The 72,089-nt window shown below is 36.2% G+C and overlaps 5 protein-coding genes and 1 pseudogene across 9 annotated transcripts; 5 read left to right on the plus strand and 1 right to left on the minus strand.

The window, feature by feature from the left end:
• The first annotated feature begins 4,577 nt into the window (after positions 1-4,577).
• On the plus strand, positions 4,578-11,916 carry LOC107628252 (E3 ubiquitin ligase PQT3-like). 3 transcript variants are annotated; one of them, XM_088505314.1, is made up of 16 exons: positions 4,578-5,103; positions 5,324-5,509; positions 6,186-6,282; positions 6,495-6,579; positions 6,667-6,833; positions 7,160-7,236; positions 7,337-7,393; positions 7,507-7,663; positions 7,745-7,896; positions 8,091-8,255; positions 8,359-8,661; positions 8,759-8,800; positions 9,005-9,254; positions 9,335-9,457; positions 10,498-10,570; positions 11,325-11,916. In XM_088505314.1, the coding sequence occupies exons 2-16, from the start codon at positions 5,344-5,346 to the stop codon at positions 11,631-11,633; spliced, it is 2,223 nt and encodes a 740-aa protein (XP_088361440.1). In that variant the 5' UTR covers positions 4,578-5,103; positions 5,324-5,343; the 3' UTR covers positions 11,634-11,916. The 3 variants fall into 3 exon arrangements, with proteins under 3 accessions (XP_088361440.1, XP_088361441.1, XP_088361442.1); XM_088505315.1 differs by having other exon boundaries at positions 11,311-11,466; XM_088505316.1 differs by lacking the exon at positions 10,498-10,570 and having other exon boundaries at positions 11,325-11,466.
• Positions 11,917-20,265: 8,349 nt separating this feature from the next.
• On the plus strand, positions 20,266-21,557 carry LOC148573313 (uncharacterized). The gene is made up of 2 exons (XM_088505727.1): positions 20,266-20,869; positions 20,956-21,557. Exons 1-2 carry the CDS (start codon positions 20,266-20,268, stop codon positions 21,555-21,557), a joined length of 1,206 nt encoding a protein of 401 aa, XP_088361853.1.
• Positions 21,558-21,779: 222 nt separating this feature from the next.
• LOC148573314 (uncharacterized) lies at positions 21,780-22,529 on the plus strand. Its single transcript, XM_088505729.1, has one exon. The coding sequence runs from the start codon at positions 21,780-21,782 to the stop codon at positions 22,527-22,529; it is 750 nt and encodes a 249-aa protein (XP_088361855.1).
• A 3,353-nt stretch (positions 22,530-25,882) lies between these two features.
• Positions 25,883-26,447, minus strand: LOC148573315 (uncharacterized). The gene is made up of 2 exons (XM_088504454.1): positions 26,430-26,447; positions 25,883-26,344 (listed from the first exon to the last, which is right to left on the minus strand). The coding sequence occupies exons 1-2, from the start codon at positions 26,433-26,435 to the stop codon at positions 25,883-25,885; spliced, it is 468 nt and encodes a 155-aa protein (XP_088360580.1). The 5' UTR covers positions 26,436-26,447.
• An 11,222-nt stretch (positions 26,448-37,669) lies between these two features.
• On the plus strand, positions 37,670-41,941 carry LOC148573316 (uncharacterized; annotated as a pseudogene).
• Positions 41,942-56,648: 14,707 nt separating this feature from the next.
• LOC107631148 (E3 ubiquitin ligase PQT3-like) lies at positions 56,649-64,011 on the plus strand. Of its 3 annotated transcripts, none has more exons than XM_088505056.1 (15): positions 56,649-57,589; positions 58,266-58,362; positions 58,575-58,659; positions 58,747-58,913; positions 59,240-59,316; positions 59,417-59,473; positions 59,587-59,743; positions 59,825-59,976; positions 60,171-60,335; positions 60,439-60,741; positions 60,839-60,880; positions 61,085-61,334; positions 61,415-61,537; positions 62,602-62,674; positions 63,429-64,011. In XM_088505056.1, the coding sequence occupies exons 1-15, from the start codon at positions 57,424-57,426 to the stop codon at positions 63,735-63,737; spliced, it is 2,223 nt and encodes a 740-aa protein (XP_088361182.1). In that variant the 5' UTR covers positions 56,649-57,423; the 3' UTR covers positions 63,738-64,011. The 3 variants fall into 3 exon arrangements, with proteins under 3 accessions (XP_088361182.1, XP_088361183.1, XP_088361184.1); XM_088505057.1 differs by having other exon boundaries at positions 63,415-63,475; XM_088505058.1 differs by lacking the exon at positions 62,602-62,674 and having other exon boundaries at positions 63,429-63,555.
• Positions 64,012-72,089: the final 8,078 nt, after the last annotated feature.

A 72,089-nucleotide genomic window follows, 5' to 3' on the forward strand; every position in this document is an offset into this window, starting at 1 on the left:
ATCCTGTACACGACAACCAGAAACGGAAAAAGTGACTTCAAAACCCAGATCAACAAGTTGACCAACAGAAATAAGATTAAAGTTTAATTTGGGAATATAATAAGTATCAGGAAGATTAAGAGTTGACTGGGATATAGAACCCCTGTGTGTTGCGTGCAAGAGGGAGCCATGTGCAATATTGACAGAAGGTCCATTTGTAGTGGTAGACAGGGACGAGAAAATATTACGCATCGGAGACATGTGATTAAAGCAATCCGAGTCAAAGTACCATTTAAAATTACTTGGAGGGGTCAAAAAAGCAGCAGGGGTATTACCAGAAACGGAGAGAAGACGCTGAAGAAGAGATGTAATATCAGATAGAGAGACAGGAGACGGGTTGAGTGGATCAGGACGTGGTGGGCGAGTAGGGCAGGCAGTAATTAAATGTCCCAAGAACTTGCAGTAACGGTAGAACAGTTATGAACAATGGTAGCTAATATGACATTTCTAGTGGCATGTGCGACATTCAACAGAAGGACAGTCGGAGAAGAGGTGCCCAAAACGGTTACAGTTTCGACAGAATTTACCCTTTCTGTTTGTAGCAACAAAAACATCTAACTTTTCCATAATAGTAGTCACAGCGATCAAGGAGAGGAGAGAAAAATGCAATTTTGGAGCAGAAAATAAGGAAACGGATGGCAAAATCAGAAAGAGCTCACCAAAAAACCTTAGGGAGGGTCCCACTGTCGGGCACGTCAGCAGCCACGTCAGCTGCTTCGTCAGCAGAGCAAGACACGTGGCAACACGCGACAGGAGGAAGGAGACGCGTCAGCGTTGACGCAAGCACGGAGCTGGCAGCGGGTCGGAGAATGCGGGTCGGTCCGGGTCGTGTCGGGCGTGGGCAGGGCGTATCTGTGTGGGCGCTGGCGAGGACACGTGGCGCTGTTTGGGACCGTTGATCCTGGGCGTGGATCCAACGGTTCTAGATGGAGTCTGGGGAGAGAGAACCTGAAGCGGTGACCGGACTTCTGGCGGCGCGTGAGGGCGCGTCCGGGGGCGGTAGGCGGCGAGGTCAGCGGCGTTCGAAAGCTTGCAACGAGTAGAAGACGAAGGTGGCGGCGGTGACGAACCAAGGCGTCGGGAAGAAGTCGAAAACGGAGGACAAAGTACTGCAGGTGAAACAAGACAACGGAGGTAGAAATCAATTGTTTCTGAAAAAAAAATAATCTAAGCTCTTGATACCATGTTAGAAATAAGAGACCAAACTAAAGAAAGTGTTTTGCGTATGTTTAGTCTAATGAAAAGTGCAAATATACAAGGGATATTTATAGGTGCTAAATGAATCAAAGTAATAAAGGCATAGAATCCTATAATTAATATACAGATATGTTATATAAATATAAACGATACTAATTGATCTAAATTGATTCTAATGATTCTCTAACACACCAAACTATAAAACCCATTTGGGCGACCAAATTCTCCGCCATGTTTAGTTATAATAGTGACAATGTCTTTATTTATCTGTTTCTAACATGAAAAAAAAGAGAAATTAAAGTCATTTTATAAGAAATTAATGACATCTATTTTTTTTTATAAAGAGTAATTATCTAAATAAGTCCCTAAGGATTTTAAAATGGATATTTTAGTTCTCAAAAAAATTAATACATAAAAACATCCCTAAAGTTTTTCGGCAGAATCAGATCAGTCCCCAAAAATTTTAAAAGCAGACATATTAGTCCGCAAAAGAATTAATATATAGATCAATTCCCCCAAAAATTTTAAAAGCAGATATATTAGTCCACAAAAAGAATTAATATACAGATTAATTTCCAATATTTTTTATTAGATATAACCGTTCTCTGTCAAAAAAAAGTAAATAAAATTATTATTATTATTATTATTATTATTAATAATAATAATAATAATACTGTACCATAAATTTTTGTATTTTTTGGACAAAATAATGATAAATTTATTCATTAAATTTTTATGTATGTATTTATAACATAAAAAGTATATATATATATATATATATATATATATATATATATATATATATATATATATATATATATATATATATATATATAATCACTCATCAATAATAATAATAATAATAATAATAATAATAATAATAATAATAATAATAATAATAATAAATTCAATAAAATTATTAGAGATTATTCTATAAAAAATTTAAAATTGAAACTATTTGATATTTTGTATTTAATATAATCAAAAGATGTTTTATTTTTAAAAATATGTTTGTATTAAAATAAAATATTTTAATTTGAATTTCAAAGTATCATTATTCACCTTACTTGTTTCTAACGAAAAGAGTGTATTAATATTATAGTATTATTATTCACATGCACAAAATTAAGTTAATAATAATTGGTAATTGATTTGTATATTAATTTTCTTTTGGGACTAAAATATTCGCTTTTAAAATTTTGGGGGATTAATTTAGATAATTATTCTATCAAAAAATAAATTAAAAACTGATTTATCTATCAAAATAAAACTTTAAAAATTAATCTATATATTAATTTTTCTTAAAAAATAAAATGTCCACTTTTAAAATTATCCGTAACTTATTTGAATAATTACTCTTTTATAAATTAATCATGTTCAAATGGGCATAAAATGGTGCTCGAGATAAGGAAAGTCTAGATGGGCATCAACACTCTAATAAATTTTTATTTCTCTTTTTCTTCCTTTAATTCAGGGAAGAGTCTAATATGGTAAAAGTATCTAATGGTCTTTAAAATTGTGTTTGTTTTCAGAGACAGGCTTAGAATATGACACTGAGACAGAGACAATAGGACGGAGACACTAAAAATTATTATTTGTGTATTGTGTTTGGATATAATGTACAAGACACTAATGTAGTGTCCAGTATTATGTTTGGATATACATGGACAAGACTAAAATATTATATAAAATTACTAAAATAACCATATGATTCCAAATTTTCTACATCAAATACAAATTAATTTAATAGAGAATGAGAGTACGTAGAAGTACAAACGAAACTTAAAAAAATGTTTGAAGAAATAAAAAATTTTAATTAAAAAATATATAATAGTATTTATATTAAAATAAAAATTATAAATATATTTATTTTATTTTTAAATTTATTATTAATACATATGAATACATATGGTTAAGATTAATAAAAAAATAGATATGAGTTTGATTAATAAAAAATTTTGTTTAGGTTAATAAGCCAAATTAATTTTAAATAAAAATCAGTTTTTAAAAAAATCCGTTTTTACATGAAAAAAAAAAGTTTTTGCACATAAAAATATATTTTTATTTAGAAAACTAATTTTTTTTATCTAAAAAATGATTTTTCTTTAAATTATATAAAATCAGTTACAACTTATAAATTATTTTTTAGCATTTTAAAAGATCAATTTTACCTTTAATAATATTTATCTTTCAAAAGTTTCAAGACTAATTATAGGAAAAATAAGAAGGGATAATAGTGGAGTAATAAAAAATATCTATAGTTAAAAAGGAAAACAAAATTTATAAAAAGTCCGTATCCACCTTTTTAAATCCCGTGTTTATCATTGTCTTTCGTAAAAGAATGGACACAAAAATATAAAAAGCTGTCTCGAAAACAATATATTCCGTGTCCATATCTTGCTTCCAAACACATTTTAAATATGTACTGTTCATGTTTCTGTGTTCTGTCTCCGAAAACATACGATCAGGATGTTTAGAGAAATTTAAAATAAATTTATAGTAAAATTGTAAATATATTAATATAAATCTTTTTATATAAAATACTTACAAATTTATCACATGTTCTCGTCATTTTTTATTTTAGATATCTTTTAAATAAATAATTTATTTATTGATATATACTTTAAAAAATATTTATATTTTTTATTATTTATATTATTATCATTTCTAATAAAATAAATAATAAAAAATAAAAAATATTATACGATCAAATTATTTTTATAACCAAATTTAATTAAATATTTTTTTATATTTCTTTTCTTTCTTCTCTATTAGACCAATTAATTTTATTCAAAATAATAAAATTTATATTACATCAATTAAATTATTTTTCCATCCATTCTAATTTAAATTATTGTAATAAATAAATAAATACATTATTGATATATAATTCTTAAAATATTTTAAATTTTAAAAAGATATATTAATAAAAGGAAAAATATAAATATTTTAAAAAATTCTAAACAAATAATTACTTTAATTAATTTATTAAAAAAATTATTATTAACAAAAATTTGTCGACCTATATTTGTCAAATTATATTAAACAATTGCAATTTTTTTAAATAAACTCTTTCTGGAATTTTAATATTTTAAAATAAACATCAAATTTTAAATTTTAATATAATTAAATAATTTTAAAAATAAAATAGTATTTTTGTTTTTTCAATACTTATACCGAAAATATTATTGTTTTTGTAATATTAAAACAAAATCTTTAATGTTTGTAAAAAAATTAATTAAAAAGACGTTAGTCATGCTAGAGCTGAGCGTCCAAAGAACGCGTACCTGAACACTGGATAGAAGGGTCTATATATATGGCGATTTCTCGGCCTCTGTTTCAGAAATCCCCAAAATTTCCATCCCAAATTGCTTTTCTTTCATCTCCTTGCATTCTTTCTACACTTATGCTCTTCTCTTTCCACACCTCAAAGCCAAACTTTTCCGAACTCTAACCCTAACCCTAATTAATCATTCTCCCCTTCTCCTTCAACCGCACGCGGAGTTGTTCGTGATTCTCTCATTCGAGAGTTTCGATCGCAGAGGCTCGTCCAAATCCGAGTTCGCAGTTTCGCCTCCTTCACGTTCTTCCCGAGTTGGGTCGGTTGTCGAAGCGCGACCGTCGGAAATTGTTGCTGTTCTTCCTGCTATCGATTCGACGATTGCATCGCTCAGCTCCTAACTGTCGCTGTGCCGGTGCTAAGGTTGTATCTGTTTCCATAGAGGGCTTCGACGGAGATTCTTCTCTTGGATCGTATATTCTGAATGCGTAACGGAATTTTGTGAAGAAGTTCAAGATTCCGCGTTGATTTTTGCTGGCAGAAGAGAATTCTAGTAGTGTTCGTGCTCTCAGCCTCAGCCTCAGCTTGTGAGTTCGATTTGATCGATCTTAACCCTAGTAATTTGCAAGTGGAGGACAAAAACAGAGAAAAGAAGAAAAAAGAAATAGAGCTTTGGATATAGTATTGTACTGTTTGTTTTGTTTTGATTTATTTAATGTCAATGGCCATTCTATTTTTGGAATTTCATAGGCCCTTTTAATTCATCGTTTATTTTTGTTATCATTGATCTTAATTTTTTTTTTTTAGATAGAAAGAATAAATATACGATGGCGGTGTATTATAAATTTAAGAGTACAAGAGATTATGATTCAATTCCCATGCACGGTCCTTTCATCTCTGTTGGAACATTGAAAGAAAAAATATTTGAATCCAAGCATTTAGGCAGGGGTACTGATTTTGATCTCGTGGTAACCAACGCCCAGACCAATGAAGGTTGGTTCTGAGACTTTTTAATTAAAACTATTGAATTCTCATTAAGATAGCTGTTGTTTGGGTGGCGATACCCTGAGTTTGGGGGGTTAATTGTAAAATTAAAATATGGAACTATTGCTTTCGTGGTTAAACTCTCGGTGTTTATCATGTTCCTCTCAAAGTAAACATTTTTGCTAGTCTTGGCTTTCAGGAGTTCATGGTGTTGAAGTTGAGTTTGATGTTTTATTTTCATGCACTGACAGTGTTGTTTTACACTGATGTCCAATAAAAATCAGGGAATTGTTGTGTTGTGATTGACAGTTAAATAGGCAATTCTCATCAATTCTATTGGTTAATAAATATATAAGATTACACTGTCAGTACACGAGAATCACTTTACTATGAAATTCTTGGTTTTTGTAGTGTTTTTTATTTGACTAACATTGGCCTCCACCTCTTCTATTGCAAAAATCAAACGAAAAGACAACGAGAAAATAGGAAATCCTCAAAGTTAAAATGCTTAGAATGTAGGCCAGGGTGTTGAGAATTTGAGTTCCAGTGAGGTTGTAAGCTAGTTGTAGGAATTACAAGCGCCCAAACCTTGCAGGATTTGCAGCATGGTAGTTAATATATATAATTGCCTTGATGAATGGCATATTCAGTGTTTTATAGCTGCTCTGTCTCTTTGGAATTTCAGAATATCTTGATGAAGCAATGCTGATTCCTAAAAATACCTCGGTGTTAATTCGTCGGGTTCCTGGTCGGCCACGTTTACCAATTGTTATTGAACTAGAGTATTATCTCTAACCTTTAATCTTATTACTGTTGTTGGTTTTTGGACTATTGTCATGCATCATGCATGTTGGTTCTTGAAATGGGTAGTCATGGGCTTGCTATTCTCATCTTGATACTTCACGTTGTAGTCAAACAGTTTTCCCAAGAAACTACCCTTTTGATTTGTGAGAAAAATTCTGCGTTGAGTTGCTACTTTCCTTGGCTTTTGCAGGCAAAAAAAGGTGGAAAATACGGCTATGGAAGTCGAACCTGAAAACAGCAGCTTACCAGCTGAAGATGCATCTGCTGTAAAATATGTAAGTCCCTTTTTGCTTTCCATGCGTTTTATTTAATAAACAATTCCACTTCATTCCTATTTTATTTACCTTCTCATAACATGACAGCCAGAAGATTCAGATTGGGATGAATTTGGAAATGATTTGTATGCGATTCCTGATGTACCACCCATTCAATCAAGCAACTTAATTCCTGAAGCTCCTCCAACCAACAAAGCTGATGAAGAAAGTAGGATAAAGGCTTTGATTGATACTCCTGCCTTGGATTGGCAACGGTGAGTATCCACTTTCCTTCAGTTGTCTTTATTCTTGGAATCAGCATAAAAAGGGATGATGACTGTAAATATGAATATGAATTACTAATAAGTAACTTTGTATTCTTTTTCACCTGCAATAATATGGTCAATAATCTCTGGTGGAAGGGATTGCTCATTCTGGAATCAGCACCTGTACTAGAGGAGCAGTTGTTTCTTATTTACCATCATTCCTGCATAAGGATTTCTGCAGAAAATTTCATTTCACATACCAAATGTGCTTTGTTTTGGTGAAATCATTGTCACTCTAGACTTCGCCATATCTAAAGTTTCCTTTTGGCATGCAGTCAAGGATCGGACTTTGGTGCTGGTAGAGGTTTTGGAAGAGGTATGGGTGGACGGATGGGGGGTGGTCGTGGTTTTGGTGAGTCTCCTTTTCCTATTCTATACAAGTTTGAGTCACTGCCTGCTTTGAATACAGATTTTGATATTACTGTTCTAATGCTTATTCACTTACTGAGCAGGGCTGGAGCGGAAAACACCTCCTCAAGGCTATGTATGTCACAGGTGCAAGGTTCCTGGTATTTCCTAGACTCTTATTATTATCAGGGAGAAAAAGGGGCGCTAAATCTGCTTAAATTGTTGGATGGCATTGTCGGTTATGCTTAGCTTACTTATTAAACTTTTTTTGTAGGCCATTTTATTCAGCACTGCCCTACAAACGGTGATCCAAATTATGACATCAAGAGAGTTAAACAACCTACTGGTATTCCGAGATCCATGCTGATGGTGAACCCACAAGGTTCCTATGCTCTACCAAATGGTTCAGTAGCTGTATTGAAGCCAAATGAGTGAGTACATGTTGGTTCTTTGTCTCCATTCTGTCATATGTAGGACTAATATTGTATTTCTCACATAATCCTGCTAAACAGGGCTGCTTTTGAGAAAGAAATAGAAGGTTTACCTTCCGCCACACGTTCTGTTGGGGATCTACCACCTGAGCTCCACTGCCCCTTGTGCAATGATGTGATGAAAGATGCTGTGCTGACAAGCAAGTGCTGTTTTAAAAGCTTTTGTGACAAATGTATGTTTCTTTGTCTTCCTGAAGAAGTCCTGGTTCTTAGAATTTGAGTAAATACTTACGCTTTTAAGCTTATAATTCTTCATTAAGCAAGTAAAGAATGCTTTAGATGATATAATCTCTCCTCAGCATTTCTTCCCAATGTACAAACATCTCAGATGAAGTTTTGTAAATATCATTCTGAAAATTCTTTTCAGGTATTAGGGACTATGTTATCTCCAAGTCCATGTGCATATGTGGTGCAACAAATATTCTTGCAGATGATCTTTTACCAAATAAGACCCTAAGAGATACTATTAATCGTATATTGGAGTCAGGCAATAGCAGTGCTGAAAACGCTGGGAGCACCTTTCAAGTTCAAGGTTATTGAAACTATTTATCATGTGACTCTTACGTGGACTTTATTTGGTTAAAAATTTATTGAAACTAACATGCAAATTGCAATTGTTTTCTCCTCCTTTCTAGATATGGAGTCTGCTCGTTGTCCACAACTGAAGCTTCCATCTCCAACCTCATCGGCTGCATCTAAGGGAGAACCAAAGGTTTCACTTGTTCATGAAGGAATGACACATGTACCGGAAACTGTTGATGATAGAAAAACAGTTTCTGCTCCAGCTCCATTGCAAACATCAGAGCAAGTGAAGCCCAGAATGCCTGATGTAAGTGAAGCTACACATGAGTCGATGAGTGTAAAGGAACCAGCCTCACAAGGGAGTGCTCAGTTGGTTGAGGAGGAAGTCCAGCAAAAAATGGTTCCTGCTGAGGCAGGTAATGTAGATTGCTCATCTCACCCTGTGTAAGACATGTAATAATTTATTTTCTTTGATCACAATCTCATTTGTAGTTTCAACTTTAAACTTTGCAGGAAAGAAGAAAAAAAGGAAGAAAGTCCATTTGCCTGCAAATGGTAAATCTACTCTCCTGCATTCGAATCTATATATTTATGTTCAAATCTGGACATGTATCTGTAACTTTTCCTTTATATTAAACTTTGCAAACCGGATTGCTGCTTGAACATTCGGGGGAGGAGTACAATACAGAGGTCTTTTTTTTTTTTTTACCTCTATTTATGTTATTTGTAACAATGTCAAATTATTTTTATCTCTTGCAGATTTTCAGTGGAAAACCCCACACGACCTTGGGGCTGAGACCTACATGATGCCAATGGGCCCAGCACCTGGTTACAATTCATACTGGAATGGCATGCAACCTTGTATGGAAGGATTTATGGGACCATATGGTGGCCCGATGCAAATGATGGGTTATGGCCTGGGCCCCTTGGACATGCCATTTGCAGGTGGTCTGCTTCATGATCCATTTGGCATGCAGGGTTACATGATGCCTGTTGTTCCACCTCATAGGTATATACCTTTTTTTATTATCAAAATTTGTCTTGCATATTTAGATAATTACTATTTTAGAAAGCTAAATTATTGTTTAGGGATCTTGCTGCTGAGTATGGCATAGGGATGAATGTTCCACCTCCAGTTATGAGTAGAGAGGAGTTTGAAGCTCGGAAAGCTGATCGTTGGAGAAAGCGTGAAAATGAGAAACTGATTGATAGGTAAAACAGAATTACTCCTGGATGGCGATTCATTTTATTTTATATATATATATATAATCAATTGACACTAGTGTCGATCTAAGTAAATATTCATTGTTCAACTTTTTATTCGTGTAATTTTTTAAAAAATCAACGGTTGGATTAGAAACTTATATATTATAGATCATCTTAAAAATATTTTGTCAATCTAAAATCATTTGTTATATCTTTTATGCACTTGAAAATAATGTAATATGTTTGTTCAAAATATACATAGATAAAGAGGTCTTCAATTACATGTTTGTTAATGTTTGATTTTGGTAAAATGTGTTATAGATGATCTTTATTATTTGTTAGTGTGATCCAATAGTTGGATTGAAAAATATATATCCTATAAATAGTTATGAGCGCCACCCAATTTGTCGACTTCTCTAAAAATGATGGAAAAAGAATAGACTCTTTAACAAGAGAAAAAATCTTCTATGATGAATTCAATAATTGTTGGAACTCTTAAAATGAAGGGGAAAAACCGAAGCAATGAAATTCTAAATAGGGCGGAACTTCTGGATAAGGGATTTATGCCATTGGATATATTCCAAAAAATGAATTAGATTATGATCACTGTAATTTTATTTAAACTGACACCTATGTCATCCCATAAATATATATGGAATTTAAACTTAACAGTGAAATGTCTGTTACCACTGAGTTATATCTGTTTTAGACATGATTGCTCGTCTATGTGATCTTTTGCATATTTCTTCTGTATTTTGACTCTGTTTTGTTTACGATTTAACATAATTTTACTTTCTAATAGTTATGATTTGTAGCGGGTACGGCTATCCTTTTTCCGGGGTTAATAAAGGACAAGGGTCGCATGTTAATCTTAGCAAAAGCTTTGGTTTACAAGATAATCTATTCTTTATTGACGTTGTCTAATGAATTTTTTGTTGCCAAATTTTCCAATGTTATTGTGGTTCTTGTTGCTTGTAATTTTATGTGGGTTATTTTCGAGGTATTTCTGTTTTGTTTATCATTGGAGTGTTTCTTTAATGAAATAGGGATTTCTCCAAAGATCGAGATTTTGGTAGGGAAGCGAGCAGTATTGGGGATGTTCCTATGAAATCAAAAACTGTATGTGCTTTTTGTTCTCTTATTTTGCCTTTATTTATCTGTGGACTTGTATGCATCATTTACCTTTCTAGGTTTTTCCCACTAAATTTTGGTAGAAACTTGAACCTTGAGCTTGAACAGTAATTGCTTTAGATGATACCATTCACTGTTTTGGCTTCTTAAATGAGGATAGTAGTCTTAGCAGTTAGTCTTGCTTATTTTACAGAGTACTATTCTTGTTGGTCATAAATGGTTGAGGGAGCAGTGCCCACTCAGAACCATATATCTCTAATCAACAACCACCGGTTGGTTTAAAGTTGATTAAAAGGGAATTGGTATAACTAGATTAGAGTTGCATTGCTGCACTTGGATGGTAACAGTAATGTGATTAAATTTATATGCTCTCTCTGAGTTCAGAGAATCAGAGTCTCTTTAGCGATCATTTATGGACTATTGTTTTTCGATATTCTTTGACCTATGATACCTTTAGATTTATGCCTTTTATCCTGGTTGCAAGGGTTCTGTTGATAATTGTTGTCCACTAATAAGGGCAGGGTATAGTGATTAAAATTTAACATTCCTAATTTTTGTCTATATGGTTTTAATAACTAATATATGGTCTGTACTGCATTATTTATTTTTCGAACATAAAACAAACAAGCTTGGGTCAGTATATTGTTAGTCTGTTTTGTGGCAGTTAAATGTTTTATTTGTCATTCTTGTCATGTCATAGATCTGCCTTTTGAGAGGTAAACTTCTAGTCTATATTATGCAGGGTCTAGAAGTTGTAACAAGGGTAACAAGGATGAGTGTGTCACCTTGCGCGCCAAACAAAAACAAACACAAACTGCTCAAGAGAAAAGCTGACTACCATGTGGATTGGAATCGGGAATGTGAACGTGACCATGATCATGATCGTGACCAGAGGGACCACCGTGATCGAGAAAGAGGCCATCACCACCATCGCCACCACCGGTCAGGATCCTCTTCCCGGATGTCATCTGAACCACCAAAACCTCCTCAACTGCACCATCATCTGCAGCTGCAGACCGCAAACAGATGGCCAGTGTTTTCTCCCGCATAAGCTTCCCCGCTGAGGAAGAAATGACCAAGGAGGATCCGAGCTCCCAAGTTCATGACACGCTTGCAATACGAAGAGATATTACAGTTAGAACTTAGAAGCGAACCTCGCTCCCTGATGTACTCTTTTTCCCGACTTCATGGTTTTTTCCCAAAAAGGGTTTTCCTGAAGGGGGTTTTAACGAGGCATCACAGCGAGGGCTAAGGGGCAGAAATTTCAATCCCTTAGTAGCAAGAGCACCCTTGTAAAGTCACATTACATTAGTAATAATATTTCTCTTTATATCTCTTTATCTCTTTCTTTAAAATTTCTAGTTATCATTGCTACGATACGCACTGATTTAAGCTCGGAAAAGCGCAAAAATTCATTGACCAACCTACATGGTTGGCAAGATAAAATGACGAGGTACAAGTCAGTGTAAATAGGTTATAAAAGTCGATCGTAATGACTTGGAGATGTATCTAACGAGTTAAAAGTCAGTTATCCCGAGTAGTATAAAATGCATCGCAAGAATAACTTAAATTACAGTAACGAACAAAATTGAACGTAAGAAATTCAGCCGAAGAAAAACAAAGAGACGCGAAAACCCCTTAAAGGGACCAAGGGTAAGGGCTTTTCATAAAGACCTTGCCAAAACAAAAGGATTACTTAACGAAAAGTTTTTCTCTAATCACGTTAGGCAGTAGAAAAATTATCTAACTCAGATAATTTTCTTTCATTTGATGAAAAGTTTTTCTCAAAAAGCTTTATAAAGCTCGAAACAGAAAGAGTTCTTCACAAACAAACCTAGTACACTAAAAAGCCTTCAAAAAAGTTTTCATCAAAACCAAAAACATCACATGCATAATAAAACGACGACTTTGTTAAAGGTTCTATCCAAAAAGGATCAAACGAAACAAAAATTGTTGTTAAAGATCCTATAAAAAGGACCGAATGTCAAGGAACCACTAGCAAAATATATAAACAAATATAAAGAGTTCATAAAAAGGACCCACAAGTCGGGCCTTTAATAATATCATCACTTGGGACCAAGAAGGGGGTTTGAGTCATCGGCAGGGGAAGAGGTTGGCCCGGCCGCAGAAGTTGGAGGGGTCGGTGGGATCTCTTCGGCATTAGGAGCTGAAATCACCTCGGGAGCTGCGGAAGAAGTCGTCATATCTACCCCAAGGGGAGGGGATTCAATGATGCGTTGCCCCGCTGTCTTCAGTTCGGAATCAGTCTGGGGACGAGGAGGAGAAACTATCTCTCCATTAACGACAACCTTCTCAGGATGAAGAGGGGATAGGTCCAAGTCGGGAGTAATAACTCCGACTTGTTGCTTCAGCATCCTAAACACCTATTCAGTATCCTCAACAATGTAATCCTCCAAGTCCTGGTAATTCTTCCGAAACTGCTCAACCTCCTTTTTCTGGAACCATGATTGGAACCATTTGAAAAATTACAATGATATCCTCTTTCTGAACCAAATGAACCAAGAATGGGGACTTGGTGATAGGAATAAGATATGATTTCATGCTTCTTGGTAATCATAATAGGTATAGCTCTGAGGTTCAAATTTTAAAGAGAAGCTTTTAGATTGATATGGGGGTAATTTCCACTCTTGTAGAGATAATATTTTCATGATTTTATTTTTGAATAAATGGGCTGCTTGGTGTTGGGATCTCTATAATGTGTCAATTCAATAGATCCAGTGTCTACTAATATGAATTCATAGAATTTTTGAATTTTTTGAGGGGTAATAGGAATATAATGGAAAGTATTTGGGAAAATAGTCTTGTATAGAATTTTTCTATCTTTTTTGAACCACTCTTTTTCGATGGTTAATATTATGATAGGATTGGGTTTTTCATATTAAGGAAACTGTTCTTTCAATGGTTGAGTGTTATAGAGGTCTGATGGTTGCAATAATGTGAATTTATTATTAGTAGTAATTAAAGAACTCTTAGATGGTGATGATGATGATGATGCTTTTACAACCTGTGACATAGTCATAGGTTTTAATGATAATGGTTTTGCTGGTACAGGAGTAATAGGTAATTTTCTTTCTTTTATTTGGTCAAAGGATTGACCATAATCTTCACTGGAGGCTGATTTTTGATCCATTCTTTTCCTGCAAAAATTCTCTAGTAAGAAAGTCAGAGAGTGAATTTAGTTCTCCTTTTATATGTTCAATAGTACAATAAAAATATGATAAAATAGTTTGCCATCTTGTAATATTTGTTTTGAAACCAGATTTTTTACATCATTTTTCAAAACACTTAGAACTGCTTTACAATCAGATCTTATTATAAATATTTTATTAAATAAATCTTCCTGAAATTTTGAAACACATAATACTATAGCAAGTATTTTTTTCTAACTGTTGCATAATTCTTTTGAGGCTGGTTCCAAATTCCTTAATGGTATTTTACTATTTGCTCTTTTGAGCTATTAGGAGGTATTTGTTTAAGAATTCCTCCATATCCTAATTCTGATGCATCTGTTTCTACAATTAATTTAACCAATGGATCTAGTATAATTATACAGGGTATTTCTTTTATCGCATTTTTTATTTTTATTATTATAGAAGTTATTTCTTCTGTCCATGGAGGTGGATTTTTTCTTAGTCTCTTATAAAGAGGTTCGCATGTGACTCTTATTCCAAGTAGAAATTCTGCCATATAATTTAAACATCCCAAAAATCTTTGTAATTGTTTTTTGTCAGTTATTTCATTTGGGAATTTATCTGCAAATTCAATGGCTCTTTTAATAGGTACTATAATAGTCTCTTGATAGATTTCATATCCTAAAAACCTTACTTTAGTTATAAAAATTTTCATTTTCTTTTTTGATAACACTAATCCTTGTTCTTTTATAATATTCATAAATTTTTTTAGATGATATATATGCTGATTTATTCCTTTTGAGTATACTAATACGTCATCAAGATATACTATAGTAAATTCTATATGCGGGTAAAATATATTATTCATTATTTCTTGGAACTCGCTTGGAGCATTTTTTAATCCTTGGGGCATTACATTCCATTCATAATGTCCAAAGGGTACTATAAAAGCTGTTTTATATCTATCTTCCTCTTTTACCGCAATTTGATAATATCCTGATTTTAAATCAAATTTTGAAAAGATATTTGCTTTATTTAATCTTTTAATTAAATCACTTTTATTTGGTAAGGGATACCTAATCCATTTTAATACTTTCTTAAGAGGCTTATAATTGATAACTAATTTTGGAGCACCTCTTTCTATTTCAGATACTTTCATCATACAGAAGCCTGTACAGCTCCAGGGTGATTTCGAAGGCCTTATTAGTTCCTTATCTAAATATTCTTGTATTTCTTTTTTACAATATTCTAGATACTCTTTATTCATATATATTGATTTTGCCTTTGTTGGTATATCTTTTTCATTAAATCCATCTACACATGATAAAAACATCTCATGTAATTTTCTATGCTGAAAAGCTTTGGGGTTTAGGCTACATAATTCTTTCTTAATTTTTTCTTCAATTGCTTTTATTTTATTTTGTATTTCAGGAGTTTGTAATTGTTCTTCTATTCTTTTGTATATAACTTCTTGATTTAAATAGTTAATTTGTCTTGTTTTTCTTTCTATAACATTAATTTGGATTGGTAGGTGTTGTAAAATTTTCTCTTGGTTTAAATAGTTAAATTTGTTTTGTTTCTTTTTCTATAATATTAACTTGTGTAGATAGATGTTGTAACATATTGAGTTCATGTTGTTTTGATTTAGTGAGAAATTCAAAATGAACAGGATGATTCGGAATGTGTACACAAGTTATTCCGTCGATGTCGAGGTTAATGGGATATAGTAATATAGTAAAAGGATTTTCTAATATGACTTGATGAGATATATTTCTTGCCAAAAAGAATGTAGTGGCAAAACATACTCAATTTTTACAAATTTTTGCTTTAGATAATTTATAATCTATAGTCATTCTATCATTTTCTGCTTTTAGAACTTTTTTTGTAGTTTTTTCATAATATTTTGTAGGTATTAACCCTTCTTGTGTGTAATTTACATCAGCTCCTGAATCTACCATAGCTATGAAATCAAATTTTTCTTCTCCTACAATTAAGGTTATCGTAATAAACCACTTTTGGCTTACTAATAAAGTTAGTATATTTATGTAATTTTCTGGACCCATGTTAATATAATTCTCGAGAATTATTATGTTACTAGTCTCTTCTGTTTTACTAACATTATTTTGCAAAGTTTGTTTTTGGATTTTTATTATATTTTCTCCTTCTATTTTTAATAATCTATAGTCCATATTAATATTTTGTTATTTTAATTCTGAAACTTCTCTCTTTAACTTTTTTTATCTCCTCTTTAAGAGAATTAAGAGAGACTTCTTCTTATGGATTTTTAAACCGATTATAAATTTTTTTTATTTTTATTGGTCTTATTTCCTGCTTACTTCTTTTTTTTTAACAAATTCAGCTAATTGGTTTATGAATTCATCTCTTAATGGGGTATCTTTTAACCTGTCAATTATTTTTATTAGAGTAGAAGTCTGGTCTCTAGTCAAAACATTTACGGTTTTTTTACAATTTTTACAATTACATAATCCTATTCTTAAACAATTATTCTGCTCATTTTGTTCAATATTTTTTTCTGAGCTTTCTTCTTCTGACATAAGGTCTAATTGTTGTATAAAATAATCTTCAATTTCAGAAGAGTCCTCATAAATTGATTCTTCCTCTGATTCTAAATTGATTAATATAGTTGTCAAAGCATGTTTAATTTCTTTATTTTTTATTTTATTTATTTTTTGTTCTGTTGTACACTTATTAGCATACTGTCCTTATTTTTTACATTTCCAACATGTTACTTGTTTTTTCTTATTAGAAGATTTAGGTTTTCCTTTAGGGATTTTATAGAATTTTTTATAATGTTTTTGTTCATAATAAAGAGGTTTATCTATATTATATTTAGGTTTTTTATAGAATTTTTTTTTAATTTTATGTTAACCACTGGGTGCTTTTTCTGGGATTATTCCATATTGATAACAAAACGTTCTAAGTTCTCTTTTTCCATGATAGTTTCTTATTTTATTTTTTGTTGTATCTTGGTATCTGTGCATACTTCTATGCCTGTTTGTACTATTATATTATGAAATTGTCCAAAAGTTAATGAGTTATAGGGAATCTGGTCCCAAACTGTGTTTGTAATTTTTGTAATACTTTTTTAGAGAATAATTTTGGTAAAACTGCTACGAATCTTTCTTTCCAGAAAGGTGCATGTGCATAATCTCTTATCATAACTTTTGACATAAAGACATCTTTATACCATCTATAATCAGACATGGTTGGACATCTTAAATTCATTAATTGGGTTCCTATCCTATCTTTAAAAGTACTTGGATCTCCTACAAAATTTTTAATAATGGTATATATTAATATGGATGTAGCATCTGGTGACAAGTCTTCTTGATAAACTAAAAAGTTTTATAGTTAAAACTTTGAAGTAGCAGTAAAAACTGTTAATACACTGGTCAGCCCAGATCGTGGTCCGGTTGTAAGTCCTAGTGAGGCAGTGAATTCGTTGGTTAACGAGGGTGGTCCCGTAACTCACAAAGTTCTAACCATAAAATGGCTAGTTTATTGAGAACGATGAGTAGTTTAAATCTAGGAAAAAATAATTCTTTAGTAGTAAAAATAGATAATGATGAAGCATCAATCTCCGGAACTAAAAATGAATTAGAAATAGCTAAGTTAGAGGAAAGTTTTCATAATTGGAATATACCTATAATAAATAAAAATGAAGTATACAAAAAGAGAAATTTCTGGGAAGAAAGAGATTATGAAATTTATATGTTAGAATACTGTAAATCGGAAACAAGTAATAATAGGACTATTACCATCTTAGAAGAAGATAAACTAAAAGAACATAGTAACAAAGGATACAACTTCATCCATATAGCATTAATACAAGTAGCAGTAAAACCAAATTTTAGAATAGGAATAAATGTTCCTATATTATTGACATTAAGAGATACAAGATTTCAAAATTTTAGTGATTCGCTACTAGGAATATTAGAAAGTAATTGTCATGATGGACCAGTTTTCTTCAATTATTATCCGAATTATGCTATGAATCTGAAAAATGAATATACTTGGCAAGCCTTAAAATTGCATGTCCAATCTGATGAAAAAATCATAAATGAAAAATATGATCCATTTGAAATAATCTATAGAATATATTATAAAATTACTAAGGTTAATTATAACTTTAAAGCATTAAGACAATCTTTAAAAGAAGAAACAATAATTATGCATGCCAATCTAAAAAGATTTAATATACAAACACCTAGAAAGCTAAGACATGAGCAATTAATAAGCAAAATGCCTGAAGAATGGGTATTACCTGATATTATTGAAGAACCACAAATAGAAAACACTAGATTAAGAGAAATAATAAGAGAATGACCGGATATTAGAATTAGGATGAATAGATCCCAATCATTAAGAACTCCCGATAATGTTGAAACTATTAATCATAGAAATTCTATAGATTCATCAATAGGAAATATGAATAATATTATAGGAATTAATAATACAAGGCCTCATATAGCCACTCCTGTATATAAATCACCTTCGGAATTCAATCCAATAGAATCACAAGTTTATCAGTAATTATCAAGGAAGAACCATTTGAGATTGATAAGGAATGGATAAGACAAGATTTTAATGCTGATTATAATAAACCATTAAGGGATTGGTATTTTACCAATTATTCCGAAAATGGAATTATTAGATTAAGAGGACTATTCTATGATTTTATGAAAGAAAATAGAATTAATTTATACTTCTTTAGCTGGTACGCTAATTATTACTTTAAAGGCAATAAAAAATTATGTCATTTAACAAAATCGACTATTGTATGAAAAACTAGTTCAGGATCAATAATAGAATCTGAATATCCTCCTAAAGAAACTATTAAAATACCAGTTGAAAAATATTTAGAAGTAGAAGCAACACTCTATAAGAATAGCAATGCAGAAGGAAACATAAAAAAAAGAGATTAAGAAATTACATCAACAATTAAACTTTACTAATATCATGTTAGATATAATGAAAAATCAATTAGGAAGAATGGAAAATATGAAAAAAAACCATTAAAGTAGAAAAACCTATATAAAAACCTATATATAAATTACAAAGCTTAGATAACATTAATTTAAAATCTAAAGTAGAAGCAGAAGTTGAAGAATTAAAAGAAAAATTTAGAAGTATTAGTTTGGGAAAAATGACGATTAATATATTAAAAAAGGAAGAAGAATTAGAAATAAATAAAATATCTCATAAAAGAGATTATCCTAAAACAAGAAATTATTATTCTAGACCATCACCAGTATATGTAGGTTTAGAAGAAAGAACACAATTAGTACAAAACAGTTTCACAGGATCAGACTTAGTAAAATGGAATATAGATGGATTAAGTGAACAAGTCATTTTGGATCAAATGTGTAATATGACTATAGCTGCAACTGCTTATAAGATGAGCTTCTAATAAAGAAGCAGCAATTATGTTAACCCAATGATTTACAGGACAATTAAAAAGTTGGTGGGATAATTTTCTTAGCATACAAGAAAAAGAATTAATTAATAATAATAATAATAATAATAATAATAATAATAATAATAATATAACTGAAAAATAGATAAATAATAATAAGATATATCGATATAACAATAAATAAATTTGACATTAGAGCATGGATATGTGTTTTCGACCAATTTGACATTGTTAATGTTACAAAAACCTTAATAAAAGCTGCAGGTGCTAGTTCTTGTAACGAGGATGATTTAAGTTACTTCAAACTGGATTGAAGGATAAGTTAATGAGGAAGAAATTCTTAATTGTTTTGGATGATGTGTGGATTGATAATTCCAAAAGCTAGAAAAGTCTTCAAAAACCTTTTTAACGTGGGAAAAAGGGAAGCAAGGTTCTTGTAACAACTCGAAATGATAATGTTGCCGATGTAGTGAAAACTATTTCAGCATATAAGCTTGGTTTATTGTCAGATAAAGATTGTTGGTCACTTTTTGTGAAACGTGTATTTTTTTCTACTGCATCGAAGGAGTATTCAACTCTAGGATCGGTTGGTCAACAACTTGTCAAAAAGTGCAATGGGCTACTGATATGGTCGTCATAAACGAGTTATAACTCGGCACGGTCCGTTATAGCTCCTTCATTCATGAGCTATAACTCGGTCAGATAAATGCTCTGTCATAACCGACGATAAAACGGTAACATAATCAAGGGACGTTACCTATCTTTTTGTAACCGACTTTAAATACTAGAGACGTAACAGCCGAACAGTCGACCATATAAAAGCCAGGTAAAGTATTTTCTTCGGCAAGTAAGATATAACACAATATGCTGACTTAAGTTTTGGAGTGCCTTTGCAGGTACACTCCCCCCTCATTTGTTCGCGCTATTCACGTCACACCAGAAAGAAAAGCTCGGAATTCAAGGATCGGACGATCAGCCTCAAAGCGTATAAGCTCGGTTAATACCTCTATTTCGCAAGCAAGAACAATTCGCGCCCACCGTGGGGCCGAGGAAATCAAATTTTTCTTTTGGTCCCATTACCCCTGCTTACGCCCATGGCTGACGTACCACCTCCTTCGCTATCCGAACTTATGCGGATGATAGCTGAGCTACAACAAGCCAATCAACGGATGGCCGATGAAAATCAAATAATGGCTGCTCAAATCGCCGAGTTGAATCATGTTCGGATAGAACATGACGAGACTCATCATCAGCAACCAGAGGATAATGAACATCATTCTCAACCATCACACGTCTCGGAGACTATTCGAGCCAACAAAGTTCAACCCGACGATGACAAAGGAGAGTCCGACGAACTTGTGGGACCCTTCACAGAAGAAGTGATGACCTTCGAATTGCCAAAGAGATTCACCTTGCCACTAACCCTCACACCTTATGATGGGCTCGGAGACCCAAAGAAGTTTCTCAAAAAGTTCCGATCAATAATGATCGTCAACGACGCATCAGATATTGTTCTATGCCGCTGTTTTCCGAATTATTTAGATGGTCCTGCACTTGATTGGTTGTGTGCTTTGCCTGCAGGTTCTATCTCGCGATTTCAGCAACTGGCCAAGCTCTTTGAGGATCACTTCGCCGGATCAGCAAAATACCTGCATGATTCTGACTATCTGAATACAATCAAGCAAGGGCAAAATGAAAGTCTGAAGGATTACATGACCCGCTTCACAAAAGTCGCCATCAGCATACCCGACCTCTATCCCAAAGTCCATTTACATGCAATCAAGAGCGGCCTCAGACCGGGAAGTTCCAGGAAATAATTGCGGTAGCCAAGCCCAAAACCCTTGCTGAGTTCCGGGAGAAAGCCAAGGGCCAAATAGATATCGAGGAGCTCAGACAAGCTCAGAAATCCGACAAACCGAACTACAGAGACGATGACAGAACTCCGAACAGTAAGAAAGGTTTTAAACTAACACCTCGCTTTGATTCTTACACGCAGTTTAACACTAAACGAGAGGACATCATCAAAAAAATTTTAAATTCCAAACTCATCAAGCCACCAAGAAAGGCCAGCACCTACCAAGACACAAAGAACGTAGACAAATCTAAATATTGTGCCTTCCACCAGAAGCACGGCCACACCACTGATGACTGTGTGGTAGCAAAGGATCTTTTAGAACGTTTAGCTCGGCAAGGTCACATCGACAAGTACATTGGCGGCCACATTCAAAAATGTTCCACACCTTCAAGGAACGAAGATTCATCAGAACAACAACACCGAGGAAAAGAAAGGACAACACCAAATCAATATGAAAAGCCCCGAGGTATAATCAATTATATTTCAGCTGGATACGCCGGCGGAGGATCATCAAGCTTGGCAAGAAAATGATCATACCGAGCTATATGCTCGGTAGATGGGTCCCCTCCTGAAGCAACTCTCACAACACAACATCCCCAAGTGACATTCACACACGCCGACTTCAATTCAAACATAAACAACTTGGACGACCCTGTAGTCATCACCCTTCAATTAGGTGATCTATTGGTAAGGAAAGTACTTCTGGATCCAGGAAGCCGCGTCGACGTTCTATTTTACACAACATTCCAAAAAATGAAGCTCAGCGACAACGCACTCCAGCAAACAGGAGGAGACCTCGTCGGATTCTTGGGTGAGCAAGTACCAATATTGGGGTCAGTGTGGTTACAAACCACACTGGGTGAGCATCCTCTTTCCAAAACATGTGATATTCAATATTTAGTTGTTGATTGCTTTAGCCCATACAACCTCATACTAGGCCGACCTTTTTTGAATAAGTTCGGTGCCATTGTATCTACAGTTCACCTGTGTGTCAAGTTCCCTTCGCAGCATAACCAGGTTGTAACAATCCATGGAGATCATAAAGAGGCGCGCCAATGCTACAACATCAGCATGAAGCTACCAACCCGTTTCAAACAACAAGTCAACAACCTACACCACGCATCAAACAACTCGGCATTAGCCGACCTTGATCCGCGAGCCGACTTTTCGGAACGACCAACACCATCCGGAGACTTACAGAAAGTATATTTTTATAATAATCCTAACAAATTCACTTATGTAGGTACATCCCTCGACGATGGTGAACTACAAGCCATCACCACCTTTTTACAAACACAAGCCGACCTCTTCACGTGGACACCTTCTGACATGCCCGGCATCGATCCACAGATAATCAGCCACAAATTAGCAATAAACCCATCTGCACGACCGGTACAACAGAAGAAACGGAACCTCGGCGAAGAAAAGAAAAAAGCATCATTAGAAGAAACTCAAAAGCTGATCAATGCAGAGTTCATCAAGGAAATCAGATTTACTACCTAGCTAGCAAATGTGGTAATGGTAAGGAAACAAAACGGTAAGTGGCGCATGTGCGTCGACTTTACTGATTTAAACAAAGTCTGCCCGAAAGATTTTTACCCTTTACCATCCATAGATTCTTTGGTAGATAATGCTTCCGGTTATGATACCTTGAGTTTCATGGATGCTTATTCGGGTTATAATCAAATCCTCATGCATCCCTCTAATCAAAACAAAACGACATTTATCACTAAATTCGGTAACTACTGCTATAAAGTTATGCCCTTTGGACTAAAGAATGCAGGAGCAACCTACCAGCGACTTATGGACAAAGTCTTCACAAAACAAATCGGCAGAAACATCGAAGTATATGTCAACGACATGGTCGCCAAGACACAGCTCGGAAAAAACCATATCGACGACTTATCAGAGATTTTCGAGCAAATTCGCCACTACAACATGCGTCTAAACCCAGAAAAGTGCACCTTCGCAGTTCAGGGAGGTAAATTTTTAGGTTTCTTATTGACGAACAGGGGCATTGAGGCGAATCCAGACAAATGCCGAGCAGTCCTGGAAATGACAAGCCCAAAAACCGTAAAGGAAGTCCAACGCCTCACCGGCAGACTCGCTGCACTATCCAAATTTGTTCCATGCCTAGCTTCAAAATCCACTCCTTTTTTCCAAACGATAAAAAAGAAAAACAAATTTCACTGGAATGACGATTGCGAGAGAGCTTTTCAAAAACTAAAAACTAATCTCTCCCAACCGCCGATCTTACAAAAACCCCCCCATCAAGGGGAAGACTTATTCCTATATTTATCAGTGACTGATTGGGCTATAAGCTCTGCTCTTGTTACAGAAAGGAACAAAACTCAACATCTAGTATACTTTGTCAGCAAAACTCTTCAGCATGCCGAGCTCAATTACCCGAGAATTGAAAAGCTGGCTTTAGCACTAGTTTTCTCAGCAAGAAGACTCCGACCTTATTTCCAATATCATGTTGTCCATGTCAAGACCGATCACCCATTACGCCAAGTGTTACACAAACCAGAAATTGCCGGACGACTTATTAAATGGTCAATAGAATTGTCAGAATTCGACATAAGGTACCAATCAAGAGGACCAATTAAGTCCCAATTTTTAGCAGCCTTCATTGCAGAACTAACTACTCCTTCAGAAGACGATCATACAAAATAATGGAGCTTATACGTCGACGACTCATCTAACACCGAGGGCTGTGGCGCCGAAATACGTCTCCAGTCCGACGATGGCTTTACTCTAGAACATTCATTGCACCTAACATTCAAAGCTAGCAACAATCAATCTGAATATGAGGCCCTCGTTGCAGGACTCCGCCTTTGCTTGGACCTCCACATTTCAACTCTAAAGGTATACTGTGACTCCTTATTGGTCGTACAATAGGTAAACGACCACTTCCAAGTAAGGGATCCTCTCCTTTCTAAATATTTATTATTAGTTAAAGATTTGATCTCAAAGTTTTCAAATTTTGAAATTCAACACATCCCACGAGAACAAAACCAAAGAGCCGATATCTTATCTAAACTCGGAAGCACACAATCCGACTTATCCACACTGCACCAATCCACTATTACATCACCAAGTGTAAGTCTAACAGATGTACTAAGTGTCACACAGGAACATGGTTGGCAAGACGATTACATACAATCTCTAAAAACAGGTCAAATACCAAATAAGGTCGACAGCACAAAAAGATTCCGAAGACAAGCATCGTTCTTCACATTGATCAACGAAACCTTATACCGCCAAGGATATACTCGGCCGCTACTAAAATGTCTCAACAAAGAAGAAGCCGACCTAGCCCTGTCGGAAGCACATGAGGGCATTTGTGAAACACATACAGGAGCTCGGAGCCTAGCCTCAAAAATATTCCGCACAGGTTTCTTTTGGCCAACCTTACAACATGACAGCAAGACTAAAGTTCAGACTTGTGAAAACTGTCAGAAACATGCACCACTCATACATCTCCCTGCTGAACAACTACATTATTCCGACGTAAGTTGGCCTTTCTATCAATGGGAGCTAGACATCCTCAGTCCATTCCCAACGGCACCGGGGCAGGTAAAATTTTTATTGGTTGCAATTGATTACTTCTCAAAGTGGTTGGAAGCCCAACCTTTAGCCAGAATCACATCACAACAAGTAATTTCCTTTACTTGGAAGAATATTATTTGCCGTTTCGGCATTCCCCATCATATCATCACTAACAATGGTCTCCAGTTTGCTGACCATAAATTCCAATCCTTTTTGCAAAACCTTAAAGTCAAACAGCATTTCTCCTCCGTTGAACATCCTCAGACAAACGGGCTAGCAGAAGCAGCGAACAAGATCATACTACATGCTTTAAAGAAAAAGTTAGATGATGCCAAAGGACTTTGGACCGAACTAATACCAGAAATCCTTTGGGGTTACAACACAACACCTCAGTCATCAACAAAAGAGACTCCATTTCGCCTAGTATATGGCTCTGAATCTATGATACCCTTAGAAGTCTCACACAGCTCGGTCTGAACTCAACTCGGCAATCAGGATGAAGCCCGGCGAGCCGAGCTAGATCTCATCGAAGAAATAAGGGAAACATCCACACTGCGACAACGCGTGGCTCAGCAAGCAATCGCCCAACGACATAACAAATCGGTCAGAAATCGATCATTCCAAATCAGCGACTTAGTTCTTCGAAAGACGGAAACAGCGCGCCAACCTCCATCCCATGGAAAGCTCGTGGCAAACTGGGACGGCCCCTACCGAGTTATAGAAGTCCTCGGCAACGGAGCATATAGGTTAGCATCCATGAATGGTACAATACTACCTAACACCTGGAACATTTCCTCATTAAAGAAATTTTATAGTTAAACATCAGGACAGGCTTGTACTCTTTTTCCTACTACCAAGTTTTTTCCCAATGGGTTTTGCTTGGAGAGGTTTTAACGAAGCTAGCCTACCTGAGCCTTTGTAACCAAAGGACTACCAATTCTATTATATGTAATGAATCTATCTCATTTTATACAAACTGTATCACATTATCACGTTTGCTTTTACAATCAACAATGCTTGACACGATTTCATCTATGGTCAAATCTCAAAATGACATACGTCTTCGTCTAACATTCAAATCAAGCATATTCGGCAAACACTACATGGAATGCTCTTAACTGAATTCCTATCAATCGCACAAAATGCTGATCAAACCACTCAGCACAAATCAAAAACGAATATAGATAAGGTCAAACAAACTCTATTAATGACCTCCAAAACAGTTACTGTCAATAATGTATAATCAATTACATTATCCATCAAAACATAAAAACATTTCACCAAAACAAAACTCCATTAAAATACTAAATATTCTCTGCCTCATCTTCAGCAACACCATCATCCTCAACCATCTTCCCATCTCGAACGATCTTACCAGGATCAAACTCAGAAAAATCAACACCTGGAGCAATAAACTTCGCTTGTAAGGCCGCCCTTTCAAAACCCTCTACAAACGAATCCAAAATTTCATCACTTTTCTTCTTCTCCATCTCCTTCAGCCGAGCAGTAACATCAATCAGCCGAGTTTCCATACTCACCAAATCAGCTTCCTTTTTCATCAAGTCTTCAACATCCTTAGCATAACTATCCTTAGTCTCCTTTAGCGACTTTTCACTTTCAGCCAACTTACTCTGCAGCTCAGAAACAACACTCTTCCTTTTACTTAACTCTTCTTTCATCACCAGAAGTTCATCGTTCTCCTCTACCACTTTCTTATGCCTCAGCTCCTGACTCCGCCCCAAGCTGGCCAACCTCAACCCAACAACCTACAAAACATAACAACAACAAGGAAAGAAAATACATAAAACCCAACTAACCAGGAAAAAACCTAAACCAAAGGGAAGACCTTACCTGCATATATTGCCCAATAGCTACTTCACCAACCTCTTTTGCAAGAGAAACATCAGCCTCAGATTGACAATGTTCGTCTACAACAGCCATGTAAGGATACTCTTTCCCCCATACAGAAACACCCTCACTGAGCTCGGACATCTCATGAAGTTTTTTCTGATTCCCAACAAAAGCCCGAATCTCATCCAGAGACACTCTTTCCTCCTTCCCACTAGACTCATCGGACAAATCCACCACCCCCCGACTTCCTCTTCCTCGCAATTACCTTCCTACGCCCCTGACGAGGCTGAACTACCTCCCCAGGCGTTGCCACTTTCTCACAGTTCGACGATAAAACCTCCTTTTCCAAATTCTTACTTTTGAAGCGTGACCTCAAAGAAGCAGCCGAGACCCCAGGGTACTTCCCACCTGCAATATAAAAACAAGAACACATCAAAAACCCATACAAAGTCAATACAAAAATAACAAATATCCCAAACTCACCTAGGTAATTTATCATTGCCTCCTTATCATCTTCCCATTTGAGTAACTCATACATAGATATTAGATCCTTACGATCAATACCCTCAACCAAAAATTCAATCAAACACACATTCCTCGGCGAAATGACTTCAGGACTGAGTATATTTTGCGGTTCTGAACACCACAACAAAGAAAATTTCTCGGTCAGATTTTCATCAGCATAAAAAGAAAATTCATTTTCTACACTCCTAACCTTAAGATACATTTCTTTAAAATCCTTGAACGAGGATTTATACAACCTAAAAATAGCAAACCCAGGGGTGCTATTGAAATTTATCCAACCCCCCTTCCACACCCCATTTGCTTGAAATAAAGAAAAAAACAAATCAACCATTGGCGTCTCCTCAAGATATTCCATCAAAACCTCAAAGGAACGCAGAAACGCCCAGCCATTAGGATGAAGTTAAGACGGAGCACAGTTCAACTGTTTCAGAACTTGGCACTCAAACTCTGTAAATGGCAATTTCACCCTCAACTCCTCAAGCACACAGCTGTGCATGTAGAAGAACTCGAAACCCTGCCCTCGATGATACACCCTATCATCGTTACTACATGAAAGCAACTCAATCTGAACCCCAGAACCAGCCCTAATGACTCTTGCTAAGTTCACCTCCTTCACTGCAGATTCATCACGAAACAGAGAGACTTGAAATTTCACATCCTCACCAACCCAGTCATAAGACCAATCAATCTCACCTTTTTTATCTTTCTCCAACCCCATTAGAACACAACAACAAGAACAGCAGAAGGGAACAAGAACAGAAGAAGAGAAAAGAGAAAGAGAAAATAATTCAGAAGCAAAGAGACAACATGCACATACCTCTTTTGCTCATTCTGAAAGAGAAAATAATTCAGAAGCAAAGAGACAACATGCACATACCTCTTTTGCTCATTCTGTTACCAAAATCGAAAAACCCAAGCACCAAAAGAAACTAGAGTTAACTTCTACCAGTAACCCAAACGGTTCGAATACTGAAACTATTTCCCATTAAAATCTAAAACCACAAACTACATTGGAAAGGCAACAAGCCTTTAATGCTCCCATTAAACTCTCTCTCTCCTCCCCAAAACAACGCCATGATTCCCCATGTCATATCAAACAATACTTTTTTAATGAAGTAAGTTGAACTGGGGGCTCACTCGATACCCTATCCAACCGAGTTATAACTCCTTAAAGAAGCTCAACCTGCTTCATTAAAAACTCTCCACAGGCCAAGCTTGGGGGCTATGATATGGTCGTCATAAACGAGCTATAACTCGGCACGGTCCGTTATAGCTCCTCCATTCATGAGCCATAACTCGGTCAGATAAATGCTCCGTCATAACCGATGATAAAACGGTAACGTAATCAAGGGACGTTACCTATCTTTTTGTAACCGACTTTAAATACTAGAGACGTAACAGCCGAGCAGTCGACCATATAAAAGCCAGGTAAAGTATTTTCTTCGGCAAGTAAGATATAACACAATATACTGACTTAAGCTTTGGAGTGCCTTTGCAGGTACACTCCCCCCTCATTTGTTCGCGCTATTCACGTCACACCAGAAAGAAAAGCTCGGAATTCAAGGATTGGACGATCAGCCTCAAAGCATATAAGCTCGGTTAATACCTCTATTTCGCAAGCAAGAACAGCTACCTTTGGCAGTAGAGGCCCTTGGTTCTGTGAGTTATGAGAAAGGGGATAGTGAATCAAATAGCGCAATTCTTTAAGGCGTGTGTTACACACACTTTGCTTTAGGCTTAATTCGCCTCCACCAATATACAATGGTGTGCAAAATGGGTTACTGGCAAATTTTTTATAGGATACAATGAAGAACACTTGACTTGTTTATGCACTCACACAGTCAAGCCTTACACTAAATGATAATTTACAGAATAATATTCTCAATTCTTTCTTTTGCGCATAAAGAAAGTATTGAGATGGATTCTTCAGCAATAATGAAATGAGGGAAATTTATAGAGACGGAGTACATGCAACATGCAACTACATACTCAACAGACACAACTTTTCAAATAGTTACAACCTTTTAACAGACATAACTATTCAAATAGTTGCAACCTTTTAACATGCATAACTTTTGAATAAGTCACAACTCTATGAAGAGATGTAACTCTTCAAAATAGCTTTTCACATATTTTGAAAATATATCTCACAATGCCCCACCATTTTCAAAATTTCTTTTCAATCCTATCATTCTGAAAGTTTTATGCTTTCAGTAGAGGTATCTTGCGATTTGAACCTTTACCTAGTAACCAGTGATATTCACTCATCCGAATTTAAAATGGTAGACAAGTTTTGAACCATTTAACTCATATGAACAAGCGTGCACTGATGACACATAAAATTTCGGTATCATTTAAATGTTATATTTAATATGACACATTTAGTATATTACATGGCCTTATGTCTTGTATCCTTTCGTGAGTATTTTAAGAGTAAAATCTTAACTCTAAGAATCGGCCTCAATTCACACTCATATAGGTAGACTCTATCAAAAGTATCCGATAATTAAATACTTCAGCAATAATATACTTGTTATAGGTCTATTAAGAGCAAAGCTCATCCTGTTCCTTTATAGCATTATGGTTCCAAATACTTTTTACCTTGGGATGAAAGAAATAATTATGAGTACTTGCAATTACTCTAGTGTACTTTACCACATTGAACTCAAGATTTGATGTTACTCAAGTGTGAGTTGGGTTTCCATCATTGGTAATTATTTAAAATACGGATTTTAGTCCCATCCCTTTTGATGTTTTAAACACCAAATCCCTTGTCAATCCTTTCGTCAAAGGATCTGCAAGATTTTGTTCTGACCTTATAAAATTTATAGATATAACTCCATTACCAATAAGGTTTTTAATATTGCTATGTCTTACTCCAATGTGCCTAGATTTTCTATTATAAATTTGGCTATAAGCCTTTGATAATGTTGCTTGGCTATCACAATGTATAGAGATTGATGCCATTGGTTTTGGCCAAACTGAAATTTCATGTAATAAATCTCTAAGCCATTCAACTTCCTTGCTTGTTGCTGCCAAAGCAACAAATTCTGCAGCCATGTTAGAGTCCGTTATGCAAGTTTGTTTCTTGGATCCCCAAGAAACAGCACCCCTACCAAGGGTAAAGATCCAACCACTTGTTGATGCATGATCCTCTGTATAGCTTATCCAACTGGCATCTGTATATCCTTCTAAAACAGAAGGTTCACCACTATACAACAAAGTATAGTTTATTGTTCCTTTCAAATATTTTAATATTCTTTGGACAGTATGCCAATGGTCTTTACTTGGATTGCTTGTATACCGACTTAAGCGACCTACAGCATATGCTATATCTGGTCTAGTACAGGTCATAGCATACATTAAGCATCCAATTATTTTTGCATACTCAATTTGTGAAACAGAGGAACCTGTATTAGGTACTAATTTAATACTTGGATCAAATCACTCATTGAATATCCTTTAAACTCATCAAACCTTTTTAATATTTTTTCTATATAATGAGATTGAGATAATCCTAAATTATGACCATCTCTAACAATTTTAATTCCTAAAATTATATCTGCAACTCCCATATCTTTCATATCAAAATTACTAGACAAAAAATGTTTAACTTTTTTCTACCTCTTCTAAATCAGTACAAAAAATAAGTATATCATCAATATATAAACAAATCATAACACCTTTACCATTTTTAACTTTACTATACACACATTTATCAAATTCATTTATTTTATATCCATTAGCACAAACAATTTCATCAAATTTTTTATGCCATTGTTTAGGAGCTTGTTTCAGTCCATATAAAGACTTAACTAATTTGCACACTTTATTTTCTTGACCAGCAACTATAAATCCTTCGGGTTGCTTCATATACACCTCTTCGTCTAGTTCACCATTTAAGAAAGCTGTTTTAATATCCATTTGGTGAATGACAAAATTAAAAATTGAAGCAAGTGCTATAAGCACTCTAATTGTAGCAATTCTTGCTACTGGTGCATATGTATCAAAGTAATCAATTCTTTCTTTTTGTGCAAACCCCTTAGCAACTAATCGTGTTTTGAACTTATCAACAGTTCTATCTACTTTCATTTTCTTTTTGAAAATCCATTTAGAACCAATGGCTTTTGACCCACGAGGAAGATCCATTAATTTCCAAGTATTATTTCTCATTATTGAGTCCATCTCACCTTGTATTACTTCTTTCCAAAAATCTGAATCTCGAGACCTTATAGCCTCTTCATAGGTCTCAGGATCACCTTCCATATGAAGGCATATAGGTGCAATGCTATCTATTGATTCTCCTGTCCCTTCCACAAAGAACATAAAGAAATCTGGTCCATAAGTCTTTGCTTTTCTTATTCTTTTACTTTTTCTAGGTTCAATATTTTCAACGGGCTTATTTTCTACATTTTTTTCTATTTCTAAGTGAATTTTACTTTCAGGTCTTGGAGTTGAATTAAATCTATCTTCTAAGAAAATTGTATCTCTTGATTCAATAACTGTATTAGCAGAGTATGATTCATTAGATTCAATAACTACAAACCTATAAGCTTTACTGTTCTCAGCATATCCTAAGAAAATACATTCTATACCTCTTTCTCCTAATTTCTTTCTTTTAGGTTCAGAAACTTTTACTATTTCTCTACAACCCCAAACTTTAAGATATTTAAGATTAGGCTTTTTATTCTTCCAAAGTTCGTATGGAGTTATTTTATTCCTTTTATTAAGAATTCTATTTAAAATATAACAGGCAGTTAACATAGCCTCACCCTAATAACCTTTTGCTAGACCAGAATAAGATAGCATAGCATTAACCATTTCTTCCAGCACCCTATTTTTCTTTCAGCAACACCATTCTGTTGTGGAGAATATGGTGTAGTGGTTTGATGAATAATACCAGTGGACTCAAAATAACTAGGATTATAATATTCTCCTCCACGGTCAGACCTTAAGCACTTAATAAAGGTTTCATATTGTAATTCAACTTCAGTTTTAAAAATCTTAAATTTATCCAAGACTTCATCTTTAGAATGCATCAAATATATGTAACAATATCTACTGAAATCATCAATAAAAGTTACAAAATATTTCTTTCCACCAAAAGTAGGCCAACCATGCAAATCACATACATCAGAATGTACTAATTCTAATAACTTTAAATTTCTTTGTACTCTTTGAAAAGAAAGTCTTGTTATCTTGATTAACATACAAGTTGTACATACATCTGAATTTTTAATTGATTTTGGAATAAGATCATATTTTATCATATCATTTAATTTATGAAAATTAACATGTCCTAAACGATTATGCCATAAATCAAAGGATTCAGCAATATAAACAGAAACATTATTTACAATATTCAATTTAAACATATTCTCACATAGATATCCTTTACCCACAAACACTCCACCCTTAGACAAAATAAATTTGTCTCCTTCAAATACAGACTTAAACCCATACTTGTTAAGTAGAGGGACAGAAACTAAATTTTTTTTGACTTCGGGTACATAATATACATCAGTAAGAGTCCAGAAGTGAATTCAAGTTCCACCATTCCTTTGCCCATTACTTGAACAGTTGATGCATTTTCCATGTTTAGAATAGTCCCATTCCCTTCCTTGAATGTATTGAAAAAATCCCTATTCTTGCATACATGTCGAGCTACACCAGAATCTATCCACCATGATCCAATGTCTTCAATCATGTTGATCTCAGAAATAACAGCAATAAGATAATCTTTTATTGCTGTGTCGTTCTTTTCTTTCTTATTTTTTAAGAAACGACATTCTTTCTTAAAATGTCCTAGTTTTTCACAATGAAAACAATTTTCTTTCTTTTTATTCTTTCTGAAGTCACCATTGTTACCTTGGGATTTATTAAAATCTCGGTATCTCTTCTTGTTGGGCTTATTGGATTTTCCATCTTCCATTACGTGAAGATTAGCAGGATCACTTTGCTCTTTAGTATCGTCTTGTTTATGATACTCTTCTTCAAGACGAAGGTGATTACTTAATTGCTCAAGAGAGACACATCCTTTCTATGTTTCATAGTTCTTTTGAATTCTTTCCATGATGGAGGGAGTTTGTTAATAATTGAAGATACAATGATGGTATCATCCATGTGCATGTTATGTTGCTTAAAATTATTTAAAATACGCTCAATTTCATGCAGTTGTTCCATGACAGATCTACCATCAATCATCTTATAATTATTAAAGCGAGTGACAAGAAATTTCTTACTTGTTGCGTCCTCGGCCATATATTTTGCCTCTAATTTGTCCCATAGTTCTTTTGCGCTCCCAACATTTTGGTAGACATCAAACAGTGCATCAGCCATGCCATTGAGTATGTGCCCGGTGCATATATAGTCATCGTTGTCCCATTTTTGCCTGGCTCGTGTTTCTGCAATGGTCTCCCCTTCAACTTCTGGTGGTCTTGGTATGGTAAGAACATATGCCACTTTTAGTGTTGTGAGAAGGAAGTGCATATTCTTTTGTCATCATATGAAATTTCCACCCTCAAATCTTTCTAACTTGACAAAATTCGACATCATCTCCTTAATTGATGTAGCGGCCATTTTTGTTTTATTGGTGAATAATTAAGCCTAAAGATTGTGAGTTATGAGAAAAGGGGATAGTGAATCAAATAGCACAATTCTTCAAAGCGTGTGTTACACACACTTTTCTTTAGGCTTAATTCGCCCCCACCAATATACAATGGTGTGCAAAATGGGTTAATGGCGAATTTCTTGTAGGATACGATGAAGAACACTTGACTTGTTTATGCACTCACACAGTCAAGCCTTACGATATATGATAATTTACAAAATAATATTTTCTATTCTTTTTTTAGCGCATGAAGAAAGTATTGAGATGGATTCTTCAGCAATAATGAAATGAGGAAAATTTATAGAGACAGAGTACATGCAACATGCAGCTACATACTCAATAGACACAACTTTTCAAATAGTTACAACCTTTTAGCAGACATAACTATTCAAATAGTTGCAACCTTTTAACAGGTATAACTTTTGAATAAGTCACAACTCTATGAAGAGATGTAACTCTTCAAAATAGCTTTTTACATATTTTGAAAATATATCTCACAGGTTCCTTATTACGTACAATAAACTATGATGAAAGGGATTGTGATAGTGTATTGAAAAGTGAACTACGGGAAGTTTTTGAAGATCAAAATGACGAGATTATTCCTGCATTAAGAATTAGCTATCATTATCTTCCTTCAAATCTAAAGCGATGCTTTGTTTATTGTTCTTTGTTTCCAAAAGATTATGAATTTGATAAAGGTGAGCTGGTCTTGCTATGGATGGCAGAGGAACTTTTACAGCCAAAAGGAAAAAAGTCTTTGGAAGAACTTGGTTGTGAATATTTCGATCAATTGGTTGCAAGGTCCTTTTTTCAGTCCTCTAGTACTGATAAAAGCTTCTATGTGATTCATGATATCATGCATGATTTGGCAACAATTTATGCTGGAGAATTCTATTTTAGAGCTAAAAAACTTGAGAAAAATAACAGGATCAGCAATAAAACTCGTCATTTATTGCATAACTCAAGAGGAAACTATCCCTGCTCGCAACTTGTTGTAGCTTGTGGTAAGGTAAAGGATGTGAGGACATTTCTTGAAATAAATTTGAATGATGATGATCATCCTTTCAATATGGAAAACGCTCCTCATATCTTTTCATCACAGCTGAAGTGCTTAAGAATTTTGTCATTTAATACATTTCCTCTTTATTCATTACCCAATTCAATAGGTGAATTGATTCATCTGCGTTATTTGGATCTCTCGTATACATGTATACAGACATTGCCTGAGGAATTGTGTACTTTGTACAATCTCCAAACATTAAAGTTGAATAAATGTCGTTGGCTAATGAAGCTACCCAACAATATGCAAGATCTTGTAAATTTACGTCATCTTGATATTGAAGGAGCTGGTCTTGAAGAGATGCCAAAAGGAATAAGCAAAATGAGGGATTTGCAGTTTTTAAGGGCTTGTTTGGATGAGCTTTTAAGAAAAGATTTTTTTTCGAGTTATCTTTTTTTAAAAGATCTTATAGAGAAGTAAAAGTAATTTTATGTTTGGATATCTCATGTAAAAAAGTCTTTTTATCTATCTATTATGTTTGGGTATAACAATATAAAAGTACTTTTTTGTTTATTTATTACATGAAAAACATCTTGTTTTAAGGAAAAAAGATCTTTTAAAAAAAAGATGTAAATTACAGCTTCTCAAAAAAGATCTTTTTTTTTATTTTACTAGTGCTTTTACTTTTACTACTAGAAATTTTTCAAACACGTTAAAAAATAAAAAAAAAAATCTTTTTTTGGATTTTTTTAACAAAATAATGGCACCCAAACATGCACTAAGTGACTTTGTTATCGGCAAACTTGCATAGAATAATGGAATAAAGAATTGGGAGCTCTTGCAAATATTCACGAGATGCTTCGCATTTGCCAATTAGAGAATGTCATTGATGGTGATCAAGCTTTGGAGGCAAGAATGGCTGAGAAGAAGAACATTAGGAGTCTATATTTGACTTGGTCATCGGACAATGATACGGCTGATTCTCAAGATATAATCAACAATCTAAGGCCTCACACAAACTTGAGAGAGCTATCAATCAATGAGTACATGGGTCAAACATTTCCAAATTGGTTAGGACATTCTTCCTTCAGAAATATGACCAAAATCTACTTGAAATGCTGCAGCAATTGTTTTGAGCTTCCTTCTCTTGGACAGCTACCCTCTTTGAAGCACTTGCAGCTCAACGAGTTTAACAAATTAACGCGCGTCGGTGCCAAGTTTAACAAAGATGATGAATCTTCTTTTTGCGGGACACCCTTTCCAATGCTTAAAACTCTGTGTTTTTCTGATATGTATTGTTGGGAGGAGTGGCTTTCAGTTTCATCTAAGTTTGAGTTGGATGCTTTTCCTCGGCTTAGGGTGCTTACAATGCGAAATTGTCCTTTGTTAAGGGGAGATTTACCCAGCCAACTATCTGCTTTGAAAAGCATTCGCATTAGTCAATGTGCTCAACTTGCTTTTACTCTCCCAAGAGCAGATGCAATGCTCAAGTTATCTGTTGAAGGACCCCACCAAGTGGAGGCCGTCTTTGAGGCCATTGCTCGCAACCAACTAAACTGTCTACAATCTTTAAGAATCTCAAGATGTTATTCGTCCATATCATTTCCTGGAGCATGTTTGCCTTTTTCATTGCAAAACTTGGAAATTCTCAGTTGCCCATATCTAGAGTTCCCAATGTCGCAGAAGTTGCGTGAGTCATTACAGTCGGTATCAATATTTGACAGTTGTTTTTCACTCGTGTCCTTCCCTTTGGCAAGCTTTCCAAATCTCACTGCACTCAGAATTTCATCCTGTAATTAAAAATATGAGGTCTCTGGAGGAATCATATCCTACTGCTACTTCAACTTCAAGTCTCTGCTCTTTAAGCATCAACAGCTGTCCTAGTTTTGTGTCTTTCGAGATGGTTGCACCCCATCTAGAGGATCTCTTCCTAAGTGATTGCTCAGAAATTGAGTCATTTCCTGAAGGGGGTTTGCCACCAAACCTGAGAATGCTTGACATCCGACGTTGCAAGAAGCTGGTCACGTACCTAGCATCCATGGACTTGCGTAATCACTATCTTACACATCTTGACATTGAACATCCTTATGATAACATCAATTCCTTCCCCATGGACGGTTGCCTGCCGTCCTCCCTTGAGACTCTCTATTTGCGATGCTTTCCAAGTCTAGAAATCTCAGACTGTGTTCATACCCTGGGTCAAGCTGTCCGACCCGGGATGGTTAGCGGCAAAGCGATCGACCTTCTCAGGTCAGATCATCCGACCTCTTCTCAAAGAACTCGGCCAAATTACCAGAAAAGCCCAATAAAGGGCCCAAATAGAGGAACACGATCCAAATCCAAAGACAGTCCAAGCCTACTGGGATAAGGGCGGTTCCCTTGTAGATAAGCTGACTTCAACTCAAAAAGATAAGATAAGATAAGATAACTAACTTATCTTATCTAAAAGGTCACTCTACAACCACTATAAATACACTGGAGCACCCAGGTATAACTCATACTCTGATTCTACTAAAAACCTGCTTAATACCTTTGCTAAGTTAAGCATCGGAGTCCCTTGTAGGTACCCCCCACCCTCCGGTGGTGAAGGATCAGTAGTGCAGCCAAGCTCAACAAGTCGGACACGACAGCTCCGGCCTCCACTTACAGCCGAACACGTCATCTCCGATCAGCACAAAAGATCTCGTCCGAGATCGACCTACAGTTTCAGATAACCCTCGAAATATTGGCGCCATTGCCGGGGAACCTGGAAGTCATCCCATCACCATGGCGGACGACCATGACAATGACCACGATTCAGATCTAGAGGATAGAACACCACACAAAAATGCGGACACTACGCCGAAAGATACTCCGGAATCTAACGGAGACAAAAACTCATCAAATCCGGGAGTAATAGAAGCACTTCAAGATCGTTTAAAGCAACTTGAAAAAGAAATCTAGCATCAATGAGAAGTTGGCAAGGATCTACAAAGAGAGCTAAGACGACGTCGCGAATTAGAAGATAAACTCCTACAACTCGAATCCGATCTCAAAGCAAAAGCTACCCGGACCACCCCTGAGGACAATTCACGCAAAGATCATGATCCATTCACTAGGAAAATCATGAAAACTAAAATTTCTAAGGACTTCAAGCTCCCGGATATGACTTTGTATAATGGCACTACAGATCCCAACCATCATCTCAGCAACTTTAGAAGCAGAATGTACCTCACTGACGCCTCAGACGCCGTTCGCTGCAAAGCTTTTCCCACGACTCTCACGAAGACAGCAATCAGATGGTTCGACAACCTACCTCCAAAGTCCATCTCAAGCTTTGATGACCTAGCCAAAAAATTCCTGGCCGGATTCTCCATCCAAAAAGACAAGGCTAAGCACGCCCCCAGTCTACTAGGAATCAAGCAAGGAGATCGAGAAAGTCTTCGCAAGTACATGGAAAGATTTAACAAAACATGCCTAGATATACAAAGCTTGCCAATAGAGGCCGCCATCATGGGCCTCATCAATGGCCTACGAGAGGGACCTTTTAGCCAATCTATATCAAAGAAATACCCCACATCTCTAGATGAAGTGCAAGAGCGAGCGGAGAAATACATCAACATGGAAGAAAACTCTCGGTTAGGAGAAATCTCAAAGTCCGGATTTCCCTACCGAGACAAAGTTAAAGAGTCCAAAAAGAAGGAAGATTGACAAGGGGAGAAAATCAAAAAGTATCATAATTATACTCCACTTAGAGTATCGTTGGTAGATGTCTACAAAGAAGTCTGCCATACGGAGAAAATACCCCCAGCTCGACCCCTCAAAGGCAAAAGAGGAGGGGGAAACCGAAACGAGTATTGTGAATACCATCGTGTCCATGGACATTCCACCAACGAATGCTTCGATCTAAAAAATATCATAGAAAAGTTAGTGAGAGAAGGAAAACTAGATCGGTATTTGGCCACCCGAGACGATGAGCAAAGAAAAAGGAGAAGGGACGAGGAGGTTGGACAAACCGAGCGATCACCTCGTACGCTAGAAAGACATGTTCATATGATACACGGAGGATTTGCAGGAGGAGGAATCTCCAAGTCATCCCGCAAAAGACATCTTAAAGAAGTATATCATGTCGAAGGAAAGGAGGAAGCGCCCGGCATTCCTGCAATTACGTTCACCAAGGAAAACACGTCCGGTATCATCCCAAGACACGACGATCCCATGGTCATCACCATCATACTGGCAAACGCCAATCTCCACCGCACACTAATAGACCAAGGGAGCTCCGCCGACATCTTATTCAAAACTGCCTTCGACAAGCTCGGCTTAGAAGAAAAAGAGCTTAGAGCATACCCGAACAGCCTGTTCGGACTGGGAGATACCCCAGTACAACCCCTGGGATATGTGTCACTACATACAACTTTCGGAAAAGGAAACCAATCCAGAACACTTAAAATAGACTACATCGTGGTCGACGTAAGTTCAGCCTACAATGCCTTAATAGGTCGGACAACACTAAATCAACTCGGTGCAATAGTCTCAACTCCACATCTATGCATGAAATTTCCAACCGCAGAAGGAATAGCTACGATAAAAGCAGATCAAAAGATGGCACGCCGCTGCTACAACGAAAGACTAAATCTCAAAGGCAGAGGAGAAGAATTCCATACAATTGAGCTTGGTGGAGTTCAGAGACGAGAAGAACTACGACCACAGCCCGAAGGTGAAGTAGAGAAAGTTCAGATCGGAGACACCTCGGACAAAATAACTAATATTGGCACGATCCTAAAGGGAGACGCAAAAGAATTACTAGTACAGTTCTTACGAGATAATGTCGATCTCTTCGCATGGAAAGCTGCAGACATGCCAGGCATAGACCCCAAACTAATGTGTCACAAGTTGGCGGTCTATCCAGGATCTCGGCCGGTATAGCAGAGACGAAGAAAACTTGGGACAGAACGATCCCAAGTTGTGGAAGAACAGGTACAAGCACTACTGGAGGCAGGATTCATAAGAGAAGTCAAGTACCCACTATGGCTAGCTAACATCGTCTTGGTGAAAAAATCAAATGGGAAGTGGCGAATGTGCACCGACTACACCGATCTCAACAAAGCCTGCCCAAAAGATCCTTACCCACTCCTAAGTATCGACGCTCTGGTAGATGCCTCATCCGGATATAAATACCTCTCGTTTATGGATGCATATTCCGGATACAATCAAATCCCCATGTATCCACCAGATCAAGAAAAGACCACGTTTTTAACACCAAAAGTAAATTACTGCTACATTGTGATGCCTTTCGGTCTCAAGAATGCGGGAGCTACTTATCAAAGGCTAATGAATAAAGTCTTTTCAGATCATATCGGAAAAATCATGGAAGTCTACGTGGACGACATGTTAATAAAGACACAAAGTGAAGAGACATTATTGTCCGACCTGGCCCAAGTGTTCGACACTATAAGGAAGCATAACATGCGACTCAATCCTGCAAAATGCACCTTTGCAGTAGAAGCAGGCAAATTCTTAGGTTTCATGCTCACACAAAGAGGAATTGAGGCAAATCCGGACAAATGCCAGGCCATACTCAACATAAAGAGCCCAACTTGTGTCAGAAAGGTACACCAACTCAACGGGAGATTGGCAGCCTTATCCAGATTCTTAGTAGGATCAGTGATAAGATCTCTCTCCTTCTATGCCACTTTAAGGAAAGGAAAGAAGTTCGAATAGACAATGGAGTGCGAGCAAGCCTTCCAGGATTTCAAAAGTTTCCTGGGACGACCACCTATCTAACTCGACCACGAGAGGAAGAGCCACTCGTATTATACCTCGCGGTAGAAAGTCGGGCAGTAGCCTCGGCACTGGTTCGAGAGGACGACAAAGGGCAACAACCTATATACTTCATTAGTAAAGCGCTGCAAGGATCCGAGCTGAACTACCAAAAAATAGAAAAGTTTGCCTATGCTCTCATACTGACGTCTCGACAACTTCGCCCGTACTTCCAGGCTCATACCATTAAGGTTCAGACCAACCAACCCATAAGAAGGATATTGTAGAAAACGGATCTAGCAGACAGAATTTTACAATGGGCAGTCGAGTTATCCGAGTTCGACCTCCAATATGAAGCTCAGACAGCCATCAAATCACAGTACTTAGCCGACTTCATTGCAGAATTCACAGACACCCTGGAAACCCCCACAGAATGGAATTTCTACGTGGACGGTTCCTCGAATAAGACTGGAAGCGGCGCAGGTGTGATAATAGAAAGCAACCAAGGAACCCAAGTTGAGCTCTCCCTCAAATTTGGGTTCCCGGCCTCAAACAACCAGGCGGAATATGAAGCGTTACTAGCTGGTTTGAAGCTAGCTAAGGAGGTGGGAGCTCAAAAAGTCAACATCTTCAGCGATTCACAAGTAGTCACCTCACAAGTAACAGGAAGCTACCAAGCCAAAAATCCCACCATGAAAAAATATTTGGATAAGACCAGGGAACAGCTCGGACAGCTTGGGGAATATAAGATCCACCACATACCCCGCGAACAAAATGCCCGAGCTGACGCACTCTCAAAGTTAGCCAGCACCAAACCAGGGGGCAACACCAGAAGCCTCATCCAGGAAATGCTACAGAGCCTGTCAGTCTCGGAAGAGGAAAAAATTCTGGCCATAACATGTCAGGATCAAGGATGGATGACCCCCATAATTAGCTACCTCAAAACAGAAACACTCCTCACAGATGAAAAGGAGGCAAAGAAATTAAAATGGGAGGCACAATACTACACTATCATAGACAATACCCTATACAAAAGAGGGATTTCAATACCATTATTAAAATGTGTGCCGACCTCCAACACAAGGGAAGTTTTAGAGGAAGTACACAGTGGCATTTGTGGCAATCATCTTGGAGCACAAGCTCTCACCAAAAAAGTACTCCAGGCGGGGTTTTATTGGCCAACTCTACAAAAGGAAGCTACAGAGTTTGTAAAGACATGTCCACCATGCCAGAAACATTCGAACTTCCACATCGCCCCGCCGGAAGAGCTCATCAGCGTAACCTCACCTTGGCCATTTGCAAAATGGGGACTCGATCTTCTCGGACCCTTTCCCCAGGGATCGGTGCAAGTTAAATTCCTCATAGTAGTGGTAGACTATTTCACAAAATGGATCGAGGCAGAGCCCCTAGCCAACGCCACTGCTCAAAGAAGCCGGAAATTCCTATATAGAAATATTGTCACAAGGTTCGGGGTTTCATACTCCATCACCACAGACAATGGCACCAAATTCACAGATGCAGGCTTTAGAAAATTAGTAGCCGACTTGAATATAAAACACCAGTTCACTTCCGTAGAACATCCCCAAGCTAATGGACAAGCCAAAGCTGCCAACAAGGTCATATTGGCTGGACTAAAACGAAGATTACAGGACGCAAAGGGAGCTTGGGCCGAAGAACTTCCACAAGTCCTATGGGCATATCGAACAACGCCACATTCCACCACAAAGGAGTCACCCTTCCGATTAGCATACGGAACGGAGGCTATGATCCCAGTAGAGATCGAGGAAGGGTCGCCTAGAGTAGTCCATTACAATGAAGAAGCCAACTCCCAACTTCGAAGGGAAGAGCTCGACCTACTTCCTGAAATCCAAGAAAGAGCTCGGATCAGGGAAGAAGTACTAAAACGACGAATGGCTTCCAAATATAATCAAAAGGTAGTGCCAAGTGGTTTCGCTGAGAATGATCTCATTCTAATCCGAAATGATATAGGAACAACTCGACCCGGAGAAGGAAAGCTGGCAGCAAACTGGAAAGGACCCTACCGAGTTGTAGAGGTACTTGGGAAGGGCTACTACAGACTATCCGAACTCGACGGGCGAGAGCTTCCCAGATCGTGGTACGCCTGCAACCTAAGAAGGTACTATAGCTAAAGAAGGTAAAAGATCTCATCATAGGAAGCACTCTTTTAACTTAGAAGGGCTCGACGCGACGAAGTTGGCCCAAAAACATAAAAGTTATAAAAGTAATCCCTAAAAGAGACCTGAACAAGGTCCAAGAAAGAGGATTACAAAAATAACTTAGAAGGGCCCGACGTGACGAAGTCGGCCCAAAACATAAAAGTTATAAAAGTAATCCCTGAAAGAGACCTGAACAAGGTCCAAGAAAGAGGATTACAAAAATAACTTAGAAGGGCCCGACGTGACGAAGTTGGCCCAAAACATAAAAGTTATAAAAGTAATCCTTGAAAGAGATCTGAACAAGGTCCAAGAAAAAGGATTACAAAAATAACTTAGAAGGGCCCGACGTGACGAAGTCGGCTCAAAACATAAAAGTTATAGAAGTAATCCCTGAAAGAGACCTGAACAAGGTCCAAGAAAGAGGATTACAAAAATATCTTGACCCGACATGACGAAGTCGACCCACATTGAAGTGCGAAAACTACGCTTGGCAGAGACCTCACAAAGGTCCATACAAAACATGATTTTCTTTTTATCCTTTTGGTCGCCTCAAAAGGAGTCAAAGCCACAAGCACAAAGGAGGTCAAACAGCGAAGCTCCAACATTCTTAAATCCCAGAAAGATACCAAGTCAAGTGCAAATAAGCATGAAAATACAAAAGTTTTAACAAGCTTCAGAGGCCGCCAAAGTCTGCCCCAAAGGCTTGGAAACTACCTTTGTTTTTCGAAATAAAAGTTGCTAAACAAGCAACTAAAAAGTTACAACAGTCAGCAAAATAAAAGTTACAAAATAGAGTTTAAAAGCCCACAAGCCGGGCTGTCTACACAATCAAGAGAAAAAACAGCTAAACATTAGAAGCCCTCTTAGTAGCATCAGTACGGGGTAAAGGAGGGCGAGTCTGAATAGGCACAGCATTCACAGTCCCATCATCTCGATTCAGGATTTGACAGTCTGGATCGGATACGGGATGATCGACCTCAACTGGAGAAACTGTAAGAGTTGACACTTTGGCAGCAGGCGCAGGAGGAGGCTCGACATCATCATCATCTTGGTCGTCAGGGACAATCTTACCATCCCTCACAACATTGTCCAGGCTGAAGAGAGCAAGGTCGACTTCAGGAGCAAGAAGCTGAACCTGCTCTTTCAGGTTCTCATAAGCAGCATTTACGCTGCCTACAAGGTGACCCTGGAGTTCGGAATAGTCAACTCGGACCGACGCTAACTCCTCCCTAAGACGCATCACTTCCCGATAAGTGGTGACGTAGCTGTCTTTATGCCTCAATGCCGTATCCTCGGCCAATTTCAAAGAAGCCGCCAAAGCAAGGGAGCTAGCCTTCTCATTCTTCAGCTCATTCTCCAGTTTGGGCACTTTCACCTCAAGTTCCTCCTTCAAGCTCTTCATCCGATCAAACTCTTGTTTAGCCTCCTCCATGAAGGCTTTGGTGGCATGGAGAGGAAGATTTTGAGCAGTTCAGTACAAGGCAGCTCCCATATGTGCCATTTTTACACTACTCCGAGTTATAAAGTCCAAATGGCGAAGGAGTGATACATCATCCATGGGGAGGGCACCGTAGGGACCGATCTGCTGATCTACGAACTCGACCGCATCGAAATCAGGGGCATCAAGGTTGAAAGGCTCAATTGTCTTCTGCTTCTTGTTGGGAGGAGCACCAGAAGTGGCAACAGAGGCTGGGGGAGGATCAACCAAACGAACCCAGGGAGTCGGGATTACCTTCCTCGTCCCAGGAGAGCTCGGCACGGCCGGCTTCGACTGAGATTGGGATGATCCCTCTCCGGCCGCCCTGGCCGAGACGTTTTGGGCCGCGGTAGCTTTCCTTGCCCGTTTGAAGGCCTTCATGGATTTGTTATTCTTAATCATCTCTGCAAGCAAACACAACAGTAAGGAATCAAGTCACAAATCGGAAAAGAATTTACATAGGAACAGAACAAATAGAGGAAAATCAAAAATATAAACTACCCAACTCAGTTTGGAGGAGAGAGGGATTGGTTAAAAATTTCTTTGTGTCGAGATGAGGAGGCTGACCCCAGTACTCTTCCAAGACAGTCACAAAAGCTTGCTCAGCCTCATCCAACATTTCTCATGTATATCTAGATACTCTCACATCTTTTTGCCATTCCAAAGGAAAGGCGGGCTCGTTATTTTCATCCAGAAAAAAGGGCCAAGCTCCTTCAACAGCTCAGACCTTAAAAAAGTAATTTTTAAAATCACGAAAGGATTCTTCAAACATGGGGAAGACCTTCTTTCCCTGGGAAGCTCGGAAAGAAACCCAAGCTGCTTTCTTCTTTACTACCCCAGGCTTCGTCAAAACAAAGAGATAGAAGAATAGAGATTGCGAAGCAGGAATACCGAATCCATCACACAACAATTGAAAGATTTTTATGAAACCCCAGGAATTGGGGTGAAGTTGGGAAGGAGCAACATTACAGGACCATAATAGGTTGGTTTCAAATCAGTAAAAGGAAGGGTGATACTCATCTAACCAAAAAAGAAATCGTAAGCATAGAAAAAATGGCGATCTCCAGCAACCCGAGTAGAGAAACAAACTCTCTCTTCAGAAGTAGGAGGTACAAGTTCGTAATTCTTTTCCTCACCAACACTACTACAAACCCAATGAAACTGCCTAAGCTGCTGACAAAACTCGGAATCAACCAAAGAAACACACAAAAGAACCATTGAATCCACTAATGAGAGAACTTTTGCGTGGTCTAGAAATTTGCGGATAAATCCTCGTTGCAAGTATAGCTTCTAAACCAACAAAAGTCCTTTCATACAAACGTGTTGGGTGTCACAAGTAACAAACCCCTTTGAAATTGATAACCGAGTATTTAAACCTCGGGTCGTCTTCTCAAGGAATTGCAAGGAGGTATGTTCTTATTATTGGTTATGAGTTGTAAATTGGGGTTTATTAGGAGGTAAGGCGGGAATATATTGAATGACAAGTAAAATAAAATAATAACAATAAAATCTCTTGGCAAGGTATGGAGAACTGGAAGTCCTATCCTTATCAGTTGCGATGAGAATTGGGTTTTAATCCCACTTTGTTAACCTCTAACTATGAAGGTAAATCAAGTGGAGTAATTAGCTTAATCCTCAAGTCCTAGTCAATTCCTATGGAAAGACTAGAGTTATTGGAGTAACTCCCAATTTCAACCACTGCTTTATTTGACAGCTCAAGCGTTACCAATCAATCAACCAAAGCCAAAAGGAAAAAATTTAAATTATTTAAATAAAGGAAAGCAATCATAGATCTGAAAATACCTCAAATTAGCACTAATAAAGACATCAAATGTAACATGGAAGAGTTCATAAATTAAATTAGAAAAATAAATAAAAGGAACATTGAACCTGTGATCACAAAAGATGAAATAATCAAGAAGTGAAAAGAATCCTAATTCTAAATCCTAAGAGAGAGGAGAGAACCTCTCTCTCTCTAAAAACTACATCTACTCCTAAAATTGTGAATATGAAAGCCTGATGATGAATGGATGCATTCCCCCACTTTATAGCCTCTAATCTGTATTTTCTAGGCCGCAAACTGGGTCAGAAATAGCCCAGAATTCGCTGGTTGCGAATTCAAATGCGCTGGTTTCCGTCACTGCGATGCGGCCGCATGAATCACGCGGTCGCGTCACCTAGCGTCAGGGGAACTATAGCATATTATATATCAAATCGAAGCTCCGGACGTTAGCATTCCAACGCAACTGAAACCGTGTCATTTGGATCTCTGTAGCTAAAGTTATAGCCGTTTGAGTGCGAAGAGGTCAGGCTGGACAGCTTAGCAGTTTCTCCAACTTCTTGTATTCCTTCCATTTTTGCATGCTTCCTTTCCATCCTCTGAGCCATTCCTGCCCTATAATCTCTGAAATCACTTAACACACATATCAATGCATCTTATGGTAATAAGAGAGGATTAATATTAGCAATTATAAGTCCAAAGAAGCATGTTTTCAATCAAAGCACATAATTAGGAAGGTAAATGTAAAACCATGCAAATAGTATGAATAAGTGGGTAAAGAGTAGATAAAAATCACTCAATTGAGCACAAGATAAACCATAAAATAGTGGTTTATCAACCTCCCCACATTTAAACATTAGCATGTCCTCATGCTAAGCTCAAGAGAAGCTATAAAGAAATGAAGAGGAATGGTAGAATGCATGAAATGCAACCTATGAATGCAACTACATGCTAAATGCTTTTACTTACTTGGTTAAGAGTAAATAAGTTCTCCAAGAATAAATATGAACTAGATTTCACTAATTCAAATCATAAAAAATGAAGTACAAATAGACTTGTAGAAGAAAATAGCTCATGAAAGCAGGGAACAAGGAATTGAGCATCGAACCCTCACTGGTAGTGTATACACTCTAGTCACTCAAGTGTTTAAGGTTCGATTCTCTCAATTCTCTACTAACCTTGCTTTCTAAGGCTTGCTCTTCATCTAACAATCAACATAATTTTAATGCACAAATACACATATCAAGAGGTCTTTTAAGGGTTGTAATGGGGTTAGGGTTAAGGTAGGATTGTATTTGGCCAAGTGGACTAAAATCTGAATCCTTAATTAACTTAAACTTTCCACCTAACTTAAACAATCCATGTAATCACAGTACAAAATCTAACTATCCATCAACCATGTTTTCCATATATTCATGCATTCTAATTTCAAGTACAATTCATATGCATTGTTTTCAACATTTACTTTGGGGCATTTTGTCCCCTTTTTCTTATTTTCTCTTTTTCCTCTTTTCTTTTTTTTTTATACATAATTTTTTTTTCTTTTATTTTTTTCAATGCATATGATTAAGTTATTGGATGCATGAATCATGTCCTAAACATTTTTTTTCACATTTTCAGAAAATTCTAACATACTCAATTCTCAAACCAATTGTTTCCAAATTCGCTTCCCCACACTTAATTTATGAGCACTCTCACTAGTCTAAGCTAACTAAGGATTCAAATTAAGGACATTATTGTTTTCCGCTTAGAGTTAATGATGTGCTAAAGTAAGGAACAAAGGGGTATAATAGGCTCAAATTGGTTTGCAAAGGATAATGAAAGGTAAGGCCATATGGGTATGTAAGCTCAGTGAAACAAAGGCCTCAATCATGTAAGTGCATGCATACATTAAACCATAGAAATATAGAATTAAGCAAGACAAAGATCACAATTTTAGAGAGAAAAATACACACCAAAACAGAATATTGGTTGATAAAATGCAACCAATTTAAATAAGCTCAAAATCTCACTGGTTTTGTGTGTTCGAGCTCTAAACCATGTTCCAGTATAATATCTCTTCAAACAAGTGTAACATTAAATTTTATTCAAATTAGTGAAATGCTCTTAAAAGGTTTTTTTGAAAAAGAAAATATTACTTCAACCAAGTGGTAAAATATGCATAAAATTAAACAAATATGCAATCAAACATGCAAATGCAACAATGAACAAACAAATAAAATAAAAATTTTGGTGTTGAGTCAGGAAATAACTAACCCATGGAGATCGGTATCGACCTCCCCACACTTAAAGATTGCACCGTCCTCGGTGCATGCTGAGATTTGCAAGTGGATGGGTTGTTTCAACTGTTGCTTTTCTCTAAGGATTGTGCAGATGGACTTGTCTGTCTCCCCATGTAAAATGTCTTCCGCTTCCCTTCCGGGTGGCCATCCTGAAAGAAAAAGGGAGAAGAGTAACCCAGAAATAGAGATAAGAAAATAAAAGAAGTATGGGTGGGTTAATGCCAAATGATAAGGGTCTCATTTACATGGAAGCTTCAACATGTAAGTGAGAAAACAATAGAAGCCATGGCATACCAGTGGTGCAAAATTTGCAACAATGGGGAAGAGAGTGGGTAATGAAAGATAATATGAGTTCATGTCAATGCAAAAGGAATATCAGTATTATAAAAATTAGCATTGATTTAAATAATATTACCCAATCAGAATTAAACAAGTCACTAAGCACCAGGAAAATATCAGAAAAGATGTAACAGTTGAATAAGAATATTTGAACACCAATAATAACTTTAGAAAAATAAAATATGCAATGAATGAAAGTATGCAATTAAATTAAATAAAATAAAATGAAAGTGAAAAAGAATGAGAAGTAGAAAAAGAAAGTGAGAAAGGAGAGAGAAGGAAGAAATTAGGATTAGAAGAGAAAAGATAAGAAAATTGGCACTAATCTGGATAGGTTGTGCGACGCTGGCAACGCGATCGCGTGGGTGACGCGGTCGCGTGGTGCGCAATAAGGTCAGGTGACGCAGACGCGTGGGCACGCGATCGCGTGACTTGATTTGTGCTAGTGGCGCGAGTGCAGCCTCGCGGTCGCACAACTCTCTGTTCGAAACTCTTTTTGCCAAAATTCTGGGTGACGCGATCGCGTGGTCGACGCGATCGCGTGAGTGGCCTTTCTTTTAAAAATGACGCGGACGCGTGGGGCACGCGTTCGCGTGGTAGGGCTTGGGCTTCCAGCACAAGTCCAGCCCAACTCCAGCTCAACTTTCTGCCATACACCCTTTTTACGCCGATTTCAGGTGACGCGGTCGCGTGGGAGGTCATTATTCCCATATGACGCGGTCGCGTGGGATAATTTGTGCCATTGGCACGCCTCCAGCGCTGCTCCTGCGTAACTCTCTGTTCATATTAATATTGTCTCCCATCTCTTTGCGACGCGGACGCGTCGCGTGCTCGCTTTTTTTTTTTTTTTGATAATCTGAAAAAAAGATGCAGAATGCAGTGTTAATATAAATGTGATGCAAAACTCCAGGTTCAATATAATAAAATAAAATAAAACTCGAAAACAAATAAAACTAAATAAAAATGAAAAATGAACGATCATACCATGGTGGGTTGTGTCCCACCTAGCACTTTTAGTTAGAGTCCTTAAGTTGGACATTTGGTGAGTTTCCTGTTATGGTGGCTTGTGCTTGAATTTATCCAGGAATCTCCACCAATGTTTGTATCTCCAGTAACCTCCGGGATCCCAAACTAGGCGCAGAAAGCCTTCAAGTAAGTTAAAGCAAGTGACCAGGCCCCAAGAGTGGTTATTGATAGAATGGATTCCGGGGTCCCAGATCTTGCTGTTGCACCCGTCTTCTTGATGATTATCATGATTCCATCTGGGTGGTTCAACTTTAGAATTCTCACTGAAGCTTCCAAACAACTTCCTAGACCCATTCAATTGAGCTCTACACCAACCGTTGCGTTTAAACTTAAAGCTTCCAACCATAATGAACCTTGCAGGACAATTCTTACCACTGGCCATCTTTCTCTTACTCTTAATGCCACAAAGAGCTCTAAGTTGACCATCCGTCTCCAGTAGCCCATATTCAAGTGGGATTAGAAAGCTATGGGATATGAATTTTACCCACTTGAATGTTGTGAAGGATGATGGCAACTTAGGGGGAGGTGTTTTTAATGAAATTGCAAGCTCCACTCCCTTGTGCTCTTCTCTGATAATTACCACCTCTTTGCGAGCTTCTTCAATTTCAACCTCTTCCTCTTGGTAGCTTTCTTCCAATTCAATCTTCTCTTCATTGCTTTCCAAGGGCATGGGAGGTTGTGCTTCTTCTTCTTGAATCTCCATCTCTTAATCAACCTCTTCCAAGTCTTCAATTGTGATATGCCTTGGAGGTTGTACACCCTTCTCAGCATCAATTTCAAACGTCTTGGAAGGGGGTTCTATGACTGAACTTTCCCATGGAGGTTCTGCATCTCCTAAGTCTTCAACCAACTCTTCTTCTTGAACGATGACAGCTTCTTTTACTTGTTCAAGTATGAATTCATGCTCTGTCTTGTCCACTGGAGCCTCTAGTATCTCCTTCCTGCTACGCTCTTCGTTAGACTGTTCACATGGGGCTGTGGCTGATCCTTGTGTATTTGAGCGCCTAGAAACCCATTGAATTACTACTTGCTCCAGTTGTCGAACGGTTGTTTGAAATTTATTTATTGTTTCCTTTAGGCGAACCTCTGCTTCTCGGGTTGCCGGACTTGGACATGATACATAGGAAAGTGGTGGTGATTGGAAGTGATTGGATTGGAATTGGGGTGGTTCTATATATGGTTCATATGGCTCATAAGGTGGTTGGTATGGTGGTTGAGGGTTAGGGTCATATGGAGGTGAATGGCGGAAAGAGGCTTATGAGTATGGTGGTCCAAAGTCATGTTGAGGAAAGGGTTCATAGGCATATGGTGGTGGTTGTTGATAGTTCACTGGAGGTGGTTGTTGCCATGAGGGTTGATCAAATCCTTGTGGCTCCTCCCATCTTTGATTGTTCCAACCTTGATGCCTGTTCTCATTGTAATTTCTTCTTCCTGCAACATAATTGTAACCAGACTCATAGCCAAAGGGGTGAGAGTTCATAGTAGTAAATAAAAATTAAAAATGAAAATAAAAATAAATTTTAATTAAAAGGTTATTTAAATTTTGAATTTGAAAATTAAATTTTGAAATAAGATAAGATAAGATAAAAATTTAAAAAAAAATATGAAATTTTTTTTTTCGAAAAAATTAATTAAAAATATTTTTGAATTTAATGAAGAAAGAGAAAAACAATAAAATGACACCAAATTTCAAATTTTTAGATCAATACGAAGAAAACAACTAAGAACAGCTTGAAGGTCAAGATGAACGCGAAGAACAACTCGAAGATCAAGATGAACACTAAGAACAAATTTTTAAAAAATTTTGTAACAACTAAATAAAAACCAATAACCTCTTAATTTATGAAAAAGCAAAAATAAAAACAAAAATAAAAATAAATAAACAAGCAAAAATAAAAAAATATTTACAATAACCAATAATAAGGCACACGTTTGCAATTCCCCGGCAACGGCGCCATTTTGATGAGAGAACTTTTGCGTGGTCTAGAAATTTGAGGATAAATCCTCGTTGCAAGTATAGCTTCTAAACCAACAAAGTCCTTTCATACAAACGTGTTGGGTGTCACAAGTAACAAACCCCTTTGAAATTGATAACCGAGTATTTAAACCTCGGGTCGTCTTCTCAAGGAATTGCAGGGAGATATGTTCTTATTATTGGTTATGAGTTGTAAATTGGGGTTTATTAGGAGATAAGGCGGGAATATATTGAATGACAAGTAAAATAAAATAATAACAATAAAATCTCTTGGCAAGGTATGGAGAACTGGAAGTCCTATCCTTATCAATTGCGATGAGAATTGGGTTTTAATCCCACTTTGTTAACCTCTAACTATGAAGGTAAATCAAGAGGATTAATTAGCTTAATCCTCAGGTTCTAGTCAATTCCTATGGAAAGACTAGAGTTATTGGAGCAACTCCCAATTTCAACCACTGCTTTATTTGACAGCTCAAGCGTTACCAATAAATCAACCAAAGCCAAAAGGAAAAAATCTAAAATATTTAAATAAAGGAAAGCAATCATAGATCTGAAAATACCTCAAATTAGCACTAATAAAGACATCAAATGTAACATGGAAGAGTTCATAAATTAAATTAGAAAAATAAATAAAAGGAACATTGAACCTGTGATCGCAAAAGATGAAATAATCATGAAGTGAAAAGAATCCTAATTCTAAATCCTAAGAGAGAGAGGAGAGAACCTCTTTTTCTAAAAACTACATCTACTCCTAAAATTGTGAATATGAAAGCCTGATGATGAATGGATGCATTCCCCCACTTTATAGCCTCTAATATGTATTTTTTGGGCCGCAAACTGGGTCAGAAATAGCCCAGAATTCGCTGGTTGCGAATTCAAATGCGCTGGTTTCCGTCACTGCGACGCGGCCCATGGATCACGCGGTCGCATCGCCTAGCGTCAGGGGAACTATAGCATATTATATATCAAATCGAAGCCCCGGACATTAGCATTCCAACGCAACTGGAACCGTGTCATTTGGACCTCTGTAGCTAAAGTTATAGGCGTTTGAGTGCGAAGAGATCAGGCTGGACAGCTTAGCAGTTTCTCCAACTTCTTGTATTCCTTCCATTTTTGCATGCTTCCTTTCCATCCTCTGAGCCATTCCTGCCCTATAATCTCTGAAATCACTTAACACACATATCAAGGCATCTTATGGTAATAAGAGAGGATTAATATTAGCAATTATAAGTCCAAAGAAGCATGTTTTCAATCAAAGCACATAATTAGGAAGGTAAATGTAAAACCATGCAAATAGTATGAATAAGTGGGTAAAGAGTAGATAAAAATCACTCAATTGAGCACAAGATAAACCATAAAATAGTGGTTTATCATCCACCTAATCAGCCATGCCCTCAGGAACCTGGGAAGACGTCTCAACAATGTTCTTGCGAGAAGACATGAGGTCAACTAGTCCTACAGCAAGAAGAAAAGAAAGCAGATTACTAACCCAAAAAACATCTCGGATAAAAAACAGAACAGCTCAGACAGGCATGACATAGAGCAATGCAAGCAACAAAAGAAAACCCAAGGACCCACGCTAAAGATCCAGGGGTATCCTTTGGGGGCAAGATAGGGAGCGAGGACTCAAGGAAACTTACAAGTTACATCTCTACACGACCTAACAGGAAGACAACACTCTGAGAGGAAAACCATGAAGAAAAGTCATCAAAATAATTACCTCCCAAATTCACAGTTTCGGACGAAACTACCAAGTAACAAAAGCCTCAAGAGGAAGTCAAGAGGAAGTCAAGAGGGAGTCATCAAAAACGCCACCTTTTCTAGAGAAAAAACACCCCAAACAAAGACGATTTACGAAGATAAAAAAGGTACCAACTTTCTACGAAGGTTCATCGGTAAAATTATCAAACATAGCGAAAGTCATCAAAAGGAGCAATCTTTTGGGCGAAGCAAACAGGTTCATAAAAGCAAAAAAAAACATACAGTATAGCGACGAGCAAGCACAATGAAGCATAAAGATTCAAGCTTTCAAACATGCATTTAAGCAAAACCAAAACTTCACCAGGAACTAAAGGCAAAGAAGGAAAAAAGTGTCAAAAAGAAGAAAAATCAAACCTGGAGGAACAGGAGAAAACCCTGAAGAAAAGTTGAGAGAAGAAGCAATAGAAGAGCCACCCCTCGAACAGAAAGCCTCACGGAAGTAAGAAACAGAAGGCAAAATCCAGAGTCACCCACAAAAGAAGCAATAACCTAACAATATCGCAGGGAGAAACTATAAACTCCAGGCGAAAACAGAAAGAGAGAAAGAACAGGGAGGTTACGAAGAAGAGAAACCATTTCCTGAGTGTAAAATTCAAAAATAAAGAAGTTAAGGGAAACGGGGCAATTAAAAACCAATTAATGAAGGTATTAAAAGCCCCGCATATTCCCAAAGCCAGGAGCGCTAATAAAAAAGCGCGCGCTTTTTTAAGAAGCAAAGGAAACGTTCCGTATTCAAAGGAAGAAAAAGCTCTACGAAATCGACAAAATGCTCGAGTTCGACTTTCAAACGGAGAAGGATCGAAGTCCTAAAAACTAAGACTCGACAGAAAAGAAAGACCGAGCTCGAGCAGGGGCACTGTTCATACCCTGGGTCAAGCTGTCTGACCCGGGATGGTTAGCGGCAAAGCGACCGACCTTCTCAGGTCAGATCATCCGACCTCTTCTCAAAGAGCTCGGCCAAATTACCAGAAAAGCCTAATAAAGGGCCCAAATAGAGAAACGCAACCCAAATCCAAAGACAGTCCAAGCCTACTGGGATAAGGGCGGTTCCCTTGAAGATAAGCTGACCTCAACTCAAAAAGATAAGATAACTAACTTATCTTATCTAAAAGGTCACTCTACAACCACTATAAATACGCTGGAGCACCCAGGTATAACTCATACTCTGATTCTACTAAAAACCTACTTAATACCCTTGCTAACTTAAGCATCGGAGTCCCTTGCAGGTACCCCCCACCCTCCGGTGGTGAAGGATCAGCAGTGCAGCCAAGCTCAACAAGTCGGACACGACAGCTCCGGCCTCCACTTACAGCCGGACACGTCATCTCCGATCAGCACAGAAGATCTCGTCCGAGATCGACCTACAGTTTCAGATAACCCTCGGAACAGACTGCAAGGGACTTGACCATCTCCAGGAGCTATTGATACATCATTGTCCCAACCTGCAGGATGTCTCAGGGAAAAGCTTTCCTGCCTCTCAGTCAATTCTCAAATTATATGGAGATTCTTTGCTGAAGAAATGCTGGCAGATGAAGGACCCACTGATTTTGTCCAAAATGTCCCACATCCGCAACATCAATGATGACGGACTTTGGATTTCATGACTCAAGAAAGTACAATTGCTTTTTCTGTCCATCATATTCAACAAGTAATGTGTTTCAGTCTCTCCTAAATTTATTGCATGTTGTCCAAATATATTTTCTGGTTCTCTAATTTGTAATTTTTTTATGACTAAAATGGTAGCTTTTAAAATTCTTGGAGACTAATTTAGATAAGGGAGTCACTCAGATAAAGACGCCTAAAACGTCTTTTTTTAAAGATGGTTTTTAGTAATTAAAATTTAATATATATAATCGATTGAATCATGTTATTTTTGTCAAAATTAGGCTAGACAAATTGATTTAACCAAAAAAATGATGAATCAAATCTTGAACTGGTCTAAATTAATATTTTTTTTTATAAAAAATGACTACAATACCCTTATTATAGAGAATGATTAAAATACTCTTATTTTATATATATATTAATTTTAATTTTAAAAATTCTAAATCCTAACCATACGATAGAAAAATAAAGGACTAAAATTTAGGATTCTCAAAATTAATATATATAATAGAAGTATTTTAGTCATTTTCTATAATAGGGCATTGTAGTTGTTTTCTATAAAAAAAATAATATTAATTTAGATTAATTCAAAATTTGATTCACCATTTTTCGGTCAGATCAATTTATCTAGAATAATTTTGACAAAAATAACACGATTTAATCGATTATATGTATTAAATCTTAATTATTAAAAAACATCTTTATAAAATGACGTTTTCAACATCTTTATCTGAGTGACTTTTTTTAGATAATTATTCTGTCAAAAAATAAACTGAAAACTAATTTTTTCTATCAAAATAAAACTTTAAAAATTAATCTATATATTAATTTTTTTAAAAAATTAAAATATCCACTTTTAAAATTGTCATAACTTATTTGAGAAATTACTCTTTTATAAATTAATCATATTCAAACGGACATAAAATGGTGCTCCAGATAAGAAAAGTCTAGATAGAGCATCAACACTCCAATAAATTTTGTTTCTCTCTTTCTTCCTTTAATTCAGGGAATCTAATATGGTGAAAGTATCTAACGGTCTTTAAAAGATCAGGATGTTTAGAAAAATTTAAAATAAATTTATAGTAAAATTACAAATATATTAATATAATAGTTACAAATTTATCACATGTTCTTGTCATTTTTCATTTTTATGCTTCTTTTATTTTAGATATTTTTTAAATAAATAATTTATTTATTGATATATAGTTTAAAAAATATTTATATTTTTTTATTATTTATATCATTATCATTTCTAATAAAATAAATAATAAAAAAAATATTATACGATCAAATTATTTTTATAACCAAAAATCAATTAAGTATTTTTTTTATATTTCTTTTGTTTCTTCTCTATTAGACCAATTAATTTTATTTAAAATAATAAAATTTATATTACATCAATTTAAATTATTTTTCCATCCATTTTAATTTAAATTATTGTAATAAATAAATAAATAAATTATTGATATATAATTCTTAAAATATTTTAAATTTTAAAAAGATGTGTATTAATAAAATAAAAAATGTGAATATTTCAAAAAATATCTAAACAAATAATTACTTCAATTAATTTATTAAAAAAATTATTATTAACAAAAATTTATCGACCTATATTTATCAAACTATATTAAACTCTTTCTGAAATTTTAATATTTTAAAATAAACATCAAATTTTAATTTTTAATATAATTAAATAATTTTAAAAATAAAATTGTATTTTTGTTTTTCAATACTAATACCAAAAATATTATTGTTTTTGTAATATTAAAAAAATTTTTTAATCTTTCTAAAAAAAATTAATTAAAAAGAGTAAAAGACGTTAGTCCATGCTAGAGCTGAGCGTCAAAAGAACGCGTACCTGAGAACACGGGATAGAAGGGTCTATATATACTATAATAATAAAACAATTTTCTCTATCCTCAAAATCAAGCAACGTGATTTCTCGGCCTTTGTCTCAGAAATCCCCAAAATTTCCATCCCAAATTACTTTTCTTTCATCTCCTTGCATTCGTTCTACACTTGATTATGCTCTTCTCTTTCCACGCCTCAAAGCCAAACATTTCCGAACTCTAGCCCTAACCCTAATTAATCATTCTCCCCTTCTCCTTCAACCGCACGCGGAGTTGTTCGTGATTCTCTCATTCGAGAGTTTCGATCGCAGAGGCTCCGAGTTCGCAGTTTCGCCTCCTTCACGTTCTTCCTGAGTTGGGTCGGTTGTCGAAGCGCGACCGTCGGAAATTGTTGCTGTTCTTCCTGCTATCGATTCGACGATTGCATCGCTCACAGCAGTTTCTGTTTCCACAGAGGGGCTTCGACGGAGATTCTTCTCTTGGATCGTATATTCTGAATGCGTAACGGAATTTTGTGAAGAAGTTCAAGATTCCGCGTTGATTTTTGCTGGCAGAAGAGAATTCTAGTAGTGTTCGTGCTCTCAGCCTCAGCCTCGGCTTGTGGGTTCGATTTGATCGATCTTAACCCTAGTAATTTGCAAGTGGAGGACAAAAACAGAGAAAAGAAGAAAAAAGAAATAGAGCTTTGGATATTGTATTGTACTGTACTACTGTTTGTTTTGTTTTGATTTATTTAATGTCAAGGGCCATTCTAGTTTTGGAATTTCATAGGCCCTTTTAATTCGTTTATTTTTGTTATCATTGATCTTAATCTTTTTTTTTTAAATAGAAAGAATAAATATACGATGGCGGTGTATTATAAATTTAAGAGTACAAGAGATTATGATTCAATTCCCATGGACGGTCCTTTCATCTCTGTTGGAACATTGAAAGAAAAAATATTTGAATCCAAGCATTTAGGGAGGGGTACTGATTTTGATCTCGTGGTAACCAACGCCCAGACCAATGAAGGTTGGTTCTGAGACTTTTTAATTAAAACTATTGAATTCTCATTAAGATAGCTGTTGTTTGGGTGGCGATACCCTGAGTTTGGGGGGTTAATTGTAAAATTAAAATATGGAACTATTGCTTTCGTGGTTAAACTCTCGGTGTTTATCATGTTCCTCTCAAAGTAAACATTTTTGCTAGTCTTGGCTTTCAGGAGTTCATGGTGTTGAAGTTGAGTTTGATGTTTTATTTTCATGCACTGACAGTGTTGTTTTACACTGATGTCCAATAAAAATCAGGGAATTGTTGTGTTGTGATTGACAGTTAAATAGGCAATTCTCATCAATTCTATTGGTTAATAAATATATAAGATTACACTGTCAGTACACGAGAATCACTTTACTATGAAATTCTTGGTTTTTGTAGTGTTTTTTATTTGACTAACATTGGCCTCCACCTCTTCTATTGCAAAAATCAAACGAAAAGACAACGAGAAAATAGGAAATCCTCAAAGTTAAAATGCTTAGAATGTAGGCCAGGGTGTTGAGAATTTGAGTTCCAGTGAGGTTGTAAGCTAGTTGTAGGAATTACAAGCGCCCAAACCTTGAAGGATTTGCAGCATGGTAGTTAATATATATAATTGCCTTGATGAATGGCATATTCAGTGTTTTATAGCTGCTCTGTCTCTTTGGAATTTCAGAATATCTTGATGAAGCAATGCTGATTCCTAAAAATACCTCGGTGTTAATTCGTCGGGTTCCTGGTCGGCCACGTTTACCAATTGTTATTGAACTAGAGTATTATCTCTAACCTTTAATCTTATTACTGTTGTTGGTTTTTGGACTATTGTCATGCATCATGCATGTTGGTTCTTGAAATGGGTAGTCATGGGCTTGCTATTCTCATCTTGATACTTCACGTTGTAGTCAAACAGTTTTCCCAAGAAACTACCCTTTTGATTTGTGAGAAAAATTCTGCGTTGAGTTGCTACTTTCCTTGGCTTTTGCAGGCAAAAAAAGGTGGAAAATACGGCTATGGAAGTCGAACCTGAAAACAGCAGCTTACCAGCTGAAGATGCATCTGCTGTAAAATATGTAAGTCCCTTTTTGCTTTCCATGCGTTTTATTTAATAAACAATTCCACTTCATTCCTATTTTATTTACCTTCTCATAACATGACAGCCAGAAGATTCAGATTGGGATGAATTTGGAAATGATTTGTATGCGATTCCTGATGTACCACCCATTCAATCAAGCAACTTAATTCCTGAAGCTCCTCCAACCAACAAAGCTGATGAAGAAAGTAGGATAAAGGCTTTGATTGATACTCCTGCCTTGGATTGGCAACGGTGAGTATCCACTTTCCTTCAGTTGTCTTTATTCTTGGAATCAGCATAAAAAGGGATGATGACTGTAAATATGAATATGAATTACTAATAAGTAACTTTGTATTCTTTTTCACCTGCAATAATATGGTCAATAATCTCTGGTGGAAGGGATTGCTCATTCTGGAATCAGCACCTGTACTAGAGGAGCAGTTGTTTCTTATTTACCATCATTCCTGCATAAGGATTTCTGCAGAAAATTTCATTTCACATACCAAATGTGCTTTGTTTTGGTGAAATCATTGTCACTCTAGACTTCGCCATATCTAAAGTTTCCTTTTGGCATGCAGTCAAGGATCGGACTTTGGTGCTGGTAGAGGTTTTGGAAGAGGTATGGGTGGACGGATGGGGGGTGGTCGTGGTTTTGGTGAGTCTCCTTTTCCTATTCTATACAAGTTTGAGTCACTGCCTGCTTTGAATACAGATTTTGATATTACTGTTCTAATGCTTATTCACTTACTGAGCAGGGCTGGAGCGGAAAACACCTCCTCAAGGCTATGTATGTCACAGGTGCAAGGTTCCTGGTATTTCCTAGACTCTTATTATTATCAGGGAGAAAAAGGGGCGCTAAATCTGCTTAAATTGTTGGATGGCATTGTCGGTTATGCTTAGCTTACTTATTAAACTTTTTTTGTAGGCCATTTTATTCAGCACTGCCCTACAAACGGTGATCCAAATTATGACATCAAGAGAGTTAAACAACCTACTGGTATTCCGAGATCCATGCTGATGGTGAACCCACAAGGTTCCTATGCTCTACCAAATGGTTCAGTAGCTGTATTGAAGCCAAATGAGTGAGTACATGTTGGTTCTTTGTCTCCATTCTGTCATATGTAGGACTAATATTGTATTTCTCACATAATCCTGCTAAACAGGGCTGCTTTTGAGAAAGAAATAGAAGGTTTACCTTCCGCCACACGTTCTGTTGGGGATCTACCACCTGAGCTCCACTGCCCCTTGTGCAATGATGTGATGAAAGATGCTGTGCTGACAAGCAAGTGCTGTTTTAAAAGCTTTTGTGACAAATGTATGTTTCTTTGTCTTCCTGAAGAAGTCCTGGTTCTTAGAATTTGAGTAAATACTTACGCTTTTAAGCTTATAATTCTTCATTAAGCAAGTAAAGAATGCTTTAGATGATATAATCTCTCCTCAGCATTTCTTCCCAATGTACAAACATCTCAGATGAAGTTTTGTAAATATCATTCTGAAAATTCTTTTCAGGTATTAGGGACTATGTTATCTCCAAGTCCATGTGCATATGTGGTGCAACAAATATTCTTGCAGATGATCTTTTACCAAATAAGACCCTAAGAGATACTATTAATCGTATATTGGAGTCAGGCAATAGCAGTGCTGAAAACGCTGGGAGCACCTTTCAAGTTCAAGGTTATTGAAACTATTTATCATGTGACTCTTACGTGGACTTTATTTGGTTAAAAATTTATTGAAACTAACATGCAAATTGCAATTGTTTTCTCCTCCTTTCTAGATATGGAGTCTGCTCGTTGTCCACAACTGAAGCTTCCATCTCCAACCTCATCGGCTGCATCTAAGGGAGAACCAAAGGTTTCACTTGTTCATGAAGGAATGACACATGTACCGGAAACTGTTGATGATAGAAAAACAGTTTCTGCTCCAGCTCCATTGCAAACATCAGAGCAAGTGAAGCCCAGAATGCCTGATGTAAGTGAAGCTACACATGAGTCGATGAGTGTAAAGGAACCAGCCTCACAAGGGAGTGCTCAGTTGGTTGAGGAGGAAGTCCAGCAAAAAATGGTTCCTGCTGAGGCAGGTAATGTAGATTGCTCATCTCACCCTGTGTAAGACATGTAATAATTTATTTTCTTTGATCACAATCTCATTTGTAGTTTCAACTTTAAACTTTGCAGGAAAGAAGAAAAAAAGGAAGAAAGTCCATTTGCCTGCAAATGGTAAATCTACTCTCCTGCATTCGAATCTATATATTTATGTTCAAATCTGGACATGTATCTGTAACTTTTCCTTTATATTAAACTTTGCAAACCGGATTGCTGCTTGAACATTCGGGGGAGGAGTACAATACAGAGGTCTTTTTTTTTTTTTTACCTCTATTTATGTTATTTGTAACAATGTCAAATTATTTTTATCTCTTGCAGATTTTCAGTGGAAAACCCCACACGACCTTGGGGCTGAGACCTACATGATGCCAATGGGCCCAGCACCTGGTTACAATTCATACTGGAATGGCATGCAACCTTGTATGGAAGGATTTATGGGACCATATGGTGGCCCGATGCAAATGATGGGTTATGGCCTGGGCCCCTTGGACATGCCATTTGCAGGTGGTCTGCTTCATGATCCATTTGGCATGCAGGGTTACATGATGCCTGTTGTTCCACCTCATAGGTATATACCTTTTTTTATTATCAAAATTTGTCTTGCATATTTAGATAATTACTATTTTAGAAAGCTAAATTATTGTTTAGGGATCTTGCTGCTGAGTATGGCATAGGGATGAATGTTCCACCTCCAGTTATGAGTAGAGAGGAGTTTGAAGCTTGGAAAGCTGATCGTTGGAGAAAGCGTGAAAATGAGAAACTGATTGATAGGTAAAACAGAATTACTCCTGGATGGCGATTCATTTTATTTTATATATATATATATATATATATATATATATATATATATAATCAATTGACACCAGTGTCGATCTAAGTAAATATTCATTGTTCAACTTTTTATTCGTGTAATTTTTTAAAAAATCAACGGTTGGATTAGAAACTTATATATTATAGATCATCTTAAAAATATTTTGTCAATCTAAAATCATTTGTTATATCTTTTATGCACTTGAAAATAATGTAATATGTTTGTTCAAAATATACATAGATAAAGAGGTCTTCAATTACATGTTTGTTAATGTTTGATTTTGGTAAAATGTGTTATAGATGATCTTTATTATTTGTTAGTGTGATCCAATAGTTGGATTGAAAAATATATATCCTATAAATAGTTATGAGCGCCACCCAATTTGTCGACTTCTCTAAAAATGATGGAAAAAGAATAGACTCTTTAACAAGAGAAAAAATCTTCTATGATGAATTCAATAATTGTTGGAACTCTTAAAATGAAGGGGAAAAACCGAAGCAATGAAATTCTAAATAGGGCGGAACTTCTGGATAAGGGATTTATGCCATTGGATATATTCCAAAAAATGAATTAGATTATGATCACTGTAATTTTATTTAAACTGACACCTATGTCATCCCATAAATATATATGGAATTTAAACTTAACAGTGAAATGTCTGTTACCACTGAGTTATATCTGTTTTAGACATGATTGCTCGTCTATGTGATCTTTTGCATATTTCTTCTGTATTTTGACTCTGTTTTGTTTACGATTTAACATAATTTTACTTTCTAATAGTTATGATTTGTAGCGGGTACGGCTATCCTTTTTCCGGGGTTAATAAAGGACAAGGGTCGCATGTTAATCTTAGCAAAAGCTTTGGTTTACAAGATAATCTATTCTTTATTGACGTTGTCTAATGAATTTTTTGTTGCCAAATTTTCCAATGTTATTGTGGTTCTTGTTGCTTGTAATTTTATGTGGGTTATTTTCGAGGTATTTCTGTTTTGTTTATCATTGGAGTGTTTCTTTAATGAAATAGGGATTTCTCCAAAGATCGAGATTTTGGTAGGGAAGCGAGCAGTATTGGGGATGTTCCTATGAAATCAAAAACTGTATGTGCTTTTTGTTCTCTTATTTTGCCTTTATTTATCTGTGGACTTGTATGCATCATTTACCTTTCTAGGTTTTTCCCACTAAATTTTGGTAGAAACTTGAACCTTGAGCTTGAACAGTAATTGCTTTAGATGATACCATTCACTGTTTTGGCTTCTTAAATGAGGATAGTAGTCTTAGCAGTTAGTCTTGCTTATTTTACAGAGTACTATTCTTGTTGGTCATAAATGGTTGAGGGAGCAGTGCCCACTCAGAACCATATATCTCTAATCAACAACCACCGGTTGGTTTAAAGTTGATTAAAAGGGAATTGGTATAACTAGATTAGAGTTGCATTGCTGCACTTGGATGGTAACAGTAATGTGATTAAATTTATATGCTCTCTCTGAGTTCAGAGAATCAGAGTCTCTTTAGCGATCATTTATGGACTATTGTTTTTCGATATTCTTTGACCTATGATACCTTTAGATTTATGCCTTTTATCCTGGTTGCAAGGGTTCTGTTGATAATTGTTGTCCACTAATGAGGGCAGGGTATAGTGATTAAAATTTAACATTCCTAATTTTTGTCTATATGGTTTTAATAACTAATATATGGTCTGTACTGCATTATTTATTTTTCGAACATAAAACAAACAAGCTTGGGTCAGTATATTGTTAGTCTGTTTTGTGGCAGTTAAATGTTTTATTTGTAATTCTTGTCATGTCATAGATCTGCCTTTTGAGAGGTAAACTTCTAGTCTATATAATGCAGGGTCTAGAAGTTGTAACAAGGGTAACAAGGATGAGCGTGTCACCTTGCGCGCCAAACAAAAACAAACACAAACTGCTCAAGAGAAAAGCTGACTACCATGTGGATTGGAATCGGGAATGTGAACGTGACCATGATCATGATCGTGACCAGAGGGACCACCGTGATCGAGAAAGAGGCCATCACCACCATCGCCACCACCGGTCAGGATCCTCTTCCCGGATGTCATCTGAACCACCAAAACCTCCTCAACTGCACCATCATCTGCAGCTGCATACCGCAAACAGATGGCCAGTGTTTTCTCCCGCATAAGCTTCCCCGCTGAGGAAGAAATGACCAAGGAGGATCCGAGCTCCCAAGTTCATGACACACTTGCAATACGAAGAGATATTACAGCTGGAAGCGAACCTCGCTCCCTGATGTACTCTTTTTCCTGACTTCATGGTTTTTTCCCAAAAAGGGTTTTCCTGAAGGGGGTTTTAACGAGGCATCACAGCGAGGGCTAAGGGGCAGAAATTTCAATCCCTTAGTAGCAAGAGCACCCTTGTAAAGTCACATTACATTAGTAATAATATTTCTCTTTATATCTCTTTATCTCTTTCTTTAAAATTTCTAGTTATCATTACTACGATACGCACTGATTTAAGCTCGGAAAAGCGCAAAAATCCATTGACCAACCTACATGGTTGGCAAGATAAAATGACGAGGTACAAGTCAGTGTAAATAGGTTATAAAAGTCGATCGTAATGACTTGGAGATGATGTATCTAACGAGTTAAAAGTCGGTTATCCCGAGTAGTATAAAATGCATCGCAAGAATAACTTAAATTACAGTAACGAACAAAATTGAACGTAAGAAATTCAGCCGAAGAAAAACAAAGAGACGCGAAAACCCCTTAAAGGGACCAAGGGTAAGGGCTTTTCATAAAGATCTTGCCAAAACAAAAGGATTACTCAACGAAAAGTTTTTCTCTAATCACGTTAGGCAGTAGAAAAATTATCTAACTCAGATAATTTTCTATCATTTGATGAAAAGTTTTTCTCAAAAAGCTTTATAAAGCTTGAAACAGAAAGAGTTCTTCACAAGTAAATCTAGTACACTAAAAAGCCTTCAAAAAAGTTTTCATCAAAACCAAAAACATCACATGCATAATAAAATGACAACTTTGTTAAAGGTCCTATCCAAAAAGGATCAAACGAAACAAAAATTGTTGTTAAAGATCCTATAAAAAGGACCGAATGTCAAGGAACCACTAGCAAAATATATAAACAAATATAAAGAGTTCATAAAAAGGACCCACAAGTCGAGCCTTTAATAATATCATCACTTGGGACCAAGAAGGGGGTTTGAGTCATCGGCAGGGGAAGAGGTTGGCCCGGCCGCAGAAGTTGGAGGGGTCGGTGGGATCTCTTCGGCATTAGGAGCTGAAATCACCTCGGGAGCTGCGGAAGAAGTCGTCATATCTACCCTAAGGGGAGGGGATTCAATGATGCGTTGCCCCGCTGTCTTCAGTTCGGAATCAGTCTGGGGACGAGGAGGAGAAACTATCTCTCCATTAACGACAACCTTCTCAGGATGAAGAGGGGATAGGTCCAAGTCGGGAGTAATAACTCCGACTTGTTGCTTCAGCATCCTAAACACCTATTCAGTATCCTCAACAATGTAATCCTTCAAGTCCTGGTAACTCTCCCGAAACTGCTCAACCTCCTTTTTCTGGAACCATGATTGGAACCATTTGGAAAATTACAATGATATCCTCTTTCTGAACCAAATGAACCAAGAATGGGGACTTGGTGATAGGAATAAGATATGATTCCATGCTTCTTGGTAATCATAATAGGTATAGCTCTGAGGTTCAAATTTTAAAGAGAAGCTTTTAGATTGATATGGGGGTAATTCCCACTCTTGTAGAGATAATATTTTCATGATTTTATTTTTGAATAAATGGGCTGCTTGGTGTTGGGATCTCTATAATGTGTCAATTCAATAGATCCAGTGTCTACTAATATGAATTCATAGAATTTTTGGATTTTTTGAGGGGTAATAGGAATATAATGGAAAGTATTTGGGAAAATAGTCTTGTATAGAATTTTTCTATCTTTTTTGAACCACTCTTTTTCGATGGTTAATATTATGATAGGATTGGGTTTTTCATATTAAGGAAACTGTTCTTTCAATGGTTGAGTGTTATAGAGGTCTGATGGTTGCAATAATGTGAATTTATTATTAGTAGTAATTAAAGAGCTCTTAGATGGTGATGATGATGATGATGCTTTTACAACCTGTGACATAGTCATAGGTTTTAATGATAATGGTTTTGGTGGTACAGGAGTAATAGGTAATTTTCTTTCTTTTATTTGGTCAAAGGATTGACCATAATCTTCACTGGAGGCTGATTTTTGATCCATTCTTTTCCTGCAAAAATTCTCTAGTAAGAAAGTCAGGGAATGAATTTAGTTCTCCTTTTATATGTTCAATAGTACAATAAAAACATGATAAAATAGTTTGCCATCTTGTAATATTTGTTTTGAAACCAGATTTTTTACATCATTTTTCAAAACACTTGGAGCTGCTTTACAATAAGATCTTATTATAAATGTTTTATTAAATAAATCTTCCTGAAATTTTGAAACACATAATACTATAGCAAGTATTTTTTTCTAACTGTTGCATAATTCTTTTGAGGCTGGTTCCAAATTCCTTAATGGTATTTTACTATTTGCTCTTTTGAGCTATTAGGAGGTATTTGTTTAAGAATTCCTCTATATCCTAATTCTGATGCATCTGTTTCTACAATTAATTTAACCAATGGATCTAGTATAATTATACAGGGTATTTCTTTTATCACATTTTTTATTTTTATTATTATAGAAGTCATTTCTTCTGTCCATGGAGGTGGATTTTTTCTTAGTCTCTTATAAAGAGGTTCGCATGTGACTCTTATTCCAAGTAGAAATTCTGCCATATAATTTAAACATCCCAAAAATCTTTGTAATTGTTTTTTGTTAGTTATTTCATTTGGAAATTTATCTGCAAATTCAATGGCTCTTTTAATAGGTACTATAGTCTCTTGATAGATTTCATATCCTAAAAACCTTACTTTAGTTATAAAAATTTTCATTTTCTTTTTTGATAACACTAATCCTTGTTCTTTTATAATATTCATAAATTTTTTTAGATGATATATATGCTGATTTATTCCTTTTGAGTATACTAATACGTCATCAAGATATACTATAGTAAATTCTATATGCGGGTAAAATATATTATTCATTATTTCTTGGAACTCGCTTGGAGCATTTTTTAATCCTTGGGGCATTACATTCCATTCATAATGTCCAAAGGGTACTATAAAAGCTGTTTTATATCTATCTTCCTCTTTTACCGCAATCTGATAATATCCTGATTTTAAATCAAATTTTGAAAAGATATTTGCTTTATTTAATCTTTTAATTAAATCACTTTTATTTGGTAAGGGATACCTAATCCATTTTAATACTTTCTTAAGAGGCTTATAATTGACAACTAATTTTAGAGCACTTCTTTCTATTTCAGATGCTTTCATCACACAGAAGCCTGTACAGCTCCAGGGTGATTTCGAAGGCCTTATTAGTTCCTTATCTAAATATTCTTGTATTTATTTTTTACAATATTCTAGATACTCTTTATTCATATATATTAATTTTGCCTTTGTTGGTATATCTTTTTCATTAAATCCATCTACATATGATAAAAACACCTCATGTAATTTTCTATGCTGAAAAGCTTTGGGGTTTAGGCTACATAATTCTTTCTTAATTTTTTCTTCAATTGCTTTTATTTTATTTTGTATTTCAGGAGTTTGTAATTGTTCTTCTATTCTTTTGTATATAACTTCTTGATTTAAATAGTTAATTTGTCTTGTTTTTCTTTCTATAACATTAATTTGGATTGGTAGGTGTTGTAAAATTTTCTCTTGGTTTAAATAGTTAAATTTGTTTTGTTTCTTTTTCTATAATATTAACTTGTGTAGATAGATGTTGTAACATATTGAGTTCATGTTGTTTTGATTTAGTGAGAAATTCAAAATGAACAGGATGATTCGAAATGCGTACACAAGTTATTCCGTCGATGTCGAGGTTAAAGGGATATAGTAACATAGTAAAAGGATTTCCTAATATGACTTGATGAGATATATTTCTTGCCAAAAAGAATGTAGTGGCAAAACATACTCAATTTTTACAAATTTTTGCTTTAGATAATTTATAGTCTATAGTCATTCTATCATTTTCTGCTTTTAGAATTTTTTCTGTAGTTTTTTCATAATATTTTGTAGGTATTAACCCTTCTTGTGTGTAATTTACATCAGCTCCTGAATCTACCATAGCTATGAAATCAAATTTTTCTTCTCCTACAATCAAGGTTATCGTAATAAACCACTTTTGGCTTACTAATAAAGTTAGTATATTTATGTAATTTTCTGGACCCATGTTAATATAATTCTCGAGAATTATTATGTTACTAGTCTCTTCTGTTTTACTAACATTATTTTGCAAAGTTTGTTTTTGGATTTTTATTATATTTTCTCCTTCTATTTTTAATAATCTATAGTCCATATTAATATTTTATTGTTTTAATTCTGAAACTTCTCTCTTTAACTTTTTTATCTCCTCTTTAAGAGAATTAAGAGAGACTTCTTCTTGTGGATTTTTAAACCGATTATAGATTTTTTTTATTTTTATTGGTCTTATTTCCTGCTTACTTCTTTTTTTTTTTTTTTAACAAATTCAGCTAATTGGTTTATGAATTCATCTCTTAATGGGATATCTTTTAACCTGTCAATTATTTTTATTAGAGTAGAAGTCTGGTCTCTAGTCAAAATATTTACGGTTTTTTTACAATTTCTACAATTACATAATCCTATTCTTAAACAATTATTCTGCTCATTTTGTTCAATATTTTTTTATGAGCTTTCTTCTTCTGACATAAGGTCTAATTGTTGTATAAAATAATCTTTAATTTTAGAAGAGTCCTCATAAATTGATTCTTCCTCTGATTCTGAATTGATTAATATAGTTGTCAAAGCATGTTTAATTTCTTTATTTTCTATTTTAGTTATTTTCTGCTCTGTTGTACACTTATTAGCATACTATCCTTATTTTTTACATTTCCAACATGTTACTTGTTTTTTCTTATTAGAAGATTTAGGTTTTCCTTTAGGAATTTTATAGAATTTTTTATAATGTTTTTGTTCATAATAAAGATGTTTATCTATATTATATTTAGGTTTTTTATAATTTTTTTTTTAATTTTATGTTGACCACTGGGTGCTTTTTCTGGGGTTATTCCATATTGATAACAAAACGTTCTAAGTTCTCTTTTTTCATGATAGTTTTTTGTTTTATTTTTTGTTGTATCTTGGTATCTGTGTATACTTCTATGCCTGTTTGTACTATTATATTATGCAATTGTCCAAAAGTTAATGAGTTATAGGGAATCTGGTCCCAAACTGTGTTTGTAATTTTTGTAATACTTTTTCAGAGAATAATTTTAGTAAAACTGCTACGAATCTTTCTTTCCAGAAAGGTGCATGTGCATCATCTCTTATCATAACTTTTGACATAAAAACATCTTTATACCATCTATAATCAGACATGGTTGGGCATCTTAAATTCATTAATTGGGTTCCTATCCTATCTTTAAAAGTACTTGGATCTCCTACAAAATTTTTAATAATGGTATATATTAATATGGATGTAGTGTAACACCCTACCATACAGAGTCTTATGCTTAAGTCATAATTCAGAGATGGCAAGGTATTACGACCTCAAACAAAAATTTAGTACGTATAGTAGTATGAATAATTGATTATAACTAGGAGCCTTTGTAGAAAAAGGGGTAAACAAAAATCGTAACTCGAACGCGCAACACTCCGATCGATAACACAACGAGCAAAGGATAAGCTAACGCAAGATCGTATATATAAAGAGTATCAAAAACAGAAATATCAAGACTCAAAATCCGGCGGCGAAGATAACCGGTTCGAGCATAGCAATATATACATATAATAAAATAAGGGAAACCCCAAAGGAAACCCAAAGGGACACAAATACAAAAAACCTATTCTCCAAAAATCCCCTCTAGAAGGAGTCATCACAGTTTGTATTATTTAATGGAGATAAAAGTATCTAAACAAGATATATAACCCAAAATAGATTCCCGATAACAAAGGATCTTCGCTAATCCAGAAGTCTCCAGCATGCCTCAACGAGAAGCCTCGCGTCCTGCATCTGAAAACCACAAAATCCGCATGGGTGAGAACCAGAGGTCCCCAGCACGGTAACAGCTTCCACATATATAATACATAATAATAGAGGAAAGCCGAAGGCAATCCTAGCACTTCCTCCAGATAATATCAAAGCTTATAAACAAGCTAAACCGTAAGTGGCAACTGACTAAAGATTCTTCAGTCTAACTAATACTTCCCTTTCCAATTTCTTCAGACCTCCCAACCACCAGCAGGAGTATAATATAGCAAACACAGTTATATCAGACAAGAGATTTACAAATAGGAACAGATAAGGCATTTAGGCAATTAGCAAGTAATATGCAGTCAAATAGGCAATCTCAAACAATTCATGTAGTATGCTTATGATGCATGCCTGTCCCTAGTGGCTGATGATATCATCTGTCGGTTATAGAGCCAACCCGACAAGTCCTGGTAGCTAGCCATTGGACTGTCCCTCTGTCGTGCATCCCCAACTCGAGTTATACTCATCATAAACTTGATCATAATCATGATCCATATCCATCACCCTTACTGGTGAATATTTATCCATCACCATCACTGGTGAATATTTATGGGGGCGAGCTCATCCGGGCCTTTCACAGTGCCCGGCCACACTTACGACATTGGGTTAACAGAGCTTCGAGTCTCGACCTGGAGCACGTGGTGGCTAGCCACTGATACTACCCAGGGAAACCCTCATCTCCGATGGTGGAAGTGCAAACATTCACAATTCATTCAACAGCATATATGCATTTATACTTAGCCATAATCATGACTCCGCCGTAACACGGCAATAATCTAGCCATCCAGCTCACGGTTAAATCCATAACCAGCCAATTCATTAACAATTACGGCCCTTCGGCCCATGGCACAACAAGCACTTCCATCGCCATCCTCCGCATCTCACATAATCATCTTTGATCCTCAATGATCATTCATTTTTCCCCTTGCTTCACTCGCAAGTTACCACATTCACTAGCCCTTTTTCTCATGCTAGGCATATCATAATGATTTAAGACATACGTGGTGAGATCGGAGGCTTAGAAGTATGAAATTTGGCTTTTAAAACTCAAAAATCAACTTTGGGATGAAAACAGGTTCACGCGTACGCGCACTCCACGCGCACGCGTGGATGGCCTTAAAACTTCATCGACGCGCAAGCGTCATACGCGCGAACGCGTGGATTGAAAATTAGCCAAACGACGCGCAAGCGTCAGCCACGCGTACGCGTGGGTGCTGTTGCGTTCCAGGCACAAAACTGGCACAACTTAGGCACAACTCTCGGGAAAATGGCTGGGCATTTGGTGCAGCGCATCGACGCGCCCGCGCACACCACGCGTACGCGTGGATGGCGTTTTCTCGAAGAACGGCGCGTACGCGCCAAGTGCGCCTACGCGCGGAGTGTCATTCTGCTAAAAATTTTCTAAGTTAAAAAGCTGCAGAATTTACAGATTCAACCCCCAATCTTCCGACGGACATAACTTCCTCATTTTAAATCGTTTTTCACCCGTTCTTCGAACGGCATGGACATCCCGGATCCAATTTCATTTCTAAACAGATTTGGCACAAATCAGAGATCCGTAGTCCAAGTTATGTCCCGTCAAAGCATGCCCAAAAACCATATTTTCATACAAAACCACAAAGTGCCATTTTCAAAACAAGCCACTTTCAACTCTTTTAAAAAACATTCAAAACATGCCAATTTCAACCCTTCTCTTAGAAATCATTCAAAATGTACCAAAATCAACAACAAGCCATCCTCAACTCACACATTGACTCTTTACCCAAAATTTCCAAAATCACCATCTAACCATTTTAACACTTCTCAATCAAATGGCTAAAGGACAAACACAATATCATGTCATACATCCTTCCTCATCCCAATTTCCAATAATACCATTTCCAATCAACCATCATTATACATGATCAACATCATACTCACCATCAACATGGTACCACCCATCAATTCAACCTCAATCATCCATCAAGCATATATCACAACATGCATTTTCTCATATATCACACAATCAAGGCATCAATATTCATAATCACATATATGATCACATCATATATCTCAATCATTCAACAACATCATCAATTCAATGCCTATCTTAGGGCCTCTAGCCTAAGTATTTCCTACCATATTACATATTAGATACGGGAAACCGAAACCATACCTTAGCCGATTTCCCACGCTCAACCGGAGCACTTCCAAACCACTTGTCCACAAGCTCTCAAGATATCAACACCTCCAAGAACAGATTTTATCACACAAAACCCTTTTCCAAGCTTTCAAAAATCACCAATCAAGCTCCAATATTCACATATACACAACCTAAGCCACAATCATCATATCCATACACAACATCTCAATATCCAAACATCATAGAACAATA

The sequence above is a fragment of the Arachis ipaensis genome, chromosome B2, assembly GCF_059453495.1.
Source record: "Arachis ipaensis isolate K30076 ecotype BB chromosome B2, ASM5945349v1, whole genome shotgun sequence".
Taxonomy (NCBI): Eukaryota; Viridiplantae; Streptophyta; class Magnoliopsida; order Fabales; family Fabaceae; genus Arachis; species Arachis ipaensis.

Coding starts and splice junctions, on each gene's coding strand:
- LOC107628252 (XM_088505314.1), top strand. CDS start 5,344: ATGGCGGTGTATTATAAATTTAAGAGTACAAGAGATTATGATTCAATT. Junction 7,897..8,090: donor TAAAAGCTTTTGTGACAAAT/GTATGTTTCTTT, acceptor AATTCTTTTCAG/GTATTAGGGACTATGTTATC. Junction 9,255..9,334: donor CCTGTTGTTCCACCTCATAG/GTATATACCTTT, acceptor ATTATTGTTTAG/GGATCTTGCTGCTGAGTATG.
- LOC148573313 (XM_088505727.1), top strand. CDS start 20,266: ATGGCTGACGTACCACCTCCTTCGCTATCCGAACTTATGCGGATGATA. Junction 20,870..20,955: donor CAAGCAAGGGCAAAATGAAA/GTCTGAAGGATT, acceptor CATGCAATCAAG/AGCGGCCTCAGACCGGGAAG.
- LOC148573314 (XM_088505729.1), top strand. CDS start 21,780: ATGAAGCTCAGCGACAACGCACTCCAGCAAACAGGAGGAGACCTCGTC.
- LOC107631148 (XM_088505056.1), top strand. CDS start 57,424: ATGGCGGTGTATTATAAATTTAAGAGTACAAGAGATTATGATTCAATT. Junction 57,590..58,265: donor CAACGCCCAGACCAATGAAG/GTTGGTTCTGAG, acceptor TTGGAATTTCAG/AATATCTTGATGAAGCAATG. Junction 60,881..61,084: donor AGTCCATTTGCCTGCAAATG/GTAAATCTACTC, acceptor TATCTCTTGCAG/ATTTTCAGTGGAAAACCCCA.